At 45.0% G+C, this 72,089-nt stretch overlaps 2 long non-coding RNA genes across 3 annotated transcripts; one reads left to right on the top strand and one right to left on the bottom strand.

Moving 5' to 3' along the window:
• The first annotated feature begins 45,672 nt into the window (after positions 1-45,672).
• On the top strand, positions 45,673-48,825 carry LOC127335591 (uncharacterized). Its single transcript, XR_007872897.2, has 2 exons — positions 45,673-46,903; positions 47,525-48,825. It is a non-coding gene; the product is annotated as an uncharacterized lncRNA (long non-coding RNA).
• Positions 48,826-67,942: 19,117 nt separating this feature from the next.
• On the bottom strand, positions 67,943-70,504 carry LOC127335590 (uncharacterized). 2 transcript variants are annotated; one of them, XR_007872896.2, is made up of 6 exons: positions 70,063-70,504; positions 69,127-69,209; positions 68,957-69,039; positions 68,656-68,724; positions 68,498-68,573; positions 67,943-68,418 (listed from the first exon to the last, which is right to left on the bottom strand). It is a non-coding gene; the product is annotated as an uncharacterized lncRNA (long non-coding RNA). The 2 variants fall into 2 exon arrangements; XR_007872894.2 differs by having other exon boundaries at positions 69,127-69,197; positions 70,063-70,500.
• Between the last annotated feature and the right edge of the window lie 1,585 nt (positions 70,505-72,089).

Here is a 72,089-nt window from a genome sequence, read left to right as displayed (position 1 = left end):
CATTGTGTTGCTTGCAGTTGACGATGTCGAAGATCTTGAACGTGCCATCGAGATCAGATCCTTACGCCTCTAATCCCCACAGACGGCGCCAATTGACAAGGTATCAACTTGTCAATGCCTATGGATTGTAGGCTAGGGTTTAGTTAGAAGTAGAGGGCAAGTAGATCTCGAAGGTTTCAGCCGAAAAGTACTCGACGATTATGAAAACTAGGGTTTGCAGACAATGATTCGATCCTCTTTTCGTCCCTCGACTCCCCCTTTATATAAGAGGTGGAGCCGAGGGATTCGTGCTGTACAAGTTACAGAGTCCGGGACGGTTTCTAACTCATCCCGCCAGATTTACAAATAACACTTCCTATTACAACTCTAGCTTTCCTTAATATATCTTGGGCTCCCGAATCTTCTTATTCTTCGAGTAGTGGGCCTTCAGTAAACCCCGGGTACTATCTTCGGCAGGCCCATTTGGGATGCCTATGTCACATGCCCAATATGGGCTCGGTCCGACAAACTATGTGGTGTTACAGACCGTTTCTGTCGTTGCCTAATCGACGGTACCCCGGAGGAGGGATCCTCACGAGGGGGAGAAGAAGTAGGGGCCATAGGGCGGAGTGCACACGGGACGGTGGTACGCGATTTACCCAGCTTCGGAACACCTGCACGATGACAGGGCCTACTGCTGCTTGTCTGGTATTATCTGGGCGCTTTCACGTTGTTACAATGAGTTGTTGTTCTGCCTCTAGGGCTCCCAGGATCCGGCTTATAAAGGCGCACGGATCTAGGGTTTACATGGAGAGTCCTAGCCGGATTACAGACAGCCTAGCTACGGTACAATATCTTGCCGTGCACGTCACGGATCCGCCTTCCATATACGTCGTACTGGATCCGGGTTCCTCATGGGCCTCTATGGATCCGGGTTACTCCTGATGTCGGTACGGATCAGGCTTACTGATCCTGGGCCGGACTTCTTCCTTCATGATCAACAGCAACTGGGCCGCCCGATGGGCCACATGCCTCATCACCATCTGTGGGCCACCCGGGCTTATCGGATCTAGGCACTGTCGATGGTACACCCATGAAGTATACCCACAACAGTAGCCCCCAGAGTTCTCCGAGTTTCACCTGCTGTTTCCGCCTTGCTAATCCATCATGACCTCCGGCAAATGTTGGTAACGCGGAGAAACATGAAGAACTCCAACTTCGCACTTTCTTCTTTTTCCAACTTAGAGCCGGAAAATGCTCCCATCCTGCGGGACTTCATCCATCGACGTTCCAAAGAACATTCCCGGGTTACTCCCTGCTTACAAATGAGAGCCAACTTATCCTCACACGATTACCCGGAATCTTAAAAGACTCAAACGGTTCCGCCAATTCTGGCGCCATTTTCGCGCGATTTGTGCGGTAACTTATCTCTAGCCATTTTTACTGTTAGGGTTTGGGACACGTGTCACACATCCAACGGCGCGACGCTTGCGTTCCGACCACAGGATGCGGAGCACGAATCTCGTCCCCCAGCCTATAAATATCCACCGTCAACCCTTTACCCCTCATTCACCCCCCTTCTCACCTCTCTGCCGAGCGCCGCCCGTGAGCTCTTCCTCCGCCGTGCCGGAACCCGCCGGAATAGTCGCCGGAGCATCGCCGGAGCGAGCCCACCACCGCAGTGTTCTTCGTGTTCTTAACTCCGGTGAACCACCGCGCAGAAAACTCGTCGCCGGCAACTCCGACCGCCACATACGCCATTACGGTAAGTCTTCGAGCTTCACTTTCGCGCCGTAGTTGGTAGGGGTGAACTTCGGGGAAGATAACGTAGGATCCGACTAAAGAAAGTTTCTGCCAAACTCTTTTCTCTTCAGATGTCTTCAACAACTCCGCCTCCGACCTCGGAACCAATCATGGCGACCCCAATCTCCTCCGCCCCACCTCCCTTTATTCCAGTCAGGCTGGAACCTTCAAAGGATTCCGGCAAGGAGGCTGAGGGGACCTCTGCTCACCCGGAGATAGCCTCCGGGGCGGGTCAAACGGAGCACCAGGCGGAAGAGGTCGCCAAAAAGTCGAAAGCTCGCAAGCGAGACTCCGAAGCTAAGGGAAAATGGTGGCCCTGCACCACCACCGAGATGGAGCTGAAGAACCTCGAGGCGGAGGGCTTCCTGCAACCCGGAAGCTGGAGGTCGGTTCCAGATGAACTAGCTCCAGCTCCGAGGGACGACGAAATGGTGCTGACGAAGGCACTGGTGGAGCGCGGTTTTTCCTTTCCGCCTTCGGACTTCTTCCTGGAGATTCTGAAGACGTATGGGCTCCAGCCCCACAACATATCTCCGAATAGCGTGCTTGCCATCAGCAACCATGTCACCCTCTGCGAAGGCCATCTCCGGGTAACCCCCGAGCTCTCTCTGTTCCAATATTTTTTTACTGTCAAGAAGGAGAAGATCCGCCAGACTTCCGAGTTGGCCACCTGCGGATCCATCACCTTCATACTCCGCCCGGGTCGCGTCTACCCCCCCACCGACCGTCACGAATCCGCGAGGTACTGGTCCGGGGGTTTCTTCTACTTGAAGGACGTCTCTGACCCCGCGAGCGAGAAGAAGCTTCCGCCTTTCAAGAACTGCCCCGCCACCGAGATTCCAGCATGGTCGCACTGCCCCCACCTTTCCGAATCGCCCCAGCTCACACGCGCCGTCAGGCGGATCTGTAAGCTGACGGAAGAGGGGCTGACGGGGAAGGACTTAACCCTTTCCTGGTTCACCAAACGGATCCAACCGCTCCAACAGAGGAACCGCCTGATGTTCCAATACACAGGGCGCGATGACGTAATGCGCGCCACAAAAGATAATCTTTCCGCCGACGCCATCGACAAGAGGATCCGGCTCCTCATCAAAATCCCACGTGAACTTCACGTTCACGTGTGCAATAAAGACATTCATATGAATGATTCCGGAACCGCGGTACGTCGTCTCGACTAATCCTTTGTCTCTCTTCGCATCTACTTTTTTGTCTAAGTGTTTAACTTTGCATTAGCTCGAGGCGCTTGAAGAAAGCGAACTCGGAATTCTCCTCCGGGTTCCTTCCACCGGTAACACGGATCCGGATGTCGCATCGGAGGCGGAAGCTCCTGAAGCCCCACGCCCTGCTAAGAGAAAGAAGCTGGCTCCTTCCAGCCCCCACGCGAAACGCCCCCGCGAGGTGCTTAGCACTGCGGCTACCCGGAAAGCGGAGGCGGAGAAGAAGCGCCTCTCGCTGATTAATACCAGCAACAAGGGGCAACCTGCCATCCAGCATTTCTTCAAACCTTCCGGGTGAGCTCCTATTTCTGAGATCCAAGTTCTGGTTTCACGCTCAAACTTACTTTTATGTTTTTTCTGAAGCTCCGGAAGCCAGCCCCCCAAGGCCCCAAGGGTCCCAAAGAAGAGAGCTAGGCCATCTCCGGCCTCCTTTCCAATTACTCCCGAGGTTGAAGTTCCGCCTAAAGCTTCATCTGCCAGCAAGCCGGACCCGAAGGACGTCATCGACCTTGATGACCTTCCTGAGGATCCCGCCCACCATGGCGACTCCGCCAAGGGGACCTCCTCACCCGTTCCTCCGCCAGAGCAGCCAAGCTCCGCTTTCGCGGGGCCCACTAGAGAGGATCAGGAGCAAAAAGTTAAGCTCCTCCAAGTTACCAACGCGACTCGAGTCAATCTCCAACCAACTCCGTCCCTCCAAAAACTTACCCTTGCACAACGTCACGCGGAGGTTTCCGCCAGGCTGAACGAGGTGTGGGGAAAACCGGACGAGGAGATGCGAGAGCTCGCAAACCTGGAGGACAGCCTGAAGGATTTTTTCGCCAAGCACAAGGAAGTGCGGCAGGTAATACTAGCCCCCAAGCATTGGGTGATATATTTCCGTGTAACATGTATTAGCCGATGCTTCCCCAGAGTGTACTTTTTGGCGGAATTTTAAAATTTTTTATCCCAAGACTTTGAATTCTTTGCTAGCCCCCAAGATTTTTAATATCCGACTAACTCCTTGCCGCTTCACAGACCACGCGGAAATTGCACGAAGATCTGCGCGTGCACGTGCTAGAGCAAATTACGGAGATCGAGGGGCTGCGCCAGAACGCGGAAAATAGCCAAAAGGCTATCCAGCTGCTTGAGACCCGCCTTCAAGGTACGAGATCCAGGTCTTTACTCTTTGTGCTGATATAACTGCCCAGGATGCATAATATGTGCAACTTTCTGCCTTCAGAAGAAACTGCCAAGCACTCCTCGCTTGATGAGCTATCCGCCAAGGTCAAGGTGCTTGAGGCGGAGAACGAATCCCTCAAAACCTTCATTCAAGAATCCTCCAGTAAGGAGATTGAGGCGAGGAAAGAGCTCTCCGAGAAGCATACCCGTGACCTGGCGGAGCTAAATGAAAAACTGGAGAGGAGCCAAGGCCGCGTGATTTCCGTGATAGCCAAGAACAAAGTTTTAGAAGCGGAGGCGGAGGCCATTGACAAACTTATCTTCCGTAAGTGTCGTCTCCGCGTCCTGCTCCAACCATCTTGCATGCTTTTCTCTAACGGAACTGAACCTCCTTCTTCCACAGCAAGCCTCGGCTTTGAGTGGTCAAAAGAGTCAAACCTGAAGAGGACGGAGGCATACGATGAAGCGCGGATTTCAATCGACGCGTTATTCCAAGCCTGTCGCGGAGTTGCCAAGACTCTGTCTCTGAAGAAAGCCAAAACCACGATCATTGACACGATGACCAAACTTATGCAACACGTGCCGGATTTCATCAGAGACTGGCAAAAATCTTCAGCACGCGGAGCCGCCTCCCTAGTCCTGGCCACCTGCAAGGCTCACTTCCCCTCACTCAATTTGGCGGATGTTGCACGCGGAGCCCCCAAGGATTCCGATATGGGTGCCCTCCTCGCGGAAACTGAAGGCTACGAGCAGTTGTTTGTCAGGCGAGTGGATCACTCGTTCTGGTATAACAAGCACGATCTGCCCGGAGGGTTTTCCGATGCAGAGGAGGAAGCAGGTGAGCCGGAGTATTATGGGGAAGGATCCGGGTCAATTGGCGAGCATTCCGGAGGAAACTCTGATGACGACTCCGGAGCCGGATCTGGTGATAGCGACGACGGCTCCACCTACCAACAATCTGAAGAGGAGGACTCCGAGTAGAGTTCCTATTTTAAACAATGAAACAAGTTGCATCATTTTGGCCCCGTAGTGGGTTTGTAATAATACTTTAAATTCTTAAGTAGCTAGGAACGAAACGATTATGCATGGGGCGGAAACACTTATCCTGCTATCCGTTAATGTTATGTGCATGTTTCGTTTTTATGTCGGAAAGCAAGTGCTGATTTCGTTGTTTTCCGGCTTGCCCGCTTGACCTTCCGCGAGCCGGAAAACCTTAGCCGGAAACGCTCGCCAGCGGCGACGAAGCCCAATGGCAGTCCGTCAAAAACCGCGGAAACAAGCCCCCAGGCGTAGGTGCCGGAAATCGCTACTAGGAATCCACAAGTTTGCAACAGACAACAATTTAATCAGAAAACTTAAGCTTACGTCCTAAAGGACGATTTTGAAAATCACAACTTTCATACACGCCTAGGCGGAAGAATCCAGCTCTGCGGTTTTAGTCGGAAAACATACACGATCTAAAAATGAACAATTAAAGGAGGTAAAAGACTCAGAGAGTGAACCATAAGCTTTATTTCATTGATCATGTATAACTATTACAGAGTTTGTAACTCGGAAAATATATGCTAAGTGTAGAAAGGACGTAGCTGTGCGATATTCCAAGGGCGATCTGTTTCATCGTAGATGTCATCCGGATCCTCACGCTTGCGTTTCCGGTGCCAGTTAGCAGGTCTATCCCTCAGCTCGCGGAAATCAACAAGGTAGTACGACCCGTTATGAAGCACTTTGCTAACGACGAAGGGTCCTTCCCATGGAGATTGCAGCTTATGGTCTTTCACCTGTCGAAGGCGGAGGACCAGGTCTCCTGCCATGAAGGAGCGTTTCCGAACTCGACGACTGGGATAACGTCGGAGCTTCTGCTGGTAGATGGCGGAACGCTGGTCAGCTAAGTTCCGAGCTTCCTCGATCAGGTCCACAGATAGCTGTCTGGCCTCGTCAGCTGCTTCTTCATTGTAGGCGGAAACTCGCGGTGAGTCGTGGATGATGTCGGAGGGAAGCACGGCTTCGGATCCGTATACCAGGAAAAAAGGGGTAAACCCTGTTGATCTGTTGGGGGTAGTTCGTAAACTCCACAGGACAGCTTCCAACTCATCGGCCCAAGCTCCTGCTGCTCGTCGCAGCGGTTCTTCAAGGCGTGGTTTAATTCCTGATAATATTAAGCCGTTAGCCCTTTCAACCTGACCATTGGATTGTGGGTGAGCCACAGATGCAAGGTCTAGCCGTATCCCCATCGTTTCACAATAATCCCTCAACTCTCCTTGAGCGAAGTTTGTGCCGTTATCTGTGATTATGCTGTGTGGGATGCCGAATCTCATCACGAGGCTGCAGACGAATTTTAGTGCCGTAGCACCATCGGCTTTTCTCACTGGCTTTGCCTCGATCCATTTGCTGAACTTGTCAACAGCGACCAGGAGGTATTCAAAACCGCCAGGAGATGATCTTTTTAACTTACCAACCATATCGAGCCCCCAGACCGCAAATGGCCAGGTGATAGGTATGGTCTTCAGCTCTTGGGCTGGAGCGTTTGGTTGAGTAGCGTAGTACTGACAACCTCGGCAGGTCTTGACTATTTTGTCAGCGTCTTCTTTAGCTGTGAGCCAGTAGAAACCTAACCGAAAAGCTTTTGCAACGAGCGATCTGGGGGCGGCATGATGCCCGCAGTCCCCTGCGTGGATCTCTCTGAGGATTTCAATGCCATCTTGATTGGAGACGCATTTGAGAAATACCCCTGCTGCACTTCGCTTGTAGAGCTGTCCATCAACAATTGTGTAGGATCTTGCTCGTCTGACGATCTGTCTTGCGAGGACCTCATCCTCTGGCAACTTCTGATCAATGAGGTAATCCAGGAAAGGCTGTGTCCAAGCCGGGATGATAGCCATCACTTCCCTAGCCGGAGACACTGCCACTTCTGGGTTTTCCGGGTTAGCGCCCTTCACCGAGGGTATCCGGAGATGCTCCAAGAAAATGCCAGGCGGAATTTGCTTCCTGCCGGATCCGAGCTTGGATAGCATGTCTGCCGCTGTGTTATCGTCTCTCCTGACGTACTTGACTTCGTATCCGAGGAAGCACTTGGCGATCTCATCAACTTCGTCTCTGTAGGCCGCCATGACGGAGTTTCTGGCGTTCCAGGTTCCGGCTACTTGTTGTGCCACCAGGTCGGAATCTCCACAGCATATGATGTGCTTGATCCCAATTTCCTTAGCGATGCGCAGACCGTGTAGTAGAGCCTCATATTCCGCCATGTTGTTTGTAGCTTCGAAGTGGATCTGCAGAACGTACTGCAGTTCTTCTCCGGTGGGGGACTTCAGGGTGACTCCGGCTCCCGAGCCTTGATGCTGCTTGGATCCATCGAAGTGCATGACCCATGTCTCTGGTTCCGGCTCCAGACTTGCATCCGGAGCTTCTGTCCAATCTGCGACGAAATCTACCAAGACTTGGGATTTGACCGCAGTCCTAGGCTTGTAAGCGATGTCGAAGGCAGATAATTCGATGCCCCATTTAGCCGTACGTCCTGTTGCGTCAGCGTTGTTAAGAATTGTTGACAGCGGAGCCTTGCTCACAACTGTTACTGGGTGCTCTTGGAAGTAGTGCCTCAGCTTCCGGCTGCCCAGGAACACTCCATAGGCTAGCTTCTGAAAGTGAGGGTATCTTTGTTTTGACTCCGTCAGCACCTCGCTAATGTAGTAGACAGGTCTTTGGACGTCATATTCATGACCTTCTTCCTTTCGCTCCACCACGATGACGAGGCTGATGACTTTGTTGGTAGCTGCCAGATAAAGGAGCATTGGCTCTGACTCTGCTGGAGCTGCCAAGATAGGTGGGGAGGTGAGTATTTCCTTCAACCCTCGAAGAGCTGCGTCAGCTGCGTCGTCCCAGACGAATTTGTCTGTTTTCTTCAGCAGCTTGTACAGAGGTAGCGCCTTTACGCCAAGACGGCAAACAAACCTACTGATTGCTGCGACGCAACCAGTTAGTCGTTGCACATCTTTGAGACAAGTTGGCCGTTTGATGCACAGGATTGCCTTGATCTTTTCCGGGTTAACCTCAATGCCTCTGTGAGAGACTATGAAGCCAAGGAGTTTTCCGGCTGGCACGCCAAAAACGCACTTCAGCGGATTCAACATCATCTTGTACCTGCGGAGGTTGTCGAAGGTTTCTGTGAGGTCGCTGATCAAGTCGGATCCTTTCCGGGTCATGACCGTGATGTCGTCGACGTAAGCGTGCACGTTCCGGCCAATTTGGTCCTTCAGGCACCGCTGCATCGTTCGCTGGTAGGTGGCACCTGCATTTTTCAAACCGAAAGGCATGGTAACATAGCAGTAAGTGCCAAACGGGGTAATGAATGAAGTCGCCTTTTGGTCGGATTCCTTCATCCGGATCTGATGATACCCGGAATACGCATCAAGAAAACACAGAAGTTCCGCCCCCGCCGTCGAATCAATGACTTGGTCAATGCGCGGCAAGGGGAACGGATCCTTCGGGCAATGCTTGTTCAAGCCAGAGTAGTCGATGCACATTCTTAGTATTTCAGTGTCTTTTTTGGGTACAAGGACGGGATTCGCGACCCAATCGGTGTGGATAACTTCTATTACAAAACCTGCTTCTAGTAACTTTGCTAGTTTCATTCCTATGGCGCGGCGCTTCTTATCTCCAAAGCGTCGCATAGCTTGCTTCACCGGTTTGGCCCCCGGATTTATGTTGAGGTAGTGCTCGGCGAGTTCCCTAGGTACTCCGGACATGTCAGAGGGTTGCCATGCGAAGATATCCATGTTAGCGCGGAGGAACTCGACGAGCGCGTCTTCCTATTTGGGGTCCATGTTGGCTCCGACCGAAACCTGCTTGGAAGAGTCGCCTGGGATGAGGTCGTACTTCTTGGTTTCTATCGCGGCCTTGAAGGAGGTTTTCTGCTCGGAGATCTGCTTCTTGGTGGTCTGCATCTCAGTCGGATCCACCGCGGCTCAGAGCCTTTTCGGCTCTTCTCCGGATATCACGCTGCACTGCGAAGGCGGCTTCGCCTAACTCGCACTCATGAGCCTTTTTGTAGTCTCCGGATACGGTAATCATACCTTTAGGACCCGGAATCTTGAGCTTGTTGTAGATGTAGCACGCTCTTGCGTGGAACTTGTGGTAGGTGGGCCTGCCGAAGATGACGTGGTAGGAGCTCTTGAAGGGCACAACTTCAAACGTGATCTTCTCTTGGCGGAAGTTATGAACATCGCCAAAAGCCACGGGAAGTGTTATGTTGCCGAGGGAATTCGCCTTCTTACCCGGAACCACGCCATGAAACTCAGTGTTGCTGTGTTTGAGCTGTTCCTTGGTGAGGTTCATCCGCTCTAGAGTCTCCAGGTACATGATGTTCAGACTGGCCCCACCATCCATGAGGCACTTGGAGAAGTCATACCCGTCTATGCGGGGACTTACAACCAAGGCGTAGCATTCTTTTGGCACAACGGCAGGGTGATCCTCCCTGTCAAATGTGCACGGGACTTCCGACCACCTGACATACTGCGGCACAGCCGGAACTGTGGCGTTCAGGATCCGGGTAGCTGACTTGGTAGCGCGGACTGTTGGGGTTCCGAGGAAAGTGTGGTAAGCCCCCACGCTCTTTTTATCGAATGGGTTGGATTTTCCTGCGGATCCTGCCTTGGGGTCCGGCGAGTTATCATCCTCATCCATCGCCTCGGAACTATCATCTTCTTTGTCCTTGTTCTTTCCCTTGCCACCTTTGCCGCGTGGGCGGTGCTTCCGGGCGCGCTTGTATCCTGCCTCCGGGTCGTTCTTTAGATCATTGACCCACTTGCAGTTGCGGTTGGTGTGAGTGGACTTCCCTGTAGCCGGATCCAGATGGGCCAGGCAGGGCATGTCTCTGTACTCCTCATAAGTTTGCGGGGCGCGGGATCCGCCAGCTGTGACCTCGGAGGTATGCTGCTGACCCCTGCCGGCTCCGCCTCCCCGTCCGCATCCTCTGCCGCCTCCTGAACCTCCGCGTTGAAACGCCATGGTGATCATCTCGGATCCGCCACTCTTCTGGTCATCAGGGTTCTTGCGCTTATGGCTGCTGCTGCTACCGTTGTCACGGTTCTTCTTTTGCTGATGCAGGGGGATTGCTGTGGCTGCGAGATCACCGCCTGCGTCATCATCGGCGGCAGTGTGATCGCTGGCGATGGTGATCATGTCGTCCAACGTCAGTTTATTTGCATTGACCAAGCAAGTTAGCTTGTGTCGCAGCAATCCTCCTCGCTGTAAGCCCCCAATGAAGGCGTGCATTGCTGTGCGGTTGTCAACGTTCTCGCACTCGTTTCTGCATGCCAACCATCGGGTGAGGAAATTCCTCGATGTTTCGCCCTTCTTCTGGATACATGCCTGCAGGTCGCTTGTTGTGGCAGGTCTCTTGTATGTGCCCCTGAAGTGTTTCTCGAAAGCGTTCTTCAGGTCAAACCAGCAAAAGATGGAATTTTTCTCGAGGTCGCTGAGCCAGATCCGGGCTGGACCTACAAGGTACAACTGAAGCATGCGGCAGGCGATGTTAGGGGTTCCTCCGGCAAAGGTTACAGCATTATAGTAATCCTCAATCCAGGTATCCGGCCTTTCGGTGCCATCATAATGCTTCAGGTTTCCGGGTAGCTTGAGGTTCATCCTTGGCTTTGGTTCCTCTCGAATCATCCTGCCAAAGCACTTCGGACCAATGTAGTCGGTTCTGTATTCGTTGAGGCGATCCCGTGCGTCGCGTGAGCCGTGGCGAGGAGACTTTGAGCGAGAACGAGATCTTCGACCGTTGCCTCCGCCTCCACCTCCGCCGCCACCGCTAGGTGGTGGTGAGGGAGACCTGCGAGGTGGGCGGTTCGATTTCTTGCTTCCGCCTTCTGACTCTCCTCGGCCTTCCTGGTGCTGGCTCTGGCTTCTGTGGCTGCCTTCGCCGTGGCGCTGGTTGCCCTGGTCATTCCGGCGAGGCTCCGGGTCGCGGCTCCGGCGAGGCTCTGGGTCCCGCTCCTCATTCCGACTCCTCCTGGGCTCGGTCTCACGAACATTGTTCTGATTCCGGCGAGGTTCCGGCGAGCGCTCCCTGTTTCCGTTTCTTGGCAGCACGTTGTCGCGGATAACAATCCCACCATGCCCTGGGGGCCTGGTGTTTCCGGCTGGACTACGGCGGCGAGGGGGTCGCGGGTAACCGTTGAGCGGAGGAGAGGGGTTGCGGTACTTGTCCCGTCCAGAGTACATTGCATCCTTTCCCTTTCTTGGATCTGACGGTGGCGTCTTTGATGGTACGGGGATCGGATTTGGGTGTTCCCTCGCTTTCCTTCTGCGCTCCGAGGATCCGGTGTGTGATTCATCATCGGGTCGCCGATCAGCGCGGGCGTCCTTCTGCGCGGTAGATATACAGTTATCCGGATTGGATTCCAACCTGCGCGAAGTATCCGCCTTGCTTTGCTGCTGCATTGCTGAAGCGACGAGTGTGCGAAGATAGTTGATATCAACCTCTTCGTCCTTCTTCTTCAATAGTTCCGCAGCTTTTAGCATGTTGTCCTTTGGGGTTTCCAGCGGCCGGTGCTCGGCGGGCGTGGCGAAGTTGATCCTGCGAGGCGGGATTGCTTCTCTAACAATTCGATCGGCCTCCGCCTGCGCATAGGTCATCTTTACTTCCCACTCTTTCGCCATGCCCTTGACCTGCTCGAGTGTAGCAGCAATTTCGCGATCCTGTCTGTCGAAAGTTTCCGCCGCACTGCAGCTTGTTCCCTTTCTTCCCTTAATGCGGCTTCGGTATCGGCGAGCTTCTTGGCTGTGGCCAGCATTTCTGTCCGGTAGCCTCTAGAGCCTCCAGATCTGCGGCGTCGCCGGGGTTATAGGTTTGTTAAGAACTGCTCGCGCCACCATCTCCTCACCGACAGGATTTCCTCCGAGGAAGAATCCCCGTGGGGTCGCACCCGAGACATTGGAGATCCTTGGTGGGATGGTTGAGGGTCGATTGGCTGGTTGGTTCTTCAGATCCGGTTGTCCACTCGCGCTGTTATCGTTGCGAGAACCTCGCTTAGGCTGGGCGAGTCGACTTCGGGCTGATCACCGAGGCCGTACTCCCTAGCTTGCGGTAAAACTCGTCAAGATCCATGGAGGGGTATCTCCGGAAATTGGGCTCGAATTGCCCAAAATCGACTCTTCAACCGGAGTTCCGCTTTCTCCGACGGGCTCGGCTCGATCCGGATCCGCGTCGTTTTCCGGTGCTTCTACCTGCTCAGGACCAGCTCCGTCTTCTTGAGGGGCGGTTCCGGCGGTATGGGCCAAGAAGTGTACGAAGTGGCACCTCTGCTTTTCTAACACCTGGGAGACCCAGGTGGATCTGCATTGGTCTTCCACCGTTTTTTCCTGCTCAGGGGCGGATTGGGTGGGCTTTGAAATTTCCAGATCCGAGGCGGAATCTTCCTTGGGAAGCTCCTGCATCTCAGATCGGATCTTCGCGACAGCGTCCAGCTCTGCGGCGGTCGCGTCTGCGTTACTTACCAGTGGGTTTCCGTCGGAATCGACGGTTTCCCCGATGAAGATGTGTATGCCGCCAATCGGGACGATGGAGAGCTTGACGGGGTTTGCCTTAGCCAGAATCCAACACTCATCCGGAGGGACGATCGGCAGATTTCCGGCGTAGAGGACGCGCCCCACAGCGATGGTGTCGTCGTAGCTTCCCATGGCGGAACCCTCCCGGTTCCGGCCTCCAGACGCCACAGGCCCCACGGTGGGCGCCAACTGTCCTTGCCTAATCGACGGTACCCCGGAGGAGGGATCCTCACGAGGGGGAGAAGAAGTAGGGGCCATAGGGTGGAGTGCACACGGGACGGTGGTACGCGATTTACCCAGCTTCGGAACACCTGCACGATGACAGGGCCTACTGCTGCTTGTCTGGTATTATCTGGGCGCTTTCGCGTTGTTACAATGAGTTGTTGTTCTGCCTCTAGGGCTCCCAGGATCCGGCTTATAAAGGCGCACGGATCTAGGGTTTACATGGAGAGTCCTAGCCGGATTACAGACAGCCTAGCTACGGTACAATATCTTGCCGTGCACGTCACGGATCCGCCTTCCATATACGTCGTACTGGATCCGGGTTCCTCATGGGCCTCTATGGATCCGGGTTACTCCTGATGTCGGTACGGATCCGGCTTACTGATCCTGGGCCGGACTTCTTCCTTCATGATCAACAGCAACTGGGTCGCCCGATGGGCCACATGCCTCATCACCATCTGTGGGCCACCCGGGCTTGCCGGATCTAGGCACTGTCGATGGTACACCCATGAAGTATACCCACAACAGTTTCCTTCTCATTTGTCCTAAAAGTCATAGAACTCCAAACGTTATAGCTCTGTTTGTGAAGGATTTTCTAAAATAATTATCGTATCCTAATTCTGACTTTTGGAGTGGTTACTAGGACACATAAAATGACACCATGCGGCTTCGCGGGATTTTCTGCCTTCGTTTAAATTGCCATCTGGCCAAAATGGAAACCCGAGGACATATAAGAAATTGTTTGAATTGTTACTATGTTAACATGGTACTGTACATGATTCAAATATGCATGAGTTTTACATAAACGGACAGAGGATGTTTTTATGAATATTTTGATACCTTATACGCATTTTTCTGACATCATATGAATTAGTTATGATTTTTACAAAATTAGAAAAATTGGAAAAATGGCCTACGCCCAGGGTGGCCGTCGGCGTAGCCCTGTCTACGCCTTGGACCAAAGATTTGCCGAGGGCTGCCCTCGGCGTAGACCTCGCTACGCCGACGACAATGCTACGCTGAGGGTCGGACGGGCAGGCTGGCCTGGCCGGGCCATGCCGACGGCCCCGACTTTTGGCCGCCGGCGTATAAAAGGCCCTCGGCGTATCGTGCCATTTCTGTAGTGCAGGCCGTTTGTCGCACATCGGTGAAGTAGAGATGCAGCGGACCGGTAGCCCGAGGAAGCGGCAGTTTTATCCGAGATTGCGAGGAAGCACAGCATGGTGCGCACGTACTGCTTCCGTCCATAAATAAGTGTACATGTGGGTTTTTTAAAATAAATAATGAAGTGAAGTGAAAAATATATTGGAAAGATGTATTTCTCATCTTTAATTTTTTTACCTCAAATGAGTTAAGTGCATGTAGAAAATAAGGAGAACATGTGCTCAATATTATTGGGTTTGATTTCTGTGCGATGAGAGAGAAACAATTCTTTGTGTAAAAAAAAGAATTTTTACTACTTTAAAGTGCAAAAAAAGTGCACTGAGAAGATAGGAATAAACTCTTTTATGGATAAAGTTTGGAGCTAGATGTCCACTTATTTTAGAATGAAGGGAGTACAATCGATCTGCAGGTTGATGTGTCTGGATAATTAACAAGCTGGCAATGCCGTGGCATTCTCTTGCATATGCCTGTACGTAGCGAGAGGCTACCCTGCTCATCGAGGTTGCTGAGCGGAGAGCGCAAGACGATGCCAGCCGCGGAGCAAAGGCTGAGAGAACCGATCGAGAGACCGCATGAACGTGCGGTATGTGTGTGGTCTTGTATGCCTACGGAGGTTCAATAATCTGAGTATTTACAGTCAATTTTCTTAAGACTTCAGATGGACAAACATTGAACATGAACAAGCAGTATAGCCCGTGTACCGTCTCGAATCCTACCTGAACCCCATGAGCTGTATCGTGATCAATCCGGGCTCGCTGCTTACACTATTAATACGAGATCAAGGCTTGATCTTCGATTAGTTCTAAAATTCACTTCAGCGCGAGCGCGCGTGCATACATCGAACCAAACCATGGACGAAAAGCTCCTGCCTGACGGCCGGAGCGCCGAGCAACTTCCAACGGGGCAGGATAAGCAACAGCCAACGGTCACGATGACTGCCATAGATGTGCTAGTCATGGTCTCCGTCCCCATCGTAGTGGGTTTACTTTTCTGTGTCATAGCGGTGGGCCTCATCGGCATGGAGGCTTCCCGGCGACCGGAGTTCTCCGTCGTCATGGACGGCCACTCCAGACTCGAGGACCGCGTCCCACGGGCGTTCAATCTCACCATGCGAATCGACAACAATTTCGGGGGCAAGTCCGAGGTCTGCGTCGGCGGCGAGGCGACGGTATCGTACGGAGGGGTGCCTCTCGCCGGCTGCCGCGTGCAGGACCTGTGCGTGCCGCCCAAGTGCTCCGCCGAGTTGCCCATCGTCGCGGTGAGCGGCGGGGTGGGGCTGCCGAGGGAGCTTGCCGAGATCATGGCGGACGAGGAGCGGTCTGCTTCAGGTGGCGTGGTGCGGGTGGAGGTTCGGGTCGTCTCGCCGGAGCACCGGTCGTTCGTGTCGTGCATGGCAGCGCTGGCTCCTGGTGGCGTGGCTTCCCCGTGCCAACACGTGTTTCTCTCCGAGGAGTCCGATGGCGTTAGGCCTACGGATGGGGATGACTCCCCCGGCTTTCTCTCGTGAGAGACTACGAGAACGTCTACCTGTATATATTCCTGTAATTTTTCTTTCGTATATACTCTTTCTGTCTTTGAATAGGTATATATTTTTGAAAGTCTAGTACTTTTAAATTGTATTAATTTTTTACATTAAAATAGCAACATATACGACATTAAATTACTATATTATAGAAATACTCCCTCTATTCGGGATTACTCCTTCCAGGTCGGTTTAATACACGTGCACATAGTTTAAGATAAATTTTAACCATTAATTAGATAAAAAAATATAAATTTATATCTATAAAATATATACCATTAGATTCGTATTAAGAATATATTTAATAATATAATTTTTAGACATATTTTTCAGCTTGTATGTACCATAATAATGGTCAAAGCAATTTCAAACGTCATGTGTGTCTGTTAGACTGATCTAGAGGAAGTATAAGGCCTAAGGGCCAATTTGATTTTAATTTCCTTGAGAGAATTTACTTATACTTATGGAGTTATGGTAATTTTACATGCATTACCTCCCACGCCAATCCTTACATGTTGACATCAAATAAATTCTCACAGTGTGTACATATATACGTTTTGTTGCATACATAATTTTTTTTGATAGAAACCCGCATTTCCTTTGTTCCATAGTTTTTGTTATGATTTTAATTAAAATTTGAACTAAAACAAGAGTTATGGAACCGAGGTACATTGCATGCATCAGTTGATGAAAAAAAAAGTATTCGTCCAAGATTACTGCGATACAAGATATACAAACACCCTGCACGGAGATGGTCGCGACGGTGCACTTCCCATAGCCACGCGGCATGACAGTAGCCTCCGCTCCCTGCCCAAGGCCGCCGGCCCGCGCAGCATGATGTCGACGTCGAGCTCCGGCGCCAGCTCCGACGCCATCCGCTGGCGTAGCTCGTCGGACAGCCCCACCTCGGTTCCCAGCGCGACCATCCTCACATCCTTGTGCTCGTGCGGCGCCACGCAGAACCCAGGCACTCGTCCCCACGCGAGCACCGCGCCCGCGTAGGACACCGCCACCGATCCGCCATCCACGCAGAGCCTCCGCGACTGCGGGCTCCCGCTGCTCGCGCCGTGGAGCGTCAGGTTGAACGCCGGTGAGACCGTGGAAGCAGGCGTATGCATCTGCCGCCCGTCGGAGCCGTCCACGTTGACGGAGAAAGTCGGCAGGAGGATCTGCTTCGGGGTAGTGATAACGTGGACCACGAATCCCAGGAGGATGGATAATGATATTGCGATCATCACGACGTACACGATGACGCTGCCGCCATTATTATTGCGCTGTGCGAGTGCGACGACGGGGACCTGCGCCGTCGTCTTCCCTGCTTCCAAGTCGTCGTTCTCCATGGCAGATTCCGTTCCCCTGCTAATTCCGAGGTGATCGATTTTCTCTGTGGATTGGAAGATTCGAGGTCCTGAGAAATCTACTTATAACTAGGATTTTGAATCGTACGTACTGCAACGCCCGTCGTCAGCCGGGAGTTGGAGTTCCACCTTGACATGAATTCTCTTATATATGCCTTTCTAGCTTAGTAGGAAAAGGACTCCATATTGCAAACAAAGGATCGGATATGAAACTGTTAAGGCACATGTTCTTAGCATTTTTTATCTTTGCTAGTTGAAAGTCTCTGCGCCTATTCCATTGGTAAAAAAGGAGAGAGTAATTTTCATATCATCAACTCGGCCAACATTTTTCTTCTGCCAAAGAAGGTGGCACTGAGTCCATCACTGACTTTAGGCCGATTAGCTTCGTTCATGTGATCCCGAAGATCATCACCAAAGCCATGGCCTTACTCCTAAGTCCAAACATGAACGATGTTATCACCCGCAGCCAAGACACTTTCATCAAGACTAGGAGCATCCACTACAATTTTATGTACGTCACGAACACAACCCATCGGCTCCAACGCAGTCATACCCTGGCCCTCCTCATCAAGCTCGACATTGCCAAGGATTTCGATACTGTTTGTTGGGACTACATTTTGGACCTCATGCATCACCTCAGCTTCCCCCGATTGTGGAGCGCTCTGGTGTCGTAGCTTTTCTCGACTGCAACCTCCAAGGTGCTACTCATCGGAGTTCCGAGGGAGGACATAATCCATGGTTGTGGCCTCCGACAGGGTGACCCTCAGTCGCACCGCTGTTATTTGATATCGCCATCGACCCGCTGCAAAGTTGGAGGCCATGCCAGGAGGAGCACGGGGCTTCAAGCCACCATGTACACGGATGACGTTGCGCCCCAACCGCTCCCAACGTGTCAAATCTTGGGGACATTCCCACATAACTTTCGCGAGGTCATGTGACAAATGTGGCGAACAACTCAATTGAGCCGATCTGCTGCTCCGACATCGACCGTCCCTCCGTCTTAGAAAACTTCCGCCCTAGTGAAATCGGTTGTCTCTTCCCTGCTGATCTTCATGCCCACCGTTTTCAAGGTGGACAAACGAACCATCAAGGCCTCCGACAAGATCCGTCGTGGCATGCTATGGGCTTGCAAGGAGTCCATCAGTGGGGGAGGGGGATGCAAGGTCAACTGGTCCATGGTCTACCGTCCCAACGCGCTTGGTGGTCTAGGTATCCTTGACCTTGGCAAACTTGCTAGGGCCCTTCTGGTTTTGGTTCTAGTGGGTGGCCCCAGACAAGCTGTGGGTGGGCACCGAAACTCTGATTGATGAGATAGATCGTCAGCTATTCAGCGTTGCTACCAAGATCACCATTGGGGATGGACATAAGGCCTCTTTCTGGCAGCTAGGCTCTCCTAAGTACATTGCAGCTAAGAAATTCACGGTCTCCAAACGCAAGAACCGTTCGGTCCACGACACTCTGGATGGTCTGAAATGTATCTCCGACATTGCCATTAATAACTTCACCGCAGACCACGTCGAGCAATTCATCCACATGTGGGACATTTCTCTGGGATTCACTCCCCCTGGCGTTCAGGACTCCATTGAATGGGCCCTTTCGCCGGATGGGTGATACTCAACAAAGTCAGCTTACAAGGTGCAATCCGAAGGCTCTTGCCCTTGCTCCTTCGAAAAACTTGTGTGGAAGACTTGGTGAAAGGATCGTATGCCGCACCTAGAGGGGGGGTGAATAGGTGCTAACCAATTTTTAGTTCTTTTTCAATTTAGGCTTGACACAAAGGTAAATTCTCTAGATATGCAACTAAGTAAATTTACCTATATGACAAGGTTATCAACTAAGCAAGATATAGCTACGCAATATATAGGAGATAGAATGGGATAGAGGTAACCGAGAGTGGAGCACGCGATGACACGGAGATGATTCCCGTAGTTCCCTTCCTTTGCAAGAAGGTACTGACATGGGCATACCCTTCGGGTACCCATTATTAGTATACCTGGCTCGGCCCAAGATGGAGAAGACCAAATATGGAGAAGGCCCAACAAGGCAACCCGAAGAAGTAGTCGACTAGGACTCTTGTAACACCCTAGGCTGGTTGCATATATAAAGCTAGCCAGGGCACCCGAAATAAGGAGGACGACAGATAGACATAGAGATAGACAACATAGCTCCGCTATGACGGCACCCTGTAAACACATCTATGATCATATACTGGATTGCTAGCAGCACGTAGGGATCCTCCACCGAGGGGACCCGAAGCTGGGTACGTCGTGTGCCTAATCTCGACCCCGGAGTCTCCATCGTCGCTCTTCCCGAAAACCCTAGTCTACAATACGTAGGCATTGCCGAGGTATTCCCTCGTCAATTGGCGCCGTCTGTGGGAATTGCGACGACTGGATTTTGTCATCCGGGCGAGATCCGTCGAGTTCATCATCATCAACAGCGTGTATACCGATCGACTTCAACAAAGCGGCCGCAGTGCATCCGATCTACTTCAAAAAGCAGTGTCGCCATATCCGATCTACAACAGCAGAGCCGTGCCGATCAGTTTTTACCTTCAGCTTGCCAAGTCGTCTAATTCAAAGAAAGCCAGATCAAGTACGGAAATTCGCGTCGGCCTGCTCAGACTGAGAACCAAGCGACCCGATTGCGTTCGTGGAAGTGAAGAAAAAGAAATCCAAGTACAAACACCATACGTTGGAAAAGAAGAAAACAAGGCAGCTCAACCAAAGCAAAGCAACCGTGTACTACACGCTTACAGGAGACAATCGCCATCAACCAGTACGTAGTGGGATCAAGTCAAAAAAAAAAAAAAAAAAAAAAAAAAAAAAAAAAAAAAAAGATCAATCAAGAAGGGATTTGCTGGAGACTATGCGCAGGGATGCACCAAGAAGCTCCAAAACGTGGCACGCACATGCAGCAACATCATCTAAGTCAGACGAAGGACACCTCCATATCAAGAAAAAGGAAGCTTCATCGGCTAATCAAATCAATCGGTTCCGTGGGAACACGAAGTATACTTCGTATTCGTCGCGGTCGGGATCGCCATTAAGAAAATCCGTCAACGACCATAGCTGATCAAGTCTTCACCGCAAACTTGCTCACCCGACAAAAATAATCAGATTCGACTGCTTCACCGCACACAGTAGCCACACTCGGGGATTTGCCTCCCGCGAACTCAACACCCTCGGGTGCTCACCTATCGCGGATCCATCGGATCGACTACGTCCTCTTCATCGACTATGACGACTACATCGACCACTTCCGGCCAGACGCCGTGCGACTATAGACTACGTCTGAGGCACGACTTGCGTCCACTTCGGCGTCACCGCACCCGATAAAAAGCTAAGTTTTCTTCTTCCTCCAAGATTCAATTATTTATTTACTTTCGCCATACCCGAATACTCGGGGGTTGCGTCATTACATTATTACAGAAAATTCACCCAAACACTGGGGGCTGCGCCATTACTCTGTTATCACAAATATATTCGGTTACTTGGTGAATTTCTTTTCTTCGGCTCTGGATATATCTTCTTCGGCTCAGTGGAATTATTTTCTTCGGCTCAGTGGAATTACTTTCTTCGACTTAGTAGCTTTGTCTTCTTCGACTTAGTGGATTTATTTTCTTCGGATTACTGGATTGATTTTCTTCGGGTTATTATTGGTTCACTTATACAATATTACCCGATGCATTTCCGGGTCAATGGATTCATCTTCTATGGTTATTACTGGAATTATTTTCTTCGGCTCAATGGATTCATCCTCACGGATTCATCTTCTATGGTTATTACTGGATTCTTCGGGTCAATGGATTCATCTTCTATGGTTATTACTGGATTCTTCGGGTCAATGGATTCATCTTCTATGGTTATTACTAGAACTATTTTCTTCGGATAAATGGATTCATTCTCTATGATATCAGCGAATTCATCTTCTATGATTATTACTGGATTCTTTGGGCCAATAGATTCATCCTCTATGATATCGACGGATTTATCTTCAATATATGCTCTATATTTAATGGGGTAATCTTCAATATGGATTCATCTCAAATACTTCATATGGGATTCATCTTCATATATTATTGTCTATGGCTACATCCTAAATGGCTTCACCGTATATGACGCCGCGACTCCGTCAACTTCTTTCGACATCATGGCTAAACACTCGGGGGCTCGACCATGACTTCGCCTCGGGTCGCAACTGCGACACAACGTCTAAGCAACAATCATGACATCACCCCAGCAACGCTCGGGGGCTCGGCTATTTCTCCATCAACAATTTGGCGGCATCTACTTTTGTTATTTGGTGGTTTCTACTTCGGCTCGACTTCTTCTCGGTACTCGAAGACTTCATCACGCATCGACTCTGTTGTGCCTAATAAGCTAAGTGTTCATTTATTTTACACAAAGTTGATTATCATTTACTTTCGCCGGCCGACGCTCGGGGGCTGCGCGGCATATATTCACTTTACATATCATCGAATCTGAGCATCTAACACCGCATGCGAAAAAGAGAGTCAAGGAAAAGATAGAAAAAGTTTGTTTATTTGTGCAGGAGAAAGCAAATTTCAAAGTATATAAAAGAGAACCCGACGAAATTGTCTACAGTGAGAACTCGACGAAATTGTCTTCAAGAAAGGACAGGACCCGACGAAATTATCTTCAAAAAGAGAACCCGACAAAATTGTTTTCAAGAGAGAACCCGAGGAAATTGTAATCAAGAGAGAAGTCGAAGAAATCTTCTTCAGGGAGGAACCCGACGAAATCTTCTTCAGGGAGGAACCCGACGAAATCTTGAGAAAACCCAAAGAATTATCCTCAAGGAGGATCCGAAGAATTTCCATGAAGGAGGAACCCAAAGAATTGTCTTCAAGGATGAACCCAAAAAATTGTCATCAGGGAGGTCTCGAAGAATTGTCCTCAAGGAGGTCCTGAGTAATTATTCTCAGGGAGGTCCCGAAGAATTGTCCTCAGAAAGGACCCGAAGAACTGTCCTCAGGGAGGACCCGAAGAAATTTTCTTCAAAGAAAGAACTCGACCAAATTTTCATCAAGGAGGAACCAACAAAAAAAAGAGAAGAAGAGAGAGGATGGGTAAATCTTCGGGTCCATTGACTCGTCATATTCTTTCGAGCAAGAGCATCTGTGATGAACCCGACAATATAGAAGAATCCAATATATTCGGCTGTCTCATCAAGCCCGAGAGAAAAATATAGAAGAACCCGCAAAATGGGTCATTGCATCAGCCGAACAAGGCACTCGACAATATATTCTCAGAACGCCAAAGTTGCGATCAATTTCTGAATGCCGCAAATTTGCGAAGGTAAGACCCCAGATCCGTTCTGCTGGGCGTGGCATCGCCGAAGACTGCGCTCTGCTACTTTTATCCGTATCAACAGATACGAAGAAAAATCCTAACGGACGCGTTAGGTACCCGATAAAACATGACTGGGACTCGACAGAATGGTAAGACCTTAAGCGGCACCTGTCGAAGTTTACACCAGTATCCCGGGATCATGTCCAGGGACGTGATCTTGAAGTAGGTTTTTGCGGATTGCCACTAGAGCAGTTAACTAGTACCTGATCCGTCAGATGAACTAGCCCCAACTACCATTATCCCTGTACAATATAGATATGGATGTCAAATAAAAATAGCAACGGCTTGGAGTCGATAAAAAGAGGGGCGCACCAAGTTCGTTATCGAGTAGTACAACTTGAGCCTATGCCTAGGTGCAAGCACCTGCTCATAGGCTCGGGGGCTACTCTTATCGAGAGTATTGTTCATCCTCCCGATAAGATACAAGAAAGAGGAAAAATTGTGGTGTCGATTAAAAGCAAGTTGAGCCTACACCCAAGTGCAAACACTTGGCTGTAGCCTCGGGGGCTACTCCCATCGGGAGCGCTGGTCGCGCGCCCGATAGAAAAATAACTTCGACAACATCTACGACAATCAAGGTTTGTAGACTCAACTCGATTCTACGACTCGAGTGGAGCCTACTCCCATCGGGAGCACATGGATTTCATCAAGTCCTCCAGAAATATAGTTAAGTTCTTCATCGAGTAGTACAACTTGAGTCTATGCTTAAGTGCAAGCACTTATCCATAGACTCGGGGGCTACTCCCATCGGGAGCGCTGCCGCGCACCCGATAGAAAAATAATTTCAAGAATCGTCGACATCATCTACGCTACACATGATCCACGACATGGACCTCGCCTTGTGTTTCTTCGACTTCGGAGATGGTTATGCTTGGAGTTTCTACGCAAGTCTTCGACTTCCCTATAAACTCGGGGGCTACTGACATGGGCATACCCTTCGGGTACCCATTATTAGTATACCTGGCTCGGCCCAAGATGGAGAAGACCAAATATGGAGAAGGCCCAACAAGGCAACCCGAAGAAGTAGTCGACTAGGACTCTTGTAACACCCTAGGCTGGTTGCATATATAAAGCTAGCCAGGGCACCCGAAATAAGGAGGACGACAGATAGACATAGAGATAGACAACATAGCTCCGCTATGACGGCACCCTGTAAACACATCTATGATCATATACTGGATTGCTAGCAGCACGTAGGGATCCTCCACCGAGGGGACCCGAGGCTGGGTACGTCGTGTGCCTAATCTCGACCCCGGAGTCTCCATCGTCGCTCTTCCCGAAAACCCTAGTCTACAATACGTAGGCATTGCCGAGGTATTCCCTCGTCAGGTACGACTACGTTTGGAGGAGTGTGGTTGCTACGCAAGCCAAACCAACAGCCACGAAGGCTTCACTCAGATCTCCTGTGAGCAACGCCACGAAGGCCTAGCCCACTTCCACTAAGGGATTTCCTCGAGGCGGAAACCGGGCCTTTACAAGGTTCTTGGGGCACACATCCACAACCGAATTGGAGGCTCCCAAATCTGTAACAATACAACAATCAACAACAACACATCAACACAAATCAACTAGGGAACCAAATAGGAACACTAGTATGAGATCCCTCAAACAAATGAGGGGGAAATGAAAATCGCTTCGGTGAGGATGTAGATCGGTGGCTTCTCCTTCGAATCTCCAAAGATCAAGAGCTTTGGTTGGGGGAGGAAGGAGATCTTGCAAAACTTGTGTTTCTTGAGGTGGCTCTAATGGAGGTGAAGCTTGGCATATTTCTTGTGCAATGATTGAGCAAAGGGGTAAGGAAGAAGAAGAGGGGTATAAATACCCCTCCCCAAAATCCAGCCGTTGAGCATTTCGGGGGGCCGGATAATCCGTCCTAAGTAAGGGCCGGATAATCCGCCCCCCCCGGATAATCCGGCCTCCAGGTACAAAACCATGACAATGTCCGGGCAAATGTCCGGCCCCTGTACTGAGAAGCAATTCTTCAGGTCCTTATCCATTTTCGAGGGGGCTGGATATTCTTGAAATATCCGGCCCTGGTACAAAACCGGGACAATATCCGGGCAAATGTCCGGCCCCTATACTGAGCTGCATTTCCTCAAGTCCTTAGCCGAAATTCTGGTGGCCGGATATTTTGGAAATATCCGGCCCGGATTATCCGGCCTGATGAATATTTTTGCAGATGCTTTTTGACAGCACTGACCACATCCAACACACATACAAATGTATCTATGTAATCCCTGTACCACTTAAACGACCATTAGTGTATCACATACATTGACATCAAACACTCAAAACATAATATGAGAGATGTTCTTTCAATCTCCCCCTTTTTGGTGTTTGATGACAATATACGGATTTGCAAGAGAATAACTATAGAGGCAAACATGATGGCAAAAACATAGAGGCACTCCCCCTACATGTGTGCATATAAGTAATTTGCATTTGAATACAAATACACAACACATAGGATTGAGGTGCCTCAACACTAGAGGTATCCATCATGAGCTCTAACAAGAGACATATACAAATATGAAGTTGAGATAGGATGCAAGAAATCACACCCATGTGTAGATATAAGATACGGAGATATAGCATCACACATAATAGAGTATCCTTGATCTCAACATATAGAAATCCGAAAACCATAACAATGTCTCACACCACATAGCACATAGTTTTAAACGGGACACAACCAAAGCAAATAGTTCAAATAAGAGGGAACACAAGCAATAAAGGAATGATAAACGCATATGCTTGTGCCCAAACCATGCAAATCCCCGAGAGAGTTCCTAATAGAACGCTTCTCCCCCTTTGGCATCGAGACACCAAAAAGGGGACAAGCGCGATGCTACTCGCCCCATGGGGATCACTCGGAGGCATCATCATCATCGGACTCTTGCGCCTCTTCTTCTTCTTCTTCTTCTTCTGCTTCTTCATCAGTGTCAGGTGCATCCGGAGAACGGCGAGTGAGACTGGACCTCTGAATGCAACTGTCAAGATCACTCCACGGAACCTGTGCAGAATGCCACCTACTGTAACCTGGGTGAGCTGGAGGCTGAGGAGGGGGTCCTTTCTCACCACTGAGCTTGTGCAGAATAACCGCCTGAGTATGCTTAATCTCAGAACGCTCCCGACTGGCCGCATAGTTCTCCTTATGGATCTCAATGTTCATGCAAAGGATGTAACGCTGAAACCAACTGAGCCTGTTCACTTGTTTCTTCATAGCAGGGAGGTCAGGATGGCGAGCAGGAGCAACTCCACTAGAACGAGCATCAGCCATGAATGAGTCAGGTGGAGGAACAGCAGACGAGACAGGCTTAAGCTTGTAGGCCTTCTTGACAGAGTGATTCATCATACGGTACCCGCTCAAGTCTTCACCACTCACGCCCGCAGTGTTGTTGATGAGGAGCTGGATGTAAGGCGCATAAGGTATAGAGGTGCGGGAGACCAAGGCATCATGAATCTCATGGAAGATGTAGTCCATGATATCAATAGTGTAGTTACGTTCCTCATTCTCATCACGAGCACACCGAAAGCTGAGGTACATGAGATCCACAAGAGTTCCCCGGAGAGCATCATTGTTACCACCACTAGGAGCGATGGTGGACCGAAAGAACCTGAGTAACTGACTATAAATGCTAAGCAGCCCCTTGGTCTCTCCCACTTTTCCAGCAGATGTATAGAGGTCAAACAGTGCATTCTTATCTGCCTTCTGAGGTCCATGGAAACGACGGCCTCCTTCTGCAGGAACTCCAAGAATAGCAGCAAAACGACGCAAGGTGGCAGTACAGTGAGTGGAGCCAGACATCCATTCCATAGTACGGTCATCATCTTTCTGGATGGCCAAAGTAGCAAAGAACTGCTTCACCAACTCTGGACTATAGTCACATCAAATCTTCATCAAATCCTTCAAGCCCATCCTACCAGCCACCCAGATGGCATCTGCAAAGTGATCGTTGACTGCCAGAACATCCACATCGATAGCTTGCATGGGACGTACTTTCTTCATGGGCTCATGGATATCCTTATAGATGAACTCCTGTTCCATGCACCAGAATTTTCTGCCCTCTGTCTCTTCATCCCTTGGGAGGTCTTCATACCAGTTCTTCATGCGGATAGCAGAGTAAGAAATAGGATACATGGTCTTGTAGTTTTCCCTTGATGCCTTGTTCTTGTGCCTAGATGAGGTTGACTTGCGAGGAGCGTTGGACACGAACTCATCACTTAACCGATCAGCCCTTGCGCGTCTCCGAGAAGTAACCCGAGAAGTACGACCTGTGAATAGCAAAGATGGATAGCAAAGAGAAGATAATGCTCATAAGTCATGTATGATATGGCAATGAACTCTAGGAACATACTATAAGCTGATACAAGACTAAACAAGATAGATTGAATCAAAACTGCCGCGGCGATGAAGCTCCAGGCCGGATAATCCTGTGCCCCAAGGGGGCGGATAATCCGGCCAGACCGGATAATCCGGTCCTCGCGGGGGCCGGATAATCCGGCCCTGCGAAACTAGCAGATTTTGCAATCACAAACTTGTCTAAGAGCAGATCGGCCTTATAGCATGCAAGAGGAGTACACTACAAACGATTTGGAACAACTAGACACCAAATCCACCAAGAAAATAGCACACATAAATCACAACACCTAGGGTTAGGGATTGTGATTCATACCCGCATCCATTGCGAAAACCGCTTGGAGGAAAAGGTAGCTAGGAGGGAGGAGCACCCGATCCACCCAAAAACTCCGGGAGGGAGTGGACGGGGCAACTCCGGCGAGGAGGAGAGTCTCCGGCGATCTTGAGAGGAGAGAGAGGTGCGTGGGGGGTGGACTGAACCGTTTCCCCCCCCCCCCCCCCCGCGGCCTCGTCCTCAGCCCAATCCGGCCCTAGTTTAGGGCGGATAATCCGGCCGGGCCGGATTTTCCGGGTCGCCTGGGGGGCGGATTATCCGGTGTTCTGGAAAATTTCAGAACACCGTCAATCCCGCCTATCTTTAGTTGGTTATTTGCGTACCCATATGTGGTGCAATAAACTATCACCTCACATATAAGATGCAGATTTACCAATAAGATTGGGGCAACCTAGATCATCCGACCGAGAAACCTCAAACTCCAAGTTTTTTACCAAACATGACAAATGAGCAAGATGGAAATGGCTTATAGATGAGTGTAGGCTTGGGTTTAGAAGACACAAACTGTTAATGGTACATGATCACTCAAGTTTGCAAGATATGAGCAAATAAGGCCAAACTAGAGTGATTTCCCATAAGAACATGGAGATGTCAAATAAAAGGCGATAAGATCCAAATAACTCCAATTCTTCACAAAGAAGAGTGTGGTGGCCTAGGCCACCATATATGAGTATTGTGGCATGGCACCGAGAAGATATATCTTGGGTCCAAGCCACTACTCATCATTGACGCTCACATATCAACATGATATTAAGAGAATGATTTCTTAATGTTGGCATTATGGGGGGAGGGATAGCTCAATAATTTAAACCGCACTCCCCCTATTTCCATGCCCACATCTAAACCAAATAAAGTTTTGAGACAAAGGTGTGTTTGCAAGATGGTCAAGCTATACTCCTTGAATCAATGATATTTAGCTCATTCCTCAAATAAGAGAATCTTGCTTCATCAAGAGGCTTCGTGAATATATCGGCAAGTTGATCTTTGGTAGGAACATAGATAAGCTCAATATCACCACGGGCAACATGATCCCTTATGAAATGATTCCGGATCTCAATATGCTTCGTTCTTGAATGTTGCACCGGATTGTAGGCAATCTTGATGGCACTTTCATTGTCACATAATAGAGGCACTTTGTCACAAATGACACCGTATTCCTTTAAAGTTTGCCTCATCCATAACAATTGAGTGCATCCACTTGCGGCGGCAACATATTCGGCTTCGGCGGTGGAGAGAGATATGCAATTTTGCTTCTTAGAAGACCAACACACCAAGGACCTACCAAGGAATTGGCAAGCCCCGGAAGTTGATTTCCTATCATCCTTGTCACCCGCCCAATCCGCATCGGTATATCCATTGAGAATAAAACTTGAGCCTTTGGGGTACCAAATACCATATCTTGGGGTATCAACCAAATATCGAAAGATTCTTTTGAGAGCCATCATGTGGCTTGATACGTCCAATTTGCATCACTATTTTATATCATAATTTGCTGTTATTCATTGATATATTTCATATTGGGACACAATACTTATGTTATTTCATCTATTTTTCATGTTTCATCATTATTGGAGGATCGAACACCGGAGCCAGGATTCTGCTGGAAAAAGCACCGTCAGAACGCAATATTTCGGAAGATCAACTCTGGAAGGAAATTATACCAAAAATCCTATTTTTCAAGATGACGAAGGAAGCCAGAAGGGGGAGCCAGGAGCAGCCAGGGTGGGCCCACACCCTAGGGCGGCGCGGCCCAAGCCCTGGCCACGCCGGCCTGTGGTCTGGGGGGCCCACGACCCTTTTCGCCTCCTTTTCTTCGCCAAACCCTTCGTCCCGAAGACCTAAGCCAGAAGGGGTACCTCGCGAAGAGTTACAGCCGCCTCTGCGGGGCGGAGAACACCAGAGAGAAAAGAGCTCTCCGGCGGGCGAGGGAATCCGCCGGGGAAATTCCTCCGGGAGGGGGAAATCGACGCCATCGTCACCGTCATCGAGCTGGACATCATCGCCATCACCATCATCATCATCTCCACCATCATCACCGCCGTCATCACCGCTGGACACCGTCACCGCCGTAGCAATTTGGGTTTGATCTTGATTGTTTGATAGGGGAAACTCTCCCGGTATCGATTCCTACTTATTGTTGATGCTATTGAGTGAAACCATTGAACCAAGTTTATGTTCAGATTGTTATTCATCATCATATCACCTCTGATCATGTTCCATATGATGTCTCGTGAGTAGTTCGTTTAGTTCTTGAGGACATGGGAGAAGTCTAAATGTTAGTAGTGAACTATGGTTGAGTAATATTCAATGGTGTGATATTTAAGTTGTGGTGTTATTCTTCTAGTGGTGTCATGTGAACGTCGACTACATGACACTTCACCATTTATGGGCCTAGGGGAATGCATCTTGTATTCGTTTGCTAATTGCGGGGTTGCCGGAGTGACAGAAACCTAAACCCCCGTTGGTATATCGATGCGGGAGGGATCGCAGGATCTCGTAGTTTAAGGCTGTGGTTAGATTTATTCTTAATTACTTTCTTGTAGTTGCGGATGCTTGCAAGGGGTATAATCACAAGTATGTATTAGTCCTAGGAAGGGCGGTACATTAGCATAGGTTCACCCACACAACACTTATCACAACAATGAAGATTATTTAGCCGTATGTAGCGAAAGCACTAGACTAAAATCCCGTGTGTCCTCGAGAACGTTTGGTCATTATAAGTAAACAAACCGGCTTGTCCTTTGTGCTAAAAAGGATTGGGCCACTCGCTGCAATTATTACTCTCGCACTTTACATACTCGTACTTTATTCAACTGTTACATCAAAACCCCACAGAATACTTGTCTGTGAGCATTTACAAGAATCCTTCATCGAAACCGCTTGTCAACACCTTCGCTCCTCGTTGGGATCGACATTCTTACTTATCGAAGATACTACGATACACCCCCTATACTTGTGGGTCATCAAGACTATTTTCTGGCGCCGTTGCCGGGGAGTGAAGCGCTATTGGTAAGTGGAATTGGTAAGGAAAACCTTTACTGTTGTGCTGATTTTATTTCTCCTGCTGCTATAAGTCATTATGGAGAGATCTTCTCTTCATTTTCTATTTGGGAAATCTACTACTACCGCAACGGTAGTGGATGAAGCGCCAGTGAGGAAGTGATACCATATAAAATACCTATGAAAATTATTGAACGTGTTATGGATAACCGCTATGAGGGGGATGGAACTGTCCACCCCGGTGATCATTTACTGTTTTTGCATGAATTATGCGGGTTATTCAAATGTGCAGGTATTGCTATGGATGAAGTGAGGAAGAAACTATTCTCTTTATCGCTGTCCGGTAAGGCGGCGCATTGGTATAAATTACTGGATAATGGGGATTCTCTTGAATGGAATGATATTGTGCCCCGGTTTTATTCTAAGTTCTATCCTCCAAGTGAAATTCATAAGGATCGGAATCGCATATATAATTTTTGGCCTCATGATGGAGAGAGTATTGCCCAAGCTTGGGGGAGATTGAAGTCTTTAATGCTCAAATGCCCCATTCATGAGCTTCCTGGTAATGTTATTATTGATAATTTCTATGCAAGACTTTCTTTTCAAGACAAGACCTTGCTTTGGATACTTCTTGTTCTGGATCATTTACACGCAACAAAGAAGAGTTTAAAAGGGACCTTCTTGATCGGATCCAAGAAAATACTCAAGGATGGGAGAACGACAAGGATAGAGAATCGTATAATTTATGATTATAAATGCATTGAAGCTTTTATGGATACTGATAAATTTCGTAATATGAGTGCTACATATGGTCTTGATTCTCAAGTTGCTGTAAATCTTTATAAAGCTTTTGCCTCTCATTATGAATTGCCAAAGAAGAATTTTGATAAGTATCATGAACCGTATAAAGATAAAATTGATTCATCTATTAATAAATGTGTTGTAGTTGAAACTGCTGATCGTGTTATTCCTGAAGTTTATATTGAAAAAACTCCTTTCCCTGCCAAAATGAAAGAGTACTCTGTTATAAATAGTGCGGTTCATAAAAGTGAAAAGAAACCTGTAGAACCTGAAGAACAAATAAAAATTGAACTGCTTTGTTGCAATAGTTAAAGATCTTGTGACTCGAAAATGTGGAGGATGGTCATATTATTTTCTGTGAAGATGCTTCTAATATTGTTTCACATCCTAATAAACCCAAACAAGCTAGTGTTCCTATGATGTCTGTTAGAATTGGTGATCATTGCTATTATGGATTATGTGATATTGGTGCAAGTGTTAGTGCTATTCCGTATGAGCTTTACACGGAGATTATGCACGAAATTGATTCTTGTGAACTTGAAGATATTGATGTGGTTATTCAGCTGGCTAATAGAGAAACTATTTCTCCAATTGGTATTGTTCGAGATGTGGAAGTTTTATGCGGTAAGATTAAATATCCTGCTGACTTTTTGGTACTTGGTTCTGCAGCTAGTGATTATTGTCCTATTATTTTTGGTAGACCTTTTCTAAATACTTGTGGAGCTATTATAGATTGCAAGAAAGAGAAAATTTTGACTAAATTTGCTGGTGAATCTTATGAGTTTAACTTCTCTAAATTTACTAAAACTCCTTATAAAGCTGATTTGCCTAGTAATGATATTAAAATGGAGCAATGTGCATCTATTGTTCTTGTTCCTAATAATCCTTTGCAGCAACATTTAGAGGATAGCGAGAGCGAAATTTTTAGGAAAGAAAGAGATGAGCTTGAGGAAATTTTTCTTCGCTAACCTATTCTCAAGCATGATTTACCGGTGGAAGATTTGGGTACAACACCGCCACCAAAGGAAGATCCTGTTTTTGATTTAAAGCCTTTACCTGATAATCTTAAATATGCTCATATTGATGATAAGAAAATATATCCTGTTATTATTAGTTCTAAGCTTTCAGAGATTGAGGAAGAAAGGTTATTGGAAATATTGAAGAAGCATCGAGGCGCTATTGGCTACACTCTTGATGATTTGAAGGGGATTTCTCCTTCTATTTGCCAACATGCTATTAATATGGAAGATGATGCAAAGCCTGTTGTTGAACCTCAGCGTCGTCTAATTCCAAAGATGAAGGAAGTGGTAAGGAATGAGGTATTACGACTTCTTGAAGCTGGTATTATATATCCTATTGCTGATAGTAGATGGGTTAGTCCTGTGCACTGCGTTCCCAAGAAAGGAGGTATGACTGTTGTGCCTAATGATAATGATGAGCTCATTCCTCTAAGAGTAGTTGTAGGGTATAGAATGTGCATTGATTTTCGAAAAGTTAATAAAGTTACTAAGAAAGATCATTACCCTTTACCATTTATTGATCAAATGCTAGAAAGATTATCTAAAAATACTCATTTTTGTTTTCTTGATGGTTATTCGGTTTTCACAAATTCTTTGTTAAAGCTAAAGATCAAGAGAAAACCACCTTTACTTGTCCTTATGGAACTTATGCTTATAGACGCATGCCTTTTGGTTTATGTAATGCTCCTGCTACTTTTCAAAGATGCATGTCTGCTATTTTTCATGGTTTTTGTGAAAGTATTGTAGAGGTATTCATGGATGATTTTTCTGTCTATGGGAATTCTTTTGATAGTTGCTTGCGAAACCTTGATAAAGTTTTGCAGAGATGTGAAGAAACTAACCTTGTTCTTAATTGGGAGAAATGCCACTTTATGGTTAATGAAGGAATTGTATTGGGACATAAAATTTCTGAGAGAGGTATTGAAGTTGATAGAGCTAAAGTTGAAGCAATCGAGAAGATGCCTTATCCGAGGGATGTTAAAGGTATTCGTAGTGTTCTTGGTCATGCTGGGTTTTATAGGAGATTTATTAAAGATTTCTCCAAGATTTCAAAGCCTCTTACTAATCTTCTTCAAAAAGATGTACCATTTGTTTTTGATGATGATTGTAAGGAAGCTTTGAAACTCTTAAGAAAGCCTTAACAACTGCTCCTATAGTTGAACCTCCCGATTGGAACTTACCCTTTGAAATTATGTGTGATGCTAGTGATTTTCTTTGTAGGCGCTGTTCTTGGACAGCGGGTAGATAAAAAACTGAATGTTATTCATTATGCTAGTAAAACTCTTGATGCTGCTCAAAGAAATTATGCTACAACTGAAAAAGAATTATTAGCTGTAGTCTTTGCTTGTGATAAATTTAGATCCTATATTGTTGACTCAAAAGTTACCATTCATACTGATCATGCTGCAATTAGATACCTAATGACAAAGAAAGATGCTAAGCCTAGGCTTATTAGATGGGTGCTTCTTTTGCAAGAATTTGATCTACATATTGTAGACAGGAAAGGTGCTGATAATCCTGTTGCTGATAATTTGTCTAGATTGGAAAATATTGCTTATGATCCTGTTCCTGTTAATGATAGTTTTCCAAATGAACAATTGGCTGTAATAAAGGTGAACTCGCGAGACAGTCCTTGGTATGCTGATTATGCTAACTTTATTGTTTCCAAGTACTTGCCTCCAACCTTTTCAGCTCAGCAAAGGAGGAAATTCTTTTATGATTTGAGGCATTATTTCTGGGATGACCCACACTTATATAAAGAAGGAGTGGATGGTATTATGCGAAGATGTGTTCCCGAATATGAACAACAGGAGATATTGAGTAAATGTCATGGTAGTGCTTATGGAGGACATCACGCCGGAGAAAGAACCGCGCAAAAGGTTCTACAATCAGGTTTTTATTGGCCAACTCTCTTCAAAGATGCGAGAAAGTTTATTTTATCTTGTGATGAATGCCAAAGGGTTGGTAATATCTCCAGACGCAATGAAATGCCTATGAATTATACTCTTGTTATTGAACCGTTTGATTGTTGGGGATTTGACTTCATGGGACCTTTTCCGTCTTCAGAAGGTAACACTCATATACTCGTTGCTGTTGATTATGTTACTAAATGGGTGGAAGCTATACCTACAAAAAGTGCTGATGGTGAGACTTCTTTAAGAATGCTCTTAGATATTATTTTTCCTAGATTTGGAGTACCTAGATATATTATGACCGATGGAGGTTCTCACTTTATTCATGGAGGATTTAGAAAAACTCTTGCTAGGTATGGTATTAATCATAGAATTGCTTCCGCTTATCATCCTCAAACTAGTGGTCAAGTAGAATTATCAAATAGAGAGATTAAATCTATTTTGCAAAAGACCGTTAATAAAACCAGAAAGAATTGGGCTAGTAAATTGAAGGATGCACTTTGGGCTTATAGAACTGCTTATAAAAATCCCATGGGAATGTCACCTTATAAAATGGTTTATGGGAAAGCTTGTCATTTACCTTTAGAACTAGAGCACAAAGCTTATTGGGCTGTTAGAGAATTAAATAAAGATCCTAAACTTGCCGGTGATAAGAGATTGTTGCAATTGAGTTCTCTAGATGAATGGAGAAGTGAAGCTTATGAAAATGCTAAACTCTTTAAAGAGAAAGTTAAAAAATGGCATGATAGGAGGATTATCAAAAGAGAATTTAATATTGGGGATAAAGTCCTATTGTATCGGTCTCGTCTCAGATTCTTTGCAGGGAAATTACTCTCGAAATGGGAAGGACCATATGTTGTCGAGGAGGTGTACCGTTCAGGAGCAATCAAAATTAGCTCTCTCCAAGGCAATGCTACGCAAGTGGTGAATGGACAAAGACTCAAGCATTATATCTCGGGTGATTCTTATAATGTTGATGTTGATATTATTCAAGTGGAAACACCGGAGGATTTCATCAAAGGGCAAATTGACAATCCGCCAGAACTCGACTTTGAATAGGTAACAGTACTGGTAATGAAAAGTACGCAATTTACTTTCCGAACTATATTTTTGCTGTTTTTGGAAAATATGAGAAATTACGAGTTCGAAACGGAGTGGAAAGGACGCACGAGGGCGCGGAACCATAGGCCGGCGCGGCCAAGCTCGGGCCGCGCCGCCCTATGGTTTGGCCATCCCGTCGCCTCTTTCCGACTCGGTTCGATCTGGTACTTTCCTTATGTCGTGAAAAATTTTGCTATATAATCCCAGGACCCACGGAGGTCCGTATATCGTGTTTTCGACGTGTTTTGTTTCGAGCTGTTTCGCGGGATTTGCTTCGGATCTAGAGCCATCATGTCTTCGTCGGAAACTCCGAAGGACAACTCCAGCAAGGATGTTGGCAACTTGTACATGGAGGAGCTGAAGATGCACCCCAAGGAGTTGCGGCTCGTTGAAGGAGAACTGCAGGTCAAGGATGTCCAGGGTCCTAAAGGAGAAGGAAGCCTGGAAGACAGGATGGAGAAGCTAGAACAAGAGGTTTTCAAATACAAGAAGATGGCTGAGCGTGAGGTGGATATCTTCCACAGAATTGTGTCTGAACTCATTGCTGAACATGAGAAGGAAACTGCAAAGCTTTGGAGCGACATCCTCTCACTTCACGACACCACCAACAAGCTCCAAGCACAACTCTATGATTTTCAGAATCAGAACTGTGAGTATGAAAACAGGTTTAAATACATAAGCCGTCTTTGCTAGTTTCAGGATCCCCGAGACCAAGATGTCGTTTCTTGATGGAGAGCCTCTCCCTTGGAAGTTTGATGACGGGAATTCATCACCACCATCGCCGCAGGAGTAATTCATCATCGGTATTGGCATCCCCTTGGTTTGTTCCAAGCTTGGGGGAGTGCCGCGGTATCACATTATCACTACCTTTTACTTTTATTGTCAAGTAGTGTCATATCATGAGTAGGGAAGTTATCGTATAAGATGGGTTGCGTTTGGAAGTATCTCTCCTTTAGTTGGTTATCTATGTATCCCTTGGTGTGAGTTATCGTTATGGAATATTAATGAGAAGTCTTATCATTTACATATTGCACATCTTATTTTAGTTCGCAATCTCTATGATTCATCTTGTTGTTAGTATTGGTATCACTTTGGGAGCATTGAATAAATCTATTTGGTTTTGGCAAACTTAGCATTGGTCAATAGCAACAACACTTTGAGGTTTAAATAGAAAAGAGAAATACATGTAGATGTTTCATTGTCTTTCTTGTTAGCTCATAGCTCATTATTCTGAAGTTAAAATTGTTTGTGCTTATAAGGAAGATGCATGATTGTTTCTATCATATGTATATTTGTTTGTTTCCCTCGACTCTTATGCTTGCTAATTAACCTTGCTAGCCAAAGACCTGTCGAGAGGGAATACTTCTCGTGCATCCAAACCTTAACCCAAACCTATGCCATTTGTGTCCACCATACCTACCTACTACATGGTATTTTCTGCCATTCCAAGTAAATACTTCATGTGCTACCTTTAAACAATTCAAAACTTAGTATCTCTTATTTGTGTTAATGTTTCATAGCTCATGAGGAAGTATGTGGTGTTTTATCTTTCAATCTTGTTGGGCAACTTCCACCAATGGACTAGTGGCCTCATCCGCTTATCCAATAATTTTGCAAAAAGAGCTGGCAATGGGATTCCCAGTCCCAAATTAATCAAACTAAATAGACACTCCTCCATGGTATGTGATTGATGGACGGCACCCGAAGGATTCGGTTAGCCATGGCTTGTGTAAGCAAAGGTTGGGGGGAGTGTCATCATCATAATAAAACAAAGTAAAAAAGGCACTCCTTCATGGTATGAGATTGTTGGCAGGCACCCGAGGATTCGGTTAGCCATGGTTTGTGAAAGAAAGGTTGGAAGGAGTGCCACACAAAATGAAAATAATATGGGAGCCGCTCTTAGGAGGTTGTCTGGCAAGGGGTTAGAGTACCCGCTACCAGTCGTTGACAACAACAAACACCTCTCAAAATGTTACTTTTATTATCTCTATATGATTTCAAAACTGAAAAAGCTCTAGCACATGATTTAATCCCTGTTTCCCTCTGCGAAGGGCCTGTCTTTTACTTTATGTTGAGTCAGTAAACCTATTTCTCTCCATCTCAAGCAAGCATTTGAGTAGTTGTGATCAAACCATTATATTGTGATTTGCTACATCATGTCTTTTATTCTTCCTTGTTTAGTACGAGTTTTATCTGAATGAATATAGCTTTGCAAGTTATCAATGATCATGAGAAGACCATTATGATTGAGTATGCAAGTTGTGCCTTATAAACTTTAACATGAGAGCGCTGCTCAATGAGATAAATATAATCTGTTAATTGTTCTCTGACCAAGAACGAAGTTTGCCATCACCAATCATGATTTCTCATGCACCTTTACTTGTGATTACCTTATACTTGTTTCAATATGAGTTATAAGAGGTTGTCTACTATAATGTCCTGTGTGAATGAATATGATGCTTCTTGTCCGTATTTTATTTATCGACTCTTCACTCCATAAACATGTGGTCATGTCTATCGAGCTCGATTTCGCTTGGGGACAAGCGAAGTCTAAGCTTGGGGGAGTTGATACGTCCAATTTGCATCACTATTTTATATCATAATTTGCTGTTATTCATTGATATATTTCATATTGGGACACAATACTTATGTTATTTCATCTATTTTGCATGTTTCATCATTATTGGAGGATCGAACACCGGAGCCAGGATTCTGCTGGAAAAAGCACCGTCGAACGCAATATTTCGGAAGATCAACTACGGAAGGAAATTATACCAAAAATCCTATTTTTCAAGATGACGAAGGAAGCCGAAGGGGAGCCGGGAGCAGCCAGGTGGGCCCACACCCTAGGGCGGCGCGGCCCAAGCCCTGGCCGCGCCGGCCTGTGGTCTGGGGGGCCCACGACCCTTTTCGCCTCCTTTTCTTCGCCAAACCCTTCGTCCCGAAGACCTAAGCCAGAAGGGGTACCTCGCGAAGAGTTACAGCCGCCTCTGCGGGGCGGAGAACACCAGAGAGACAAGAGCTCTCCGGCGGGCAGGAATCCGGGGAAATTCCCTCCGGGAGGGGAAATCGACGCCATCGTCACCGTCATCGAGCTGGACATCATCGCCATCACCATCATCATCATCTCCACCATCATCACCGCCGTCATCACCGCTGGACACCGTCACCGCCGTAGCAATTTGGGTTTGATCTTGATTGTTTGATAGGGGAAACTCTCCCGGTATCGATTCCTACTTATTGTTGATGCTATTGAGTGAAACCATTGAACCAAGTTTATGTTCAGATTGTTATTCATCATCATATCACCTCTGATCATGTTCCATATGATGTCTCGTGAGTAGTTCGTTTAGTTCTTGAGGACATGGGAGAAGTCTAAATGTTAGTAGTGAACTATGGTTGAGTAATATTCAATGGTGTGATATTTAAGTTGTGGTGTTATTCTTCTAGTGGTGTCATGTGAACGTCGACTACATGACACTTCACCATTTATGGGCCTAGGGGAATGCATCTTGTATTCGTTTGCTAATTGCGGGGTTGCCGGAGTGACAGAAACCTAAACCCCCGTTGGTATATCGATGCAGGAGGGATCGCAGGATCTCAGAGTTTAAGGCTGTGGTTAGATTTATTCTTAATTACTTTCTTGTAGTTGCGGATGCTTGCAAGGGGTATAATCACAAGTATGTATTAGTCCTAGGAAGGGCGGTACATTAGCATAGGTTCACCCACACAACACTTATCACAACAATGAAGATTATTTAGCCGTATGTAGCGAAAGCACTAGACTAAAATCCCGTGTGTCCTCGAGAACGTTTGGTCATTATAAGTAAACAAACCGGCTTGTCCTTTGTGCTAAAAAGGATTGGGCCACTCGCTGCAATTATTACTCTCGCACTTTACATACTCGTACTTTATTCAACTGTTACATCAAAACCCCCTGAATACTTGTCTGTGAGCATTTACAGTGAATCCTTCATCGAAACTGCTTGTCAACACCTTCTGCTCCTCGTTGGGATCGACATTCTTACTTATCGAAGATACTACGATACACCCCCTATACTTGTGGGTCATCATGGCTCTCCTTAGGAGAAGCTTGATACCTTGCACACACACACCAACACTCAACACTATGTCCGGTCTAGATGCACAAAGGTAAAGCAAGGATCCAATCATGGAGCGATATACCTTTTGATCCACCTCTTTACCATTGGGATCTAGTGCAAGATGACATTTGGTAACCATAGGAGTGGCCACACCCTTCAACTCGGTCATCTTGAACCTCTTGAGCATGTCTTGGAGATATTTTGCTTGATTGATGAAGGTTCCTTCCCTCAATTGCTTGATCTCAAAACCGAGGAAGAACTTCATCTCTCCCATCATAGACATCTCAAACCTATCGGTCATAAGCTTTGAGAATTCATCATTGAAAGCTTTGTTAGTAGAGCCAAATATAATATCATCAACATATAATTGGCAAACGAAAGGCTCCCCATTGACCCTCTTAGTAAAAAGAGTGGGGTCGATTAGCCCAACATCAAACCCACGGTCTACCAACAATTCCTTAAGGTGCTCGTACCAAGCTCTAGGAGCTTGTTTGAGACCATAAAGTGCTTTATCAAGCTTGTAGACATGGTTAGAAAAGTTGAGATCCTCGAACCCCGGGGGTTGCTTAACATACACCTCTTCATGCAAAGGACCATTAAGAAAAGCACTTTTCACATCCATTTGTTGTAACTTAAAGTTATGATGCGATGCATAAGCAAGAAGGATACGGATGGACTCAAGGCGAGCCACGGGAGCATAGGTATCTCCAAAGTCAATTCCTTCAACTTGAGAGAAACCTTGAGCCATCAATCTTGCCTTATTCCTCACAATATTTCCAAACTCATCTTGCTTGTTCTTGAATATCCATTTAGTGCCTATAACATTGCGGCACTCCTTTGGCTTCTTTACTAAGGTCCACACTTTGTTGCGCTTGAAGTTGTTGAGTTCCTCGTGCATAGCTTCCACCCAATCCGAATCTTCAAGGGCTTCAAACACTTTCTTGGGTTCCACTACGGAGATATAAGCATGATGATTGCTAAAGTTAGCCAATTGCCTTCTTGTGGAGACTTTTGCTCGAACATCACCAAGGACCTTGTCATGAGTGTGTCCACGAATTTCAAGGGTCCTATCTCTTCTTGCTAAACGACAGGCCTCGATCTCCTCCTTGGTTCTTCTTGGCCTTGGAGGTGTTACTTGATCAACTTGAAAGCTTTGTTAGTAAGAGAGATCTACCACCATATGGTTAAGCATGCATATGTTAGAGAAGAACATTGGGCCGCTAACTAAAGCCATGCTCCATGGTGGAAGTTTCAGTTTTGGACAACAATCCTCAAATCTCAAATGAGAAAATTATTAATTGTTGGTATATGCTTATGCATAAAAGAGGAGTCCATTATCTGTTGTCTATGTTGTCCCGGTATGGATGTCTAAGTTGAAGAATAATCAATAGCGAGAAATCCAATGCGAGCTTTCTCCTTAGACCTTTGTACAGGCGGCATAGAGGTACCCCTTTGTGACACTTGGTAAAAACAATGCATTGTGATGATCCGGTAGTCCAAGCTAATTAGGACAAGGTGCGGGCACTATTAGTACACTATGCATGAGGCTTGCAACTTATAAGATATAATTTACATGATGCATATGCTTTATTACTACCGTTGACAAAATTGTTTCATGTTTTCAAAATCAAAGCTCTAGCACAAATATAGCAATCGATGCTTTTCCTCTATGGAGGACTATTCTTTTACTTTCAATGTTGAGTCAGTTCACCTATCTCTCTCCACCTCAAGAAGCAAACACTTGTGTGAACTGTGCATTGATTCCTACATACTTGCTTATTGCACTTATTATATTACTCTATGTTGACAATATCCATGAGATATACATGTTACAAGTTGAAAGCAACCGCTGAAACTTAATCTTCTTTTGTGTTGCTTCAATGCCTTTACTTTGAATTATTGCTTTATGAGTTAACTCTTATGCAAGACTTATTGATGCTTGTCTTGAAGTGCTATTCATGAAAAGTCTTTGCTATATGATTCACTTGTTTACTCATGTCATATACATTGTTTTGATCGCTGCATTCATTACATATGCTTTACAAATAGTATGATCAAGATTATGATGGCATGTCACTCCGTAAATTATACGTGTTATCGTTTTACTCGCTCGGGACGAGCGTAACTAAGCTTGGGGATGCTGATACGTCTCCGACGTATCGATAATTTCTTATGTTCCATGCCACATTATTGATGTTATCTACATGTTTTATGCACACTTTATGTCATATTCGTGCATTTTCTGGAACTAACCTATTAACAAGATGCCGAAGTGCCGATTGTCGTTTTCTGCTGTTTTTGGTTTCAGAAATCCTAGTAAGGAAATATTCTCGGAATTGGACGGAATCAAAGCCCAGGGCCTATTTTCTCACGAAGCTTCCAAGTCCGAAGGAGAGACGAAGAGGGGCCACGGAGGGGCCACACCATAGGGCGGCGCGGCCCCCTTGGCCGCGCCGGCCTGTAGTGTGGGGCCCCGTGCCGCCTCTTGACCTGCCCTTCCGCCTATAAAAAGTCTCCGTGACGAAACCCCCGCACCGAGAGCCACGATACGGAAAACCTTCCGCAGACGCCGCTGCCGCCGATCCCATCTCGGGATCCGAGGAGATCGCCTCCGGCACCCTGCCGGAGAGGGGAATCATCTCCCGGAGGACTCTACGCGGCCATGGTCGCCGCCGGCGGGCTGTGTGAGTAGTCTACCCCTGGACTATGGGTCCATAGCGGTAGCTAGATGGTTGTCTTCTCCCCATTGTGCTATCATTGTCGGATCTTGTGAGCTGCCTAACATGATCAAGATCATCTATCTGTAATTCTATATGTTGCGTTTGTTGGGATCCGATGAATAGAGAATACTTGTTATGTTGATTATCAAAGTTATATCTATGTGTTGTTTATGATCTTGCATGCTCTCCGTTATTAGTAGATGCTCTGGCCAAGTTGATGCTAGTAACTCCAAGAGGGAGTATTTATGCTCGATAGTGGGTTCATGTCTCCGTGAATCTGGAGGGGTGACAAGAACCTCTAAGGTTATGGATGTGCTGTTGCCACTAGGGATAAAACATTAGTGCTATGTTCAAGGATGTAATCACTAGTTACATTACGCGCAATACTTAATGCAATTGTCTGTTGTTAGCAACTTAATACTGGAGGGGGTTCGGATGATAACCTGAAGGTGGACTTTTTAGGCATAGATGCAGTTGGATGACGATCTATGTACTTTGTCGTAATGCCCAATTAAATCTCACTATACTCATCATGATATGTATGTGCATGGTCATGCTCTCTTTATTTGTCAATTGCCCAACTGTAATTTGTTCACCCAACATGCTGTTCGTCTTATGGGAGAGACACCTCTAGTGAACTGTGGACCCCGGTCCAATTCTCTTTACTGAAATACAATCTACTGCAATACTTGTTCTCTTGTTTTCGCAAACAATCATCTTCCACACAATACGGTTAACTCTTTGTTACAGCAAGCCGGTGAGATTGACAACCTCACTGTTTCGTTGGGGCAAAGTACTTTGGTTGTGTTGTGCAGGTTCCACGTTGGCACCGGAATCACTGGTGTTGCGCCGCACTACATCCCGCCGCCATCAACCTTCAACGTGCTTCTTGACTCCTACTGGTCCGATTAAACCTTGGTTTCTTACTGAGGGAAACTTGCCGCTGTGCGCATCACACCTTCCTCTTGGGGTTCCCAACGGACGTGCCAACCACACGCATCAGTCCCCGTCTTGACCTTGAATTTGAGCTTCCTCAATTTCTTGAGATTGCTCATCCTCATGTGCTTGATCTTGGACAATATTCGGTGAAGCGCAAATATCAAATGGATACTCATCGGAGCCATCATGAATTCTTGGTTGATCTTGTCCTTGATCTTGTTCATGAGAGAGAGGGTTTTCTTCTTGTTCTTGGGTTGGTGCATCATTAGCTTCAAGAGATGGGGTTTGTTGATGTTGAGAGGATGAGGGCTCCACCGTGGTAGAGCATAGTTCTTCCCGAGACGCCACACCGTGTCCCTCAATGGGGCGGAAAAATCCCACACCCATTCTTACTATGGCATCTTGAGGTATTTCATTGTGGTGACCCGGCATACCACTGCATGGTGTAGTATGCAAGTCTGATATAACACCAATGAAACACCGTTCCACTAGTATTACATCGCTCAGAGTGGTACAACAGAAACATATGCGGATCCAAGGCATGTCTATAGAATTACAACAATGACTCTGTTACATAAGATCATCACAGCCTCCTACTTTACAATGAGGTAAAACTGCAAATAACTCCAGAAGAACGACTCGTAGTCTAGTCCTATCACGATCTCTATTTGTAGAGTATTTAACTAGCTATAGAGGCTATGAATAGATTCTAGCTAAATAGGAGCTAGGTTTAGGAAGCTAGTTCCCTTCTATGGCTAAACTAGGTTTTCTCCTTGTTGGATGTGGTATCTGACTCCTTCGACAGGGTCCTGTCTCGTGAAGTAGTTGTTGACTCCTCGGTCTTCGAGTTGCACTGTAGATTCTCCTTCGATGCCTCCATATCTAAGCAGGGGATTTAAGAGTGGGATGAGTACGAGCGTACTCAACAAGTTCATTATAGGAAAGAGGTGTTTAATGCACTAGCTACAGCATTAGACCAGAAAGTCTAATACCAATGCAAGTTTTCGTAACCATTTCTTCAAAAGATTGCTTTTATTCAGAAGAACTATGTCCGTCAGCCTTCACCAGTTTACTAGAACTTCATGGAGCTCCTTTCCGGCCGCGTTCGCAGTTCCTTATCCCGGAACAGGGAGTGACAGGTCACGATTCATTACACTCTGCAGAGGTGTGTTGCTTTACCCATAAGAGATCTTATCCTTGTTGCCAACCGAGTTGCAGGCTCGTCCACACTTCCTTTGGTGTGAGGTCAGGAGTAAGGTCATAGCCAATCATATTCCTCCGCTACCTCGCACACCCACCCGTTGTTGCATACCCCGACCCTGGGTCCACGCCGGTCCCATTATTCCCGTAATTTCAGGGTGGACCCCGACCACGACGACAGTGCTGGGCTCTACCATACACTCCTACGCCGGTAGCTGCAACCCATCATAGACCGCATTACCGTGGGGAATTAGAGTGGGATCCCCACCCTCCGGTTGTTCCGCAAGATACAACTGCTACGGCAAGCAATGCTTTACCGTGGGGAATTAGAGTGGGATCCCCACCCTCCGGTTGTTCCGCCAGATACAACTGCTACGGTAAGCGCATCCGTTGATGTACAAGAGGTGGAAATACGATTGACTAGTCCGTCCCATTCCAGATCTTATGGTTAACACGGGTATTACAGCACAAGAATCACTGGCGACATTTGTTGTTTAATCCTAGATGGATATAAACCCTTGCAATGGAACCTCCACCATATCAACACAATCCATGGTTCCATTGCCCACCACATAGTCATATTCATATTTATGAAAATAGTGGTTTTGGTTTTTATGCAATAGTGATAATCATAGTACTTTGCAAGTAATTTGATAAAGATACTCAAATGACATGAGCAAGTGATGAACTTGCCTTTCTTGACTGCAAGATTATGCAGGCAAGGTCTTCGATACGCAATAACTCCAAATTCTGAAATAGCATCATCGTCCGGTAAGGACGATGTTTAAAAGATTGGCAAATATGCTATAATGCATAAGTATGAGATGCAATCGCTCTAAGTGTGACCTAACCCCGATGCTTTATGATTAGTGGGTTGTAAAGATTTCTTTAAAATGTGTTGCACTTTTAGAGTGATTCCACAAACAAGGTTCTTATTAGGGTTTGGTTTACTTGGTATCATATACAAGTTATATAATAAAGCATAGTAATCAATTTAGCACACAAAGAATGGTAGTTGACATAATATTAACATGTAAAGACCAATTGTTAGTTTTGGTATTATAGGATATGGTTAATCATTACTTCTCATATACTTCAAAAGAATAACTTTGGAAGAACATGTTTCTTAATGAACAAGAAGTACTTTAAATAGGATTGTTGACTTCTAAGGTTTACTATTTCTTTTTAATGGTTTGACTAAGTAAGGAATAGTTGGTTTCTAGAGAAGATAGTTCATAATTTTCTTAGTACTTGTAAGGTTTAGTTGGGTATAAGCACATAAGGTACATCGTTGGAATGATCACATACTAACAAGTTATGGTTATTAGTATATGAGTTAACATTATAAATTAGAATGATTGTCTAGGAGAAACACATGATTTATGCATGACCTCCTATTTAAGGTTTAATCCATAAAGTTCTTACATGTAATCACACATGGACATGCATAGTTAGTCAAACAATTGGATTTGGATCAAGGATGTGCAAGTCATGTGGTCTAAGTGTGGTTGGACTAAGTGTGAGTATAAACTCCTATTGTTATTTTTGGAAAATAGAGTTATATCAACTCATGGCCTATTTAAGTTTAAAGACATTACTTTTAGCAATTTTAGGAATTTACTAAAGTATTAAATTGTTTTAGATATAATTAACTAATTTAAGTTTAATAAAGTGTTTATTAAAAGATCACAAAGTACTCTAATATACTTTGAAATTAGTTCATATTTATTATAGTTTTCATGGGAATTGATTTTCATTACTCAAAAATCACATCTTAAGTTTTATTTATTAAATCATGTTTAAATAATTATGACAATATATGTAGCATGTTTGAGGTTGAAGTAATATTTTGAACATTTTAGAAATTCAGCTTAAGCATAAAATGTATTTTTAGATTTCAAACTACAATTTGTGTTTTTAAAATGTTTGTCTGATACCATAGAGTAATTTTATCTATGCAAAATTAGATTAGTGAATAGTTTTATTTAATATGTAAATATTAAATCTACACAAGTTTGTATAGGCTAGTTAATTTGGATAGAACTATAATGGGTTAGTTGATCGATGGATTTAGTTGGGCATTTAGCCTAACGGATTGGGTCAAACCCAAATACACACACACATCGGTCGTACGCACGCTTGGCTGGACCAGCACGCACGCGCACGCCCTCTCGCGATCCCCTTCCTGGCGACGCTTCTGTGCCGCCGTCTGCTGTCGCGCCGGCCGTTGCCGGCCGTCGCCGAATCCGTCCTCCGCGCTGACCGTCGGCCCAGCTTCGCCATGGTATCTTTCCTCGACTTCCTCCTCGGAGTAGCCTCCTTACTCACTCGTGCCCGCGGCTAACCCTAGTCCGCGGGTTGGCATGGTCGCCGTCTTGTTGCTACTCGCCCCAGCCGCCTCCGACGCCGGCGAGGTGGATTCTCGCCCGTCATGATGTGATCTACAACCTCCACCAGCTCGATTTGAGTTTCGTGGCTCCTCTCTTTCGTCCCCAACCCGAAACCCTACTGCTATTGGTGTTGGTTCTGGCCACCGCCGACCTCGGCGAACACCGCCGCCTGCCGTCGCGCCGCCGCCACGGAACTCTCCGTCGTCCCTCTCTGTCTCATCTCCACCCTGCCTACCAAAGCGCGCCCCTAGCCCGCCTTGGTTCTGCTTGCTGCTGGCCGCTACCGACGCTACTGCTTGCTGGCGTGGCTCCGACGACCTTCTCCGCCTACCTCCGCCACCACAATGCTCGCCCCCTCCTGCGTGTGCGGCCACGCGAAACCCTAGCCGGTGTGGCTTAGTACCGCCGGCATGGCCCCAGCTGCCACGCCTCCGGCTGCTCGTCTCGTGGACTACTTAAACCTTGACGCCGGCAGGACGGCATCCTCTGCAACCCCGGCGTCATCGACCCGCAGCTGTTGCGTTGTTGTACTGGTTGTTGGTGATGGTTTGTGGTGGTGGTACTGGCGTGATAGAACTGCTGCTGCTGCGACGCCTACATCTCCTTCGGCGTCGGCGGGACGGTGCTGCGACGCAACCCCGGCGTCAACTACTGCTCCTACTCTCGACTGAACTCACTGTGAGCTATACCTCTACCCTCTCTGTCTATGATTACAATGTGGTGAGCATCAAAAACTACCATTTATGTGTGATTGTGTTGCAATATTGCTGGGCATACAATGCCCCTGGTAATGTTGTACTGGAGCTAAATTCGGTTGTCTTGATTCAGTTAGCTGCTGGCTGTCTGTAATATGTTGGTATCAAACCACTTGGGGTTTGTGTGTGATCTTGTTTATATGCTAGCAGTGATGCCTCCGTTTGGATGATAAACTCATCCTGGGCATTGTGCGACTTAGCAAAGAATTCCTATCTAGCTAAATGGGGTGTTCATAGATCAATGAGCTGTGGTATCCTATTTGAGGTGTTCTGCATTTTATTCTAGGTCCCAAATATTTATACCTTTTTGTATAATTTTACTGAGCTTATTTGGAATTTGAGTTAACTAAGATACATATATTTCTGCTCCTAGCTTTTGTTTCTTATCATAGTATGGCTCTAGAGTGATCTTATGATCCTCTAAATATTATTGGTGGTGTGTGCTACTTATTGACAGGGTGTTGTAGTGTGTACAGCCACACACATGTTTGTCCAGATTATTGGTGATGGTTTCCTAAGGCTGCTCACTACTATGATGTTCCAGGGAATTACTTGATGGCTATTTTGTTGCTGGATAGTTTACTTGATGTATGCTGGTGGCTAGTATGCTGATTCAGAATGGCTTGGTTGTTGGATCAAGATGCTCCACTGATCCACTGATTATTACCATGTGTTATGTAACAGATACTTTCATGTGCTATGCAAAGTGGATACTTGGTTATTCCTGGACATTATTTATTTTCTGGCTTTCTCACAGGGATCTTGCTATTCTCTCTGTCTGTGGTCAGGTTATGAGCTCCTGGTTCTACCAGGGATCACTAGCTAAGGCTAGGTGATCTAGCTCCCCTCTCTACTGACACCTCACTTTTTCTCTCTTTCTCCACATAGAACGGATAAGAACAATTATGCTTGATTTCTTGGCCCTGCCCATGATGCATAGGCTGAGGCACAACTTGTGATAATAACAGATGCTTTTATGTGGCTTTTAATTTCTCGGTGATGATGTTGGTATAGCACTTCTATACCATTCTGAGAAATAATTCCTCCTAATCCTCCTAGACCAGATCTAGTTGCAGGGTAGTTGGATCTTGTGGCTGTAAGCTTTTTTCCCCTTATTTCACTTTATGTGATTATGCAAACTAAGAACAGATGACATGCTTAAATTGTTGCCTAACAACCTGTTGTTGGAGATTTGCTTGACCTTGTGGATTCTTGATAAAATCCTGCTCCTTGTGGATAACCTGCACCTCCTAGCTGCTTGATTTGCTTCCTGATGGTTTTAAGCATCCATGGCCATCTGTGGGTGTGCTTGTGTTCTAGCTGCTATGCTCCTATCTGATCATCTTGGCTATGGTACTGGTCTGTGATGTGGTTTGGGGATGAACTTTCGGAATGGTCGATGGATTGGTCTTGCACTGGCTAAACATCTATATGCGGCAAGGAATATGCCTTTTATATGATGCCTTGGAGCTGTGCTTGGCCGACAGCTATGCTTGTGTGCTATGAGTGTGAGACAACACGTACGTGGTGAGTGAGCTACTAGCCTGCATGGCTGCTAGTCGTGGCTGGGTGCATCTCCCCTTGAGGATGAGTATGACAAGTGAAAATATCTCCAACCATCTGGTATTATTTTCCTGACTCGGCCATTTGGCATTACTTCTCTTGTGGTTTTCTTTGTTTGTTTTGTAGGTGACCAAAGAAACAAAGAATAGAAGATATTTAAATATGTTTAGCTTAGCTTTTCTTTTCTGTTTTAGATTCTTGTAATATTTGTAATTTGTAATATTATGGATATTGTAATGACTTTGTAAATGTGTATTTAATTAATAAAATGCAATTTCCCTATTCTTAATACTTCTTATTTTGTCTTATTCCTATTTCAAACATTGTTTGAATTGTAATTAGAAATTTATAATCTGAATTCAAATTTGAATTCAAATACTTATTTGAATTTCTTTTATATTATATTGTATATGATTGTTTGGAACCCAAATTCCAATTATTGTTTGCATAGTTGTCATTTATATCTGAGTCAAGTTTCACTTGCCTTTCTCACAACTTTTGAAATCAACAAAGGTCATGTCAAAGTTTATTGCACTCGTGTCGATGACCTTAGTCAATTCCCATCAACACAAGCGAAACCTTGATCTCTTTGTGTTTTAAATAAAAACGCGAAAATTCCCCAGATTTTCTATGCATGAATGCAATGCACACAAATGTTTCTTCTATTTTTGTAACCCCATATCCTGAGATATTACATTCATCACCTGCACATACATCAACTTGCCCCACTTGGGAGCCATCATTTTCTTCGAACTTCACACTACAAGATTCAATGATAATCCCGGAGGATACATCAAAGACTCTATAAGTGTGAGATTCGGCACCGTAACCAACAAATATACCCTCCAAAGCTTTAGGAGCAAATTTAGACAAACGAACTCCTTTGATTTTGTAGAAACACTTACAACCGAACACCTTGAAGTATGAGATGTTGGGCTTGTTGCCGGTGAGTATTTCATATGGAGTCTTGATCAATCCCTTGCGGAGATAGAGCCGGTTAGAAGAGTGGCAAGCGGTGGAGATGGCTTTGGCCCAAAAGTTATAGCGGGATTTATACTCCGCCATCATAGATCTTGCCATATCCATAAGAGTCCGGTTCTTCCTCTCCGCAACACCATTTTGTTGAGGGGTGTAAGCAGCGGAATATTGATGACGTATCCCCTCATCACTAAGAAAATCATTGAGTGTATAGTTCTTGAACTCGGAGCCGTTGTCACTTCTTATTGCCATAATGAGGAGGTTGTGTTGGCGTTGCACCTCGGTAGCAAAGTCAATGAATATTTGTTGAGTCTCATCTTTCGTCTTGAGAAAGTAGACCCAAGTGTATCTTGAGTAGTCATCAACAATCACCAAGCAATGTTTCTTCGCACCAAGGCTTGCATGAGTAACGGGACCAAAGAGATCCACATGAAGGAGCTCCAAGATCCTCTTGGAAGAGATGATAGTCTTGCTTGGATGCGGAGAGTCATGCATTTTGCCTTCAACACAAGCCCTACAAACACGATCTTTGGCAAAAGAAACATTTTCCATTAGTCCCACAATATGGTTCCCCTTGTGAAGACTTTGCAAAGTCCTCATGTTGACATGGGCTAGGCGGCGATGCCACAACCAACCCACATCCGCCTTTCCGAATAGGCACATCGCACTTGAAGTGGTGGTCCCCGAAAAGTCCACCACATACAAGTTATGTTCGCGATACCCAACGAAAGCGACTTTTAGAGTCTTGCTCCACAAGAGGACCACAATATCATTATCAATAAAGACGGCGAAACCCATCTTGCCAAGGGCGGAAACGGAAAGCAAATTGTAACCAAGGGTTTTGACAAGCATGACATCCACAAGAGTAATGTTGTGTGCAACCACAACCTTGCCAAAACCCATTACCTCGGATGTAGAATTATCGCCAAAGGAGACGGTGATATTATTTATATTGGGCCTCAACTCCTTGACGAGGTTCTTGCCGCCGGTCATATGACTTGTACATCCACTATCAAGTACCCATTTTGACCCTCCGGCGGCATAGTCCTACATGAGATCAATTCTTGGATTTAGGTACCCATTTCACAATGGGTCCTCTTTTGTTAGCAACAAGGGTCTTTGGGACCCAAATAGACCAAGCAACATAACCATCATATGGACCAACATATTTAGCATAAACATCACCATAATAATCTTTAAATAAAACATAGTGAGGGTTAGCATTTCCCGCATCATCATCATTAATGGTTTTGCCCTTAGGGGCTTCACCATTAGTGATATCTTTCTCCTTCTCTTGTGCGGGCTTGGCCCTTTGCTTGTTTGACTTCTTTGCCTTGGCCCCATAACCAAGGCCCTCCTTCCCATTGTTAGATCTTTGCTTACTCAAAAGATCATCCAATGAAAGTTTACTTTGGGGTGAGGAGGCCTTAGCAAGTTCATCCTTCAACCTAGCATTTTCCTCAATAACATTTGCATGATCACATGAAGGAGTAGAGGAACTAGGCACATCATATGAAGCAAGCCTAATTTGAAGTTGCTCATAAGACTTGGATAGGAGAGTGTATTCACTTTTCAAAGCTTTGTGAGCTTTGTCTAGTTCATCTAGATCTTTCACAAGTTTCTCATGATCAACCTCAAATTGGGCCTTTTCCTTTTTAAGCACTTTAGACTTAGCCCTAGCAAGATCTCTAGCTTTTGTGAGCTTGTTAATTTTATCTTGAGGCTCTTCAAGAGTTTCTAGCCTCTCCTCAAGAGAAGCTATAGTTTCTTGACTTTCCTCAAGAGCATTTTTAAGAGCATGGATTTCAAGAGAATCTTCTCTCTCTATTTGACCCTTTTTCTCAAGAATATCACTTTGTTGAGCTATACGAACCATGAGATTTGAAACATGCTTTTTAGTGTTACCTTGTAGGTTGAGAATGAAATCATCAAACTCTAGCATTTCTTGTTTCACTTTTAGACTAGCATCATCAACCCCTAGATCACTAGATATGTTAGGCATAGAGGGGTTAGGGGATGATACCTCGGAGGATTTAGCCATGAGGCAACTTTCTTCCTCCACATGAATGACCTCATTGGGGGATTCACTTGGTGATGAAGAGTTAGTGGAGAGAGAGGCAAGAGCGACCAATCCATTAGAGGTTGCATCTTCTTCATCATCAACATCATCATCTCCGGAGGTATACTCTTCTTGAGTTGATAGCACAATAGATGTGTCCAAGGAGGACCTTGCCATGAAGCAATGTGCATTCTTGATATGAAGATTCTCATTGGGAGAGTCAAAGAGAGATGAAGAGGGAATGTTGGTGGTGACGATGGCGGCCAATTCCTTTGAGCTTTCTTCATCTTCCTCACTACTAGAGCTTCCCACTTCATCGGAAGAATATTCTTCCTTTGTTACTAGCACAACTCTTGAGGGCCTCTTGCCCTTCTTGGTCTTGTTGTTGTAGAATTTCTTGTTGGGGGCTTTTGAATATTTGCCCTTTGTGTCTTTGCTCTTGTCCTTGGGAATGAGCCTCCCATTATGAAGCTCTCTATTCTCATAGGGGCATTCGGCAATGAAGTGGCGCTTGTCATCACAATTGTAGCATGATCTTGTCTTTGGACCAAAGCTAGTGAACCCACTTTTGTTGTTTCTCTTGATGTTGTCTTCCTTGGCCTTGGACGGATCAATCCAAAACGACTTTGCATGGAAGGCCATGTGGTCATGGTAGTGGCATTGCAAATCTTCCGGATAGGACATGCTCCAAGATGCCCTATAAGATTCTTGAGGAATCACTTCTTCAACGGAGTTGACCGCCAAGGCAAGGTTGGAACCTTTTGCCATCCCAAGAGCTCGATTGCGGGAATCATGAGAGGTTTCCTCAAGTACTTTGAGAGCTTGCATCTCATGCACGACTTGTTGAGAGGTGAGAGAGGAATAGCATTCCCTCCCCACAAGAGTCTTGACATCGATGGGGACAAATGGCATCATGCATTCAATGTACTTCTCCTTGATCCAAGAATCATTGATGTGGGTGGCACCAATAAGCCGGAAGGCATCGGCAAAGGTGAGAAGTCTTCCATACATGACTTCATGATCTTCATCCGGTAGCCTCATGAACCCTTCGGCTTTATTCTTAAGAGCATTATACTTGTTCCTCCTTGTGCTCTCACTTCCAATGCAACTTGCGGCCAAACCATCCCAAGCTTCCTTGGCGGTGGTGTAGTTCCGAACACGATGCAAGTCCTTTGTCCCCACACTAGTTTGAATCATGTACAAGGCGGTGTTGTTGAGTTGACTATCAACCGCTTCTCTTCTAGTCAACTTGTCGGGGTTGTATGGCTTGAAGCCTTCCAAGATGATTCTCCAAAGTTCATTGGAGGCACTGCAAACATGAGAGCGAAACTCAAATTGCCAAGTATCGAAATTATCAATGGAAAACTTAGGTGGGTCACCCCGAATGTTCAAATGGGGATGGGGAACCGGTATATCGGGAGATAGAAAAGGTGGAGGTACACGATTGTAGCTCTCACCCCCACTAGTTCCCCTAGGAGATGCAATGGGATTTTTTATAGTGTTTAAGTTATCACCTTCCACGGGTTTGGTAGAGGAGGGTAATTCTGAAGCTTCACCCTCTTCTAACGCACCCGTGTCCTTTACCTCTACACTAGGAGCCTTGGGAAGGGCCGGAGCCAAAAGCTCGGAAATCATCTTTTTCATGCTTTCCATTTGGGCTTCCATGGAGGACTTTAACGAATTGAAGTCTTCCATGGAAACCGTCTTGGCGGCCCCTTCCGAGGACTCCTCGTTCGGCATACTCTTAGGCGGTTAAGCCCGAAATAAGAGCCGAGGCTCTGATACCAATTGAAAGGATCGTATGCCGCACCTAGAGGGGGGGTGAATAGGTGCTAACCAATTTTTAGTTCTTTTTCAATTTAGGCTTGACACAAAGGTAAATTCTCTAGATATGCAACTAAGTGAATTTACCTATATGACAAGGTTATCAACAAAGCAAGATATAGCTACGCAATATATAGGAGATAGAATGGGATAGAGGTAACCGAGAGTGGAGCACGCGATGACACGGAGATGATTCCCGTAGTTCCCTTCCTTTGCAAGAAGGTACGTCTACGTTTGGAGGAGTGTGGTTGCTACGCAAGCCAAACCAACAGCCACGAAGTCTTCACTCAGATCTCCTGTGAGCAACGCCACGAAGGCCTAGCCCACTTCCACTAAGGGATTTCCTCGAGGCGGAAACCGGGCCTTTACAAGGTTCTTGGGGCACACATCCACAACCGAATTGGAGGCTCACAAATCTGTAACAATACAACAATCAACAACAACACATCAACACAAATCAACTAGGGAACCAAATAGGAACACTAGCATGAGATCCCTCAAACAAATGAGGGGGAAATGAAAATCGCTTCGGTGAGGATGTAGATCGGTGGCTTCTCCTTCGAATCTCCAAAGATCAAGAGCTTTGGTTGGGGGAGGAAGGAGATCTTGCAAAACTTGTGTTTCTTGAGGTGGCTCTAATGGAGGTGAAGCTTGGCAGATTTCTTGTGCAATGATTGAGCAAAGGGGTAAGGAAGAAGAAGAGGGGTATAAATACCCCTCCCCAAAATCCAGCCGTTGAGCATTTCGGGGGGCCGGATAATCCGCCTTAAGTAAGGGCCGGATAATCCGCCCCCCCCCCCCCCCCGGATAATCCGGCCTCCAGGTACAAAACCATGACAATGTCCGGGCAAATGTCCGGCCCCTGTACTTGTAGGATAACGTTGCATAGAAAACAAAAATTTTCCTACCGCGAACACGCAATCCAAGCCAAGATGCAATCTAGAAGACGGTAGCAACGAGGGGGTATCGAGTCTCACCCTTGAAGAGATTCCAAAGCCTACAAGAGGAGGCTCTTGTTGCTGCGGTAGACGATCTCTTGCCGCTTGCAAAAGCGCGTAGAAGATCTTGATCACGATCGGTTCCGGCGCCACGAACGGGCAGCACCTCCGTACTCGGTCACACGTTCGGTTGTTGATGAAGACGACGTCCACCTCCCCGTTCCAGCGGGCAGCGGAAGTAGTAGCTCCTCTTGAATCCGACAGCACGACGGCGTGGTGTCGGTGGCGGTGAAGAAGTCCGGCGGAGCTTCGCTAAGCTACGCGGGAGATATGGAGGAGAGGGGGGCGGCTAGGGTTTGGGAGGGGGTGGCCGGCCACTTCAATGGGGCGGCCAGCTTGTGGTCTTGGGGTGGCCGGCCCCCTCCCTTGGCCCCTCATTATATAGGTGGATCCCCAAGGGTTGGTGTCCAAGTCTTCGAATAAGACCCGAACCAAAAAACCTTCCATAAGAGGGGGAAACCTAGCCCATCTAGGACTCCCACCAAAAGTGGGGTTTCCACCTCCCATATGGGGGGGTGGCCGGCCCCCTAAGGGGGAGTCCACTTGGGACTCCTCCCCCACTAGGGTTGGCCGGCCATGGAGGTGGAGTCCCATGTGGACTCCACCTTCCTTGGTGGTTTCTTCCGGACTTTTCTAGAACCTTCTAGAACCTTCCATAGAACCTTCCGCGATATTTTATTTCACATAAAATGACATCCTATATATGAATCTTATTCTCAGGACCATTCGGAACTCCTCGTGATGTCCGGGATCTCATCCGGGACTCCGAACAAATATTCGAACTCCATTCCATATTCAAGTACTACCATTTCAACATCCAACTTTAAGTGTGTCACCCTACGGTTCGTGAACTATGCGGACATGGTTGAGTACTTACTCCGACCAATAACCAATAGCGGGATCTGGAGATCCATAATGGTTCCCACATATTCAACGATGACTTTAGTGATCGAATGAACCATTTACATACATTACCAATTCCCTTTGTCTCGCGATATTTTACTTGTCCGAGGTTTGATCTTCGGTATCACTCTATACCTTGTTCAACCTCGTCTCCTGACAAGTACTCTTTACTCGTACCGTGGTATGTGGTCTCTTATGAACTCATTCATATGCTTGCAAGACATTAGACGACATTCCACCGAGAGGGCCCAGAGTATATCTATCCGTCATCGGGATGGACAAATCCCACTGTTGATCCATATGCCTCAACTCATACTTTCCGGATACTTAATCCCACCTTTATAGCCACCCATTTACGCAGTGGTGTTTGGTGTAATCAAAGTACCTTTCCGGTATAAGTGATTTACATGATCTCATGGTCATAAGGACTAGGTAACTATGTATCGAAAGCTTATAGCAAATAACTTAATGACGAGATCTTATGCTACGCTTAATTGGGTGTGTCCATTACATCATTCATACAATGACATAACCTTGTTATTAATAACATCCAATGTTCATGATTATGAAACTAATCATCCATTAATCAACAAGCTAGTTTAAGAGGCATACTAGGGACTTCTTGTTTGTCTACATATCACACATGTACTAATGTTTCGGTTAATACAATTCTAGCATGATATATAAACATTTATCATAAACATAAAGATATAAATAATAACCACTTTATTATTGCCTCTAGGGCATATCTCCTTCAGTCTCCCACTTGCACTAGAGTCAATAATCTAGATTACATTGTAATATACCTAACACCCATGGCATTTGGGTGTTGGTCATGCTTTGCCCTAGGGAGAGCTTTAGTCAACGGATCTGACATGCTCAGAACCGTATGTATTTTGTAATTCATTTGCGTCTCAACGCGTCACTCATTTCCAAATGAGTCGGCATTTAATATGTTTGTCTTCTGGTGGAACCTTAATTCTGCGGTCTGAAATATGTCACTAACATTGTCACACACAATATAGCTTCAAAGTTCTGACTCTGTCGGAACTACACCAAGTTCTCAAAGAACCTCTTGACTTAACATCCTTTGTCATTGTCAAAACAATGACATACTCTGCCTTCTTTTGTAGAATCCGTCACAATATTTAGAACTCTTCTAAATCTAGCATAGACAACTTCTAGCTCATTGTGCTACCTTTTAAACAATACTTAGTCTAATTTGAGATTGAATTTATATTTTATATGTGACAAAACCAATATCGGTGTAACACCTTACAGCGATTTGTTTGTCATTTCTTCATACAAAAATATATATATATATCCTTAGTTCTTCTAAAGTACTCAAGGATATTCTTACTGTTGTCCAATGATCATCATATGAATCATTCTGGTATATGCTCATAACACTTTATAGCACATGATATCTGATTGTGTACATATTATTCGTGATCTAAAATCACTCATGTGTTTTTACTCATCGAGTGTCAGACACACTCAAGTCTTGTTAATCCTTCACATGACAAGAACATTTTCTTAATATTTCTATATTGAACTACTTCAATATCCATTCTATGTACTTTGACTTAAACTTATTATGTGTTTCAATCTATCTTGACACTAGATATGTTTCAGTCCATATCCTTTCATTGAAATTAATTTCTCAATGAAACCTTTTAATCAAGTATATAATTACATCATTTATAACCAACTATATGTCACCTACATAAAGTATTATAAATATGTCTTAGCGCTCCCACTTAATTTCTTGCAAATGCAAGCCTCTTCATCGTCTCTGATGAAATCAAAAAACTCTTTGACTATTTCATCTAGTGAAGATTCTAACTCCGTGATACTTACTTCATCCAATTGAAGTTCGTATACTTATCTAGTATTCCACGGACCAGCAAAACTCTTGGTTGTATCTTGTATACACCTTTAATACACACTTCTGATAAGTAATGTATTTTGCCATCCTACTAACATATCTCATAAAAGAAATATGTAGTGATTACTAGAATAATCCACATAGACTATAAGCATTGCTACGGAAGATCTAATCTTGTTGTAGTCAACTATTTGAACTTTGTCGTAAACAACTTTTCGACAAGTCAAGCTTCTTCAAGGATATTTCATCCAAGTCCATCAATTTTATAGATCCATTTACTTTCAAAAAGTATTCATCTATCTTGGATTTCATGGTGTATAGCCATTTTAACGGAGTCAGGGCCCATCATAGCTTCTTTGTTTGTAGTTGGTTTATCATTGTTCATAATCAATCCTTTGTCCACAAATCATTTATTTGATCACAAAGTAAACCATACCTACAAGGTTCAATATGTACTTCGATTTCCATGGCTAAAACACTTTGTAGTCATGGGAGCCATGATCGTCGTGGTAAACGCCCCGGAATCAATTTCCGATGCTGCGCTATACTGATCATTATGCTCAGGTTCATAAACCTTATCAAATTATATTGTCCTCCCACTCAAATACTTCACTAGAAACAATTTCTTGGAAATAAGAAACATTGACAAACACTTTTGTCTTTGTCTACATAGTGGGAAGAATTCCCAATCAATTCTCTGGGATAACCAACAAAGACATTCATCCGATTTTGGTTGTAAACTTATTTACTTATGCTATGCATACCAAAATTTTAAGAAAAGACTATTAGGATTCATACCCATACCATAACTCGTATGGTGTCATTTCAACGGATCATGATGATGCTCTATTAAGTGTAAAAGCGGTAGTCACTAAAGCATAATCCACAAAAATATAATGGCGTCATAATATTTTATCTCATCATTAATCCAACAAGGTTTGTATACATCTCTCGGATACTTCATCATCACTATGATACTCCAAGAAACGTGAGTTGTAGAACAATTTCATAACTCTCTTAGATGTTCGCTAAAACTCGTAATTCAAATATTTCCACCATGATCCAATCATAGATATTTGACTTTTCTATTACGATGATTTCCACTTCATGCTGAAATTTATTTGAATCCATTCAAAATGTTTCAAACTTTTCCTTATTGAATATATCCACATATATACTCAATTCATTGTTTGAAAGTTTTCATGAAGTAGAAGAATCTCCCGCACACAACTATGCCCAGTGAACCACATACATCATCATGTATTTTTCACTAAGTTAGTTGCCCGTTCAACTTTTGGCCTATGAACGGTATTTTAATCATTCTCTTTAGAAAAGATTTGCAAGCGCCAAATGATTCAAAAATCAAATGACTCCAAAAATCCATTTGCATGGAGTTCCTTCATGCGTTCCTTTCTAACATGACCTAAATGGCGGTTCCACAAATAAGTGGAATTCAAATCATTTGCCTTATGGCATTTTAGCGTCAGTGTTATGTATGTGTGTTTCACCATTAAGATTTATAATAACTTATCCACCGTACATGGAGTAATGTCATAATTTAAACAACTCATTGTTTTTATTTGACCAGAGCAAAATAACAATTATTAAGTTCTTTATTATAAATTCTAAGGGCTAGATAGAATGCTAACGATGAACATAATAACACTTTATTTTGTTCCAGGCGTGCATTCTTATCATATTCCTTGTCAGTCACTTAGGCCATTGTATTCTTGTATTGCGTTGTTTTGTATGACACTTCATACCAACCAATATAGTACTAATACCCAAGAATTTCATTGTGTGACTTAACTAGGAATACAACCATAACATGTATATCATTTATATACACCTGAGCTAGACTTTCTAGTCTTTTCTTTCTTTCTGCCAAAATATCTTTTGCAGTTTCTCTTTTAGCTTTCCTCATCATTCAGAAAAACACTTCAACATCAATAACTTCTAGGTTTGTTGGTCAAATACCAATAACCTTGAGGTTCTTACTTTGAAGTTGATCATCATATGACAAGTGTTATAGATTTCACTTATTAGTAACTATGATGAACAATTTCACTCATAATTTTATCCATCAATTCATGACAACCTTTTTGAGACCATGTCTGTACATGCTAGGCTCATAAAGTTTAACCTTAGTATTCGCATGTGCAAATCTGGCTTGCATCCGTTGTAAGCACACGTAGAATCTATAACACCCGATCATCACGTGATGCTTCAAAACGACGAGTCTTAGCAACGGTGCATACTAAGGATGATAACTTCATGGATATGCGAATATCATTAGTGCCCCAATAGTTGGAGGATTGTGACGCCTTGCGTCTTCAACCTTCGTACATTCCCATAAAACTTATGAGTTCATGTAGTCTCACCAAATTATATTCTATCATCTTGCAATAAGGTCTTAGATATCACATATATCTCATACCTTGATTATTTCTGAAAACTAAATTTTCAGCTCCTTACTTTTCAAACAAATTTGAACTTCAAGTTTTACGGAGACAACAAGATAACTTTAGGTACTAATTGAAACTATAACTCTTTGAATCAACAATGTGAGGTTTACTAAAAGTTTGCAATAGGACTTAATTAATCTTGATTCTTTAACAATACGGTACCAAACCGTAAAGTTTCTTGTCAGATTTTAACAGTATTTCTATCTCAATTACAAGACTAGCGCATAGTAGTAAACGGATGCCAATACTACAAAATTAATTCAAAATACTACTCAAACTATGTTTATGATAATTAGTTCATGTTTTAATCTAATTACTAATGAACTCCCACTTAATACAACATCCCTCATAGTTGTTAAGTGGTACACGATCCAAATCCACTACACCAAAAACCGATCATCACGTGAGATGATGTAGCTTCAATGGTGAACATCAACATGTTGATCATATCATCCATATGACTCGTGTTCAACCTTTCGGTTTCCGTTGTCCCGAGGCCATGTCTGTACATGCTAGGCTCGTCAAGCAAACCCAAGTATTCCGCGTGTGCAACATGGCTTACACCCGTTGTATGTGAATCGTTGAATCTATCACATCCGATCATCACGAGATGCTTTGAAACGACGAACTGTTACAACGGTGCATACGAGGGGAGAACACTTTATTATCTTGATATTAATGTGAGGGATCATCTTATAATGCTACCGTCGCGTTCTAAGCAAAATAAGATGCATAAAAGGATTAACATCATATGCAGTTCATATGTGATATGATATGGCCCTTTTGTCTTTGCACCTTTGATCTTCATCTCCAAAGCACGGACATGATCTCCATCATCTTCGGGCATGATCTCCATCATCATCGGCGTAGCGTCAAGATCCATGGCGCCGTCTTCATGGTTGTTCACCTCATGTAGCAACTATTACAACTACTTTGAAATACTACTCAACATGAAAATTAAAGACAACCATAAGGCTCCTGCCAGTTGCCACAATACAATAATGATCATCTCATACATATTCATCATCATATCATGGCCATATCACATCACCAAACCCTGCAAAAACAAGTTAGACGTCTCTAATTTGGTTTGCATATTTTACGTGGTTTAGGGTTTTCGAGAGAGATCTAATCTACCTACGAACATGAACCACAACGGTGATACTAATGTTTTCAATAGAAGAGTAAGTTGAATCTTCACTATAGTAGGAGAGACAGACACCCGCAAAGCCTCTTATGCAATACAAGTTGCATGTCGAACGAGGAACAAGTCTCATGAACGCGGTCATGTAAAGTTAGTCCGGGCCGCTTCATCCCACTATGCCACAAAGATGCAAAGTACTCAAACTAAAGATAACAAGAGCATCAACGCCCACAAAACCATTGTGTTCTACTCGTGCAACCATCTATGCATAGACACGGCTCTGATACCACTGTAGGATAACGTTGCATAGAAAACAAAAAATTTCCTACCGCGAACACGCAATCCAAGCCAAGATGCAATCTAGAAGACGGTAGCAACGAGGGGGTATCGAGTCTCACCCTTGAAGAGATTCCAAAGCCTACAAGAGGAGGCTCTTGTTGCTGCGGTAGACGATCTCTTGCCGCTTGCAAAAGCGCGTAGAAGATCTTGATCACGATCGGTTCCGGCGCCACGAACGGGCAGCACCTCCGTACTCGGTCACACGTTCGGTTGTTGATGAAGACGACGTCCACCTCCCCGTTCCAGCGGGCAGCGGAAGTAGTAGCTCCTCTTGAATCCGACAGCACGACGGCGTGGTGTCGGTGGCGGTGAAGAAGTCCGGCGGAGCTTCGCTAAGCTACGCGGGAGATATGGAGGAGAGGGGGGCGGCTAGGGTTTGGGAGGGGGTGGCCGGCCACTTCAATGGGGCGGCCAGCTTGTGGTCTTGGGGTGGCCGGCCCCCTCCCTTGGCCCCTCATTATATAGGTGGATCCCCAAGGGTTGGTGTCCAAGTCTTCGAATAAGACCCGAACCAAAAAACCTTCCATAAGAGGGGGAAACCTAGCCCATCTAGGACTCCCACCAAAAGTGGGGTTTCCACCTCCCATATGGGGGGGTGGCCGGCCCCCTAAGGGGGAGTCCACTTGGGACTCCTCCCCCACTAGGGTTGGCCGGCCATGGAGGTGGAGTCCCATGTGGACTCCACCTTCCTTGGTGGTTTCTTCCGGACTTTTCTAGAACCTTCTAGAACCTTCCATAGAACCTTCCGCGACATTTTATTTCACATAAAATGACATCCTATATATGAATCTTATTCTCCGGACCATTCCGGAACTCCTCGTGATGTCCGGGATCTCATCCGGGACTCCGAACAAATATTCGAACTCCATTCCATATTCAAGTACTACCATTTCAACATCCAACTTTAAGTGTGTCACCCTACGGTTCGTGAACTATGCGGACATGGTTGAGTACTTACTCCGACCAATAACCAATAGCGGGATCTGGAGATCCATAATGGTTCCCACATATTCAACGATGACTTTAGTGATCGAATGAACCATTTACATACATTACCAATTCCCTTTGTCTCGCGATATTTTACTTGTCCGAGGTTTGATCTTCGGTATCACTCTATACCTTGTTCAACCTCGTCTCCTGACAAGTACTCTTTACTCGTACCGTGGTATGTGGTCTCTTATGAACTCATTCATATGCTTGCAAGACATTAGACGACATTCCACCGAGAGGGCCCAGAGTATATCTATCCGTCATCGGGATGGACAAATCCCACTGTTGATCCATATGCCTCAACTCATACTTTCCGGATACTTAATCCCACCTTTATAGCCACCCATTTACGCAGTGGTGTTTGGTGTAATCAAAGTACCTTTCCGGTATAAGTGATTTACATGATCTCATGGTCATAAGGACTAGGTAACTATGTATCGAAAGCTTATAGCAAATAACTTAATGACGAGATCTTATGCTACGCTTAATTGGGTGTGTCCATTACATCATTCATACAATGACATAACCTTGTTATTAATAACATCCAATGTTCATGATTATGAAACTAATCATCCATTAATCAACAAGCTAGTTTAAGAGGCATACTAGGGACTTCTTGTTTGTCTACATATCACACATGTACTAATGTTTCGGTTAATACAATTCTAGCATGATATATAAACATTTATCATAAACATAAAGATATAAATAATAACCACTTTATTATTGCCTCTAGGGCATATCTCCTTCAGTACTGAGAAGCAATTCTTCAGGTCCTTAGCCATTTTCGAGGGGGCCGGATATTCTTGAAATATCCGGCCCTGGTACAAAACCGGGACAATATCCGGGCAAATGTCCGGCCCCTATACTGAGCTGCATTTCCTCAAGTCCTTAGCCGAAATTCTGGGGGCCGGATATTTTGGAAATATCCGGCCCGGATTATCCGGCCTGATGAATATTTTTGCAGATGCTTTTTGACAGCACTGACCACATCCAACACACATACAAATGTATCTATGTAATCCCTGTACCACTTAAACGACCATTAGTGTATCACATACATTGACATCAAACACTCAAAACATAATATGAGAGATGTTCTTTCACTTGGGCCCCTCCTAAATGTCGCTTCTTCGCCTAGCTCGCAGTGCAAAATCGCATGTGCACCTCAAACTGTCTAGCTAAGAGAGGATGGCCTCATAAGCCTAGCTGCCAGTTGTGCAAGTGTTCCCTAGAGACGGCGCGACATATTCTGTTCGAGTGTCGCTGGCTTTCGTGCCTGCACCTCATGCTTAGTCTGGGTTGTGGGCATCCCACAATGCTTGAATATTGGCACGGCGTCACCCGAATACCTACATCAGCCCCTAAAGGCTTTAGGACTGCCATCATGTTGATCTCATGGGAAATTTCGAAGGAGAGATCTCCTGCTACCAACTACAAATCTTCAATACCAAGGAGTGTCGTGCAGAAAATTGAAGACGAAGGACGGGAGTGGATTCTAGCCGGAGCAAAGCATCTGGCGGAAATTGTCAGTTGATGTTGTATGGGTTCCTCTTCTTATTTTTTGAGGTCTAAGACCTTGTGTGTGGCCCGATCTCGCGATTGACCCAAATTCAAAGGGGGAAAAGAGGGAGAGGAGGAAGAACACGAAGAACACACGCAACACAACCCGATACAATCGATACTTACCCTCGTGGCTCGATGGACCACGCCAATAGAATCAACCCGGAAGAGACACGCGGTAGAATTCCGAGGTGAGAGATCGGTGAGGGAGATGAATCTAGGAGTGGGAGAGAGAGTGGTAGCACTAGAATCTCACACACCAAATCCAATCATCCAACAAGGGTTGCCTTGATACAAAGGGGATGAAACCATAGGGAGACAAAGCTCAAATTCATGTTTAAGCCTCAATCTTGTCTAAAGAGCTAAGGGGGTGACCTGTGGGCTTATATAGGCATACAAGGCGACCTGGGTCGAAGAGGTACAAGTTGGTGGGTCAAACCCGTCGAATCCGGTCCAGGGGCCGGTTGGACCGGGCCTGGGGCCGGGCCATCCGGTCCAAACCGGGCCAGGGACCGGGCTACAACCGGAAGTGAAGCAGATACCCATCCGGTTGGCGCCGGAGGGAGCCCGGCCTGGGGCCCGGTCTGACCGGCCCTGTGGCCGGCCTGGCCGGCTGGGCCTTCTCCTCCCGCCTCTTCTTCCTCTTCCTTCTTCTCTTCTTTCCTTCTTCTTCTTCCTTCTTCCTTGCATCATGGGAGTTCCTTCTCTCTTGGTCCTTGTCGATGTCGGCACCTTGACATATATGGCGGGGTTTTGTGTTGTTGGTCCACTTGGGGGACTCCTTGGCCATGGTGTAGCGTCGACGATAGGCGGGGCTGCATCATGTGCCCTAGAGACGGCGCGACATATTCTGTTCAAGTGTCGCTGGCTTTCGTGCCTGCACCTCATGCTTAGTCTGGGTTGTGGGCATCCCACAATGCTTGAATATTGGCACGCCGTCACCCGAATACCTACATCAGCCCCTAAAGGCTTTAGGACTGCCATCATGTTGATCTCATGGGAAATTTCGAAGGAGAGATCTCCTGCTACCAACTACAAATCTTCAATACCGAGGAGTGTCGTGCAGAAAATTAAAGACGAAGGACGGGAGTGGATTCTAGCCGGAGCAAAGCATCTGGCGGAAATTGTCAGTTGATGTTGTATGGGTTCCTCTTCTTATTTTTTGATAGCTTAGGCCCACCCTGTTTGCTTCTCCTGTATATCAATATAAAGGCAAGCCTTTAGCCTCCTTCAAAGAAAAAAAAGGTTGCCCGAAAAACCGGGGAAACCATCAGCAGACCAGTTTGAGCTGTGCCTTTTTACTTCATCATCATGAGCGGCTCGAACGACTGCACTATGCAATCTGCACGGATCAAGGACTTCATACATGATACGCACGTTGATAACCCTCCTTGACAAAATGAACTGCTGGTACAAATACTACAGGAAATTCATCGCGAGACGGCAGTCAGAGTCAGGTGGATGTTCGCTATTCATCCATAACAACGTCGCAGTTATATGCCATGGTGAGGCACGTATTCAGTTTGGTCGCAGTTACTCAAGTTTTATACTGCTACGTACTGTACCGCAGGAAAGAAACATATTCAGTGTGGTGTGTACTGTGTAGTTGCGTTTGTCGAAGGTGCATAAGTTTCATCTGCAGGAAGCTCATTAGTTTCCTTCTCGTGCGAGTCTATTTCCGTTCTGGATATATGGATTCACACCTGACCCGAGAATAAGCTGATCGCCTTTTGCGGTATTCGAAGACAGCTCTGTCCAATCTCCTGCAGCACACGTCTAATCTCCTGCAGCACGGTCACAGGTCCGCCGCCAATTATGATGAGGCACACCAAATCCCGGGCGCGGAAGGCACTTCCTATCACGGAAGAAACCTAAGCGCAGAAACATACTTGTATTAGCATCATTTAACTTTGATAAATTGAATGCCTGAATGCACATACAAAAGCAACGCTACCTTCCAAAAGAAATTCTTCTTGAAGAATACAGCCCAAAACCCAATCATCTGATCGCCATCTGTTACTATCCAGGAATCGACAAGCAGGGCTTTAACAACCCAGCATATCCCAGCCACTGCCCCAGCTAGAGCCACACTTAAAGCGAGGATAGAGAATTGAGGATTCCCCTGCAATAAGATTACAATACCGTCATCTTTAATCTGTTTTTTTCTGGAACAAATGCATGTTGGGAATATATTTTTTCTTCATTTAACTGAATAGTGTATCTGTAGACACAGTGCAACACATGCAAAGGATACTTACCAGTGACATTATCCGACAAACGTTGCTAATGATCATCAGCCCAATTGACAAGCATCCGAGAAAATATATTCTGATGATCATGCTCGGGAGAAGAAGTGCTACAATAGCGAGACTAGAAAATGCCACGCTGGCTCCAGCAACACACAGCAAAGTCTAGAGAAAAAGAAGAAGATATGAGTGGGTACAGCTATCTAACAGTAGTAATAACAACAAATTAACCAAAGGTTAACGTACCTTTCTGTAGTCAAGAACACTCAGCCATAGTATCCAAAGAAAATTGATGGCAACAGACAGTAGGACTATGACGCTCATATATGTATTTTCTTCAGACCATATGAATGTGTCCTCAAGTCTGGAGCTTGGGCTGCCAGCTGAGAAAAACCATATCCAGAACAAAGGCGCTCCTACAGAAAATACAAACCAAGAGGGGAGCCACTTGGTAAAATCAGCACGTGACCCATGCTCAACTAGAGGCTCACTGAGAGGACCCTCCTTGCTGCTCAAGCGAGCGAGCCTCCACCTGTGTAGACAACAGATAACTGAGATAAGTCATTGTGTTACGCCAAAGAAATAAAATACTAGAGCTAGTTCTATTAAGGTTTATCTCGACGCACCCAGGTGATAGGAGCACCCAAAGGCCAAGAATGAACCCTGTTATAGGATGTTTTAAAATTAGTGTTGCATCATATATTTATCTAAAATATAAATGTAGTACTGTTTACCTAGGGAGGACAAGAAGTCAAAATCCATTTGACAGCTGTATATACATATACACATAACAAAACATGTTAGATAATCATACTAATTACTTAGCAAAAAAATATAAAGAACTAAGTAATCAAAATTGCAGATATGCGATCACTCCATATAGTATTATCAACTCACTCCATTGATGTTCAAAACCAAGAGGCCATATGCGCCATCACCTCATTCCATCCGACATGTGTGGCACCGAATAAACAAAAGCATAATTGCAGCGTTTGATTGCTCATAGCCAAATTGAATCAAATCAACAAAATATGGACGTCAAAACACAAGGTGTATTTCCCAAAAGAAACACAAAGTATCAACTGAATATTATGCACTACACGCTCTCATGTCTAAACATGACTGTACATATCTTAAATAAGAAAAGGTACTGGCTTCCATATAAGTTGCAAAGTAGATACGTACCAGTGTCACCCAATAACAGATGAGCCACAAAGGGCACATATGACGTTTTAGAAAGCATGTATTCAACCTTCTCTATCTTTAATAACAAAGTAATATAGTATTTATTCATCATGTAAAATATTTCAAGCCTTGGTTTCAGCACACCATAGTGAAAACAGTCATATTTGGAGCCTCTTCTACATATTTTAGTGCTTGATAGTACGCTTTTTTGGTATAATAGATAGATATTTAGTCTAAAAACATGATTGACAGTCTCATTTAAGTATAATCAATAAAAAATAATATAAAGAAAAACAATATTTAATTATTGGTGGCTTTAACTATTTTAAAATAGAGTTAAATAATTCACCACATCCCATTAAGAATACTACCGATTTAAACCATGTGTCACACAAATGAGAAGAGGTATGAAGGACCAAATCTGCCACACATCGAGAATAAGCCTCACGAACGTGCAGAAACATACTTAGCACAGCGCCTTGCAACCCACCACACCACACATGATAATGTGCCATCATCGCCAATTGACAGGTCACGCCGCCAAGAAACACCAAAACACCGGAGGCCACTCCCGCCATGACATCAAGTACACATATATTAACATTAGGCAATTACACATTGCCCCATGAGATGACAACGAACTTGATAGGAAGCCTAATGCAAACTCACAAAGCCGCTATAGAGATAAAATTACAGAAACATGCCACATTAAAGTCTCACATCCGTGGAGCCATGCATGTCATGCAAATGATCCCTCCGTATTTTGGATGACTGGCACGAATATTGATTGATAATTCTTCAAGGACTATATGCAAACTTAAATAAAACTACAATTCTGTTTCTAATTGAATTATAACACATTATATGTTTACACCACAAAAATAAAAATTACAAGCAAGTTACTCCATTTACCCATTTGGAACGCACTAAAACTTGTTGTCGTATTGACTTGAAAACACTGACTTCACACCGGTATGGTGATAAAAAGAGTTCTATTTCCATCGAATATCTCCAAAGAACATGATCGCCTACCATTCTTCCTTACTTGCTTGAGACAACCAATATTTCCATTCTCATGGTATATGGCATATCAATCATTTAGCAAATAACATGGTCTCCAACCATTCTTGATAACTTGCTTGAAATAAAAATCGGGAGTTCGATTTTCACACTCAATGAACCATTCTTGATAATTGCTTGAAATAGCATAAATTGAGGAGTTCCATTCTCATGTTTAACCTCCGTTCGAGAGAACTAGGCAAAACGTGAGTTTGATTTTCACTATATTCCAACCTTCACATTGACAAAAATGTAAATAAGTTAACAAGAACCTTAAATTTATAAATCCAAGGAAAGTGTTGGATGTACATACCTCAACTCTAATTGGTAAATAGTGATCTAGCAGCAGAGAGACACAAGGACTTGCTATATCACAAACAACCTTTGTCCTGAGAATGTGACATGAAATTAGTTGGGAGAAATTTTATCCAAGAATGTAAGAAATTGATAAAGAGGGTAGAAGATGCAAACCTCAAGTAAGCAAGTCACAGACACAAGATAACTCTTGCGACTTACTGTGCGTGATGGTTTGTACAAAACCTGCTCGTACATTTGAATTAACTAAATCAGCCAGACATCTTGTCAAAACAATAACTGCAATATAAAATTAGTAATGCTGATGCATATAATATAAATGGTAAGATAAATTTACTTTGTTTACACCTAATTTAGAGAGAGAACACTACACTCCAACATTCACACTAAAAAAAGTAAATAGGTTAACAAGAACCTTTACAGATATAAACTCAAGGAAAGTGTTTGATGTACATACCTCAACTCCAGTTGGCAAATAGTGATCTAGCAATGGGGCCTCAAAGAGTTGCGGGGACTTGCTATGTGACAAACAATCACTCGCTGTCATGAGAATATGACATACAATCAGTTGTGAGAATTTTAATCTAACACTGTAAACAAATGATAAAAATGGTAGAAGACGCAAACCTCAAGCTAGCCTACGGAACAAGATAACTCTTCAGACTGAGTGTACGTGATGGTTACCAGTACCACTACACCTGAAACTACATCTGTGAGTACAGTATGAGGATTTGAGATATAAAATCAGTAATGCTGATATAGATAAATGCTAAGATGATTTTTCCTTGTTTACACACAATTTAGACATAGGAAACTGACTTTATTTTCTTTTACTGCCATCTTGGCTCAGTTGTATGTAACATTTAGGAAATAGCCTTTGACCCCACAACTGATCTGACCATATGCACCGACCATACACACATGACATGATACATTACAAATGATTCCATGTACGGTTCTACCGCACAAGTTATTGATAAGTTGGCAAAATCTGTACGAGGAAAAGTGGAGTTAATTTTTTAAGCCGAAAACAACTCGAGTTTTGTCGCTTTTCTTCTGATCAACTGTGAATACCTTTCCATCGGCAATTGTCTGTACCATTTTTTAGAACGACTTCCACATGTTATCCAAGGTATTTTTCTAGCGCTTTAGCGAACGTCCTATCTTCTACCATGCTAGAGTTCGTTACTGACAGAGGCACCAGATAATTGGGTTTCAGCATGCGAATCTGTAACATCCAGATTCTACCTTATACTAGTAGATCTTAACATCCAGATTCTGAAATGGATATGGAACAAACTACATTGAGCTCTACAGCTCTACCTTGTTGAGTTTTGACAATGGAGGAAAATACTTGGAGTGGGCGCACAAAGTTACGAACTATGGCAAGCAGTTACTTGTGCACTTGCGCTCTGCAGCCCCGGAGAGCTACGGGCCAAGCGCCAACTCAAACGCCCAACGCAATCGATCAAATCAACCACTGAAGCATCCAATTACGATCCAATCGTCGCTGTAGAGAGAGAGGGTTACCTCGAAACCTGCGATTGGGTGAGAACGGCGTACCTCTGCGGTGAGGACCTTCAGCCTTGGACCGCTGCGGCCGGGGTCTCGGGGAGGCGCCGCGTCTAGGGCTATTCGGAGTACCGGCGCAGGAGAAACCGCCGCGGGGAGATTAGGGATTTGGGGGCTGCGGGGTGGTCGAGGGCTTGGAGAGGCGCCGCCGCTGGTGGCCGCTCGGAGTAGCGGCGCAGCCAGGCGGGCGCGAGCGCGCGGTGGTGGCGGGTGGGACGGACGAGACCAAGTTGTGTAGGCGCGGCTAGGACTAGTTCCCGGAGAAGGGAAGCCGGCCGGCGTGGAGCAGGAGAGCAGCAGGGAGGGAGAAGGTCCAGTCGATGCGGGGCCGGGGGAGGGGCGACGGAGGAATGCTACCCGGCCGGCGCCGCGCGCTCGTAGGCGGCTGCCTCAGCGCCGTGTGTGGGCGAGCAAGTGTGGGCGTGCAGCCGGCCCAGGTAGGCAAATAGCCCGGGACTCCTCGCGACCAACTTTTGTTTTTCGCCCATGTTCGCTGAAATGCAGTTCAAATCTCTCAGTTTCCCCTTTGCTGTTTTTCGTTTGGCAATCTTTACGTGGAAATTTATATTATGTCAAAAATAATTCCGACATTTGTGCGTTGTGTTATACTTTATCATTGTGGTTTTGTATTGTATAGCTTTGCTTTAAAATATAAGCTGTGTTACCAAAGTAAGCGGAGGTAGTACAATTTACTAATGAGCTACCTACTATCAAAATAAGTCATTTTATGTTGGAAGATTCTATCTGTAGAGGTCGCTTCTCTGATTCTTGTCTCTGATCCAATGAGCGGCGGGAGAAAAAATTACTTGAGCGTGACAATTGGCTTATAGTGGTATTGGGCCTGTTACATGTGATGTACAATAAAGATAGGATGGGTGTAATAGTAATTTGTTAGGATGTTTTCTCTGTCTAGTTTCTTTCTTACAACATATTATACCGCCACACTCAAACTTTGTAATAAAGATTTATGAAGGTAGTATGAAATTGATTCATTTGCATGCATGATTTATTAGGCCAAATAACAAGACTCATATTTTTATGACACTTTTTTGGTAACTCACAAGCTCCAAGCAATACCTCTCTTATATAGTTAGTGTATTTTAATTTATTTTTGGAGATTTTTTTAAGGTAGTTCTTTATAAACAATTCGGCGAGTAATGTCAGAAAATCCAACTATGTATCTTATCTAAAGAACTTCAAAACCAAAAACATGCAAATCGGACCTGGTAATTATATTTAGATGTTGTGTAATTCTTTGCGTCTTTGCAAATAATATGGTACTTGTTTTTCGAAAAGCGATTAGTAAAAATGAACTTTGTAACTGAATCTTAAGTTATGGTAATTGTTTTTGAAAAAGATATGATAATTGTTCTATAACAAACTGGTAGGCGGATCAGAAAACTTGGCAACCATATGAAGAAATCATGTTTTTTACATTAAAAAGTCCGGTTGTTGCTCCTAAACAATCTTATAGTTGTAAAACCATTTGATAAGTCTAAATTAAAGTTGAAAACAACATAAAACAATCAGACAACTATCTATAAACAACCTCATAGATTTACCAAAAAGTTTTAAACAACATGTTGCGTCTCTATGTCTAACAGATAATGTGAACAGTGCAAAAGGCATAGCTAACCCGGGAAGCATAACACATATGAGAGACTAGTAGCGACCCCTGCAAAATTAGCTAATTTCTTTTTGAAACATATGTACGTGAAATATGGCCTAAAATATAGACAAAAAGTTCCTAGGTGGAGTGGAACAACCTACTATGATAACGACGTGATTGATATGGGAGCCTACTCCTTCTTGGCTAGAGCTAGGACAGTCCAGAGATCACTTCACTATGCATTCTATGCAATTTGGTAAGACTAATTAATCGGTTTAATATGCCTAGACTATTTATTTGTGCGATTAGGTATGCGTATTTAGCTGATTTGATATAGGCTAGTCGGTGTGTTCATTTAGCCAATCTGGTATACTAGATAGCCAACTTAATATACATAGTTGAATCATTA

The sequence above is a fragment of the Lolium perenne genome, chromosome 2 (assembly GCF_019359855.2).
Source record: "Lolium perenne isolate Kyuss_39 chromosome 2, Kyuss_2.0, whole genome shotgun sequence".
Lineage (NCBI taxonomy): Eukaryota > Viridiplantae > Streptophyta > Magnoliopsida > Poales > Poaceae > Lolium > Lolium perenne.
Note: the sequence above shows the minus strand (reverse complement) of the source record. Positions and strands in the feature narration are given on the sequence as shown.